The sequence below is a fragment of the Cornus florida genome, unplaced genomic scaffold (assembly GCF_030987335.1).
Source record: "Cornus florida cultivar Cherokee Brave unplaced genomic scaffold, ASM3098733v1 CherokeeBrave_3.0.0_Hap2_Chr08, whole genome shotgun sequence".
Classification (NCBI taxonomy): domain Eukaryota; kingdom Viridiplantae; phylum Streptophyta; class Magnoliopsida; order Cornales; family Cornaceae; genus Cornus; species Cornus florida.
The window spans coordinates 68,695,710-68,767,798 of NW_026775578.1; the positions used below are offsets into that span (position 1 = coordinate 68,695,710).

Sequence of the window (72,089 nt, forward strand, 5' to 3'; positions counted from 1 at the left end):
CCTCCGATAATACAACTTGGGAATCCATACCGTGTGGACCCCTAGAAAATCTCAAAACAAATATCAATAGTAAACAACTATCTACTACTAGATACTAAATTATAAAGGAAACTCCTATGTAGACAATCCGAAAAAATGAAATAGATGATCCCTACTCAGCATGAACAATCCCTACTCCTGACGAATACCTGAAAAATAATGGTAGGTCAGGCCCACAAACAAGTTCTACTCTACTACAGTCCAAGCAGAGATCCGATACACGCATACATCCTAGTCAATCCAACAATAACTAGTAGTCCGTATATATATAGATACACACAATAGGATGCTCACTGGACTATAGGTCTATCTCAACCTGAATAGAAGGTAACATGCAAATTGCACATAAAGTAGGCAGGAGTACCTAGACCTACCAGGGCACCCAGATGTCTACTATATCCAGTTATTCATCTTAGGCAATATACGCACCCTAACCATGATCCTAAGACTCAAACTCATATCATAGCACCATAATTATATATAAAAAATCCAGTAACCATCCTATCCAGTAAAAAGTAATCCTCTAAAATTAATCATCTATAAGTAATCCTCTATAAGCCATTCAACTTATTCAGCTGACCTGACTTGAATATAGGTAAGACTTAACATTCTTTTAGTTAATCCATCCCTTTACAAAAATAGGCAGGACTTAACTGATAAGTTAATCCGTCCCTAGAATGCCATAGTCCTATACCAGTGGATTACATTCATGCAATCCAATTATTGATGAAAGAAATAAAACAATACATCAATAAATCCGGGAATAAGCATAATAATAATCAGATATAAAGAATCATGTTATGCAACTAACACAAGATTAAAATCATATAATCTCCATTTAACTTGCTGAAATAGTTTATGAAGGTAATATACATCTTAAACATGAATCAAAACAAGGTTTCACATAACAATTATCAAGATCAAGCAAGAACATGTATAACACATAAAAATCTGTTTTAATTCAATTCAATCATGCATACAAAGTTAATTTATTATCTAATTAACCCTGGAATCTCCTAGGCATGTATAGAACACGAAATCTGAGGGAAAGAGTTAGAAGAAGAACTTGCATCTAGGTTTCGGATTAAAACCTTAACATCTTCTTCCTAACTTTTCTGGCGATCCTTGGCCGCCGTCAAAACCTCCTACTGCTCTGATTCCAACCCCCGAACAACTTTCAATCTTCCTCCTTGGTCTGGCCTTAAGTCGTTGACTAAAACCCTAATTTCTTCTCTCTTAAAAACTCTCTGTTTTCTCTAAAACCTTCTCTACCTCCAATAGTACGTGAATAGGGTTCTAAACCCTTGGCAGACATAAGACATATATATATACATATATGTTATATACTAAAACCCTAATCCTAATTATACCCCAAGATTAATACAATAAAAGGAAAAGAAAAATAAAATATAAATATAAATATACATACATATACTAAGTCTGATAAAACGTGACTATATATACATATATAATATATAATTATAACTATATATATATCACTAACTATCATAATTTTACTATTAGTAATAAATAAATACTAATAATAATAATTAACTATCATTATATATATACCCATATATATATATATATACACACACACAACCATCCATGGGTAATTATTCATACCTATCTAGCCTCCTATCCAAGTAGTCCATTGGTGTGTCGCCGCACCAACGCTTGAAAATGCATTAAGAGTGTGAGTGTGCAATGTGGCCAAGTTTTAAATTTATAAATGCCACTACTACCTCTAACTAAAAATATAGCTAGGGTGAGTAGGAATCGTCCCAAGGTATTTTAAGGCGTGCTTGCAATGAAAACAATGTATAGGGTTAGTAGGTCAAGTGATCAAAAGATTGTTTGTTTGGATGATTAAACTACAATGCAATTGGAATTAAAGTAAACAAAGCACAATGGTTTTAGAAAATAGGAGAAAAGAAATATAAAGGAGAGGACTTAGGGTACTAGAGCTCACCACTAAGCTTGACTTCACTAGACACTAGCAATTGTATATCAATGAGGAAATTGAATTGTAACATGTGTGTGTGTGACATTAATTAAAACTAGGCATGGATGGAAAATAAGTATAGATTGTCTAGCCAATTCATATGGAAAGCACAACCTATCAAATGAGACCAAAATCCATTCAATGAAACCACAATTTATGCACACACAACTATCTAGAAACATACACCATTTGCATTCATAAGTATGGAACACCAAGAAACAAGAATAGATTGTCCACCTATCTATGAATCTAAAGCAACTACACTACATCTACACTAAAGACATGGAAATTAAACTAAGTAAGCTAAAGGTGTGGCACAATCCATCAAGAAACAAGTGTGAACCACTAAATAAATTACAAGTGTGTTCAATTAAGCATTATGTTTTGATTATCTCTAGATTAACTTCATCCATACACATAGACATGTATAAATTCCACTAAATCTAAAGAAAAACACATGAATCATCCATTCTAGCATATATAGACATATGGTTAGAAGTAGATAATCAATTGAAAGCATTAATCCATACACATCAAGTAGAAACCACAAGATATATATATAAATCCAAGATCAAAACATTTGTTACAAATAAATCCCCAAAAATATACAAAGCACTAAGTCTAGGAAACAAACTTAAGGGGCTACTCTAGCCCCAAGCAGATGTCTAGCCACTAATTGAAGTAGTCATCCAACCCTCAAGGGCTATCTCCATGGAAGGAATGACCTCCTTCTTGATGGAAACCCTAGAAGAATGGAAGAACTCCCAAAGATGAATAAAAGCTCTCTTGTCTCTAGCCTCCTCTCCAAGATATGAGATATGATGAAATATACAAGTTATGATCAATCTTACTCTAAAAATGGCTCTAAATCCTTATATAGGTAGGTCAAGTGTCACACCCAATGGTCTGGATTCGTGCACCAAGGTCCCTCCAATGATTGCACCATGAGCCAACTTTTGATGAGCTGGAATTTGTTTTATTTCGGACTTGAGGAGGTTTGAGCGATCGAAATGTGGTGAGATCGATCGAATATAGGTGAGATCCATCGAAAGCTACAGAGATCGATCATCTTTGGCAGCACCTTTTTGAATGAAGAAAAATCTTTGAGATATTTTGGGAAAGAGACAAAAGTGGTAGGTGGGGTGGTAGGTGTGGATAAGATCGAATCATTTTGATCGATCTGGGAAATGTTGGATCGATCGAGCTTGTTAGATTCTTTTGGATAAGGACAAAGACTTGGATCCATCTTGAAATGTCTAGATCGATGAACTTCAGATCGATCGAAGTAATGTTGAGATCGATCGAACATGCTGAATTTCCACACTTTGTTTCATTTTGCTTCCACTTTGCTCCTTTCTTCCATTCAGCTCAAGATTGCTTCATTAATGCTCTTATTTGGCTTAATTAACTTATTTTTGGAATAAGCACCTGAAAAGGGGAATAACACGAAATTAGTATAAGGCAAAAAAATAAGATAGATAAAGGTCCTGGAATGTTCAAGCTTAAGGGGTTTAAATGCGCACTTTTCAGTGCTCATCACACCCCCAAACTTAAATATTGCTAGTCCCTAGTAATGAACTACAAAGTAAAGGAATGAAATGAAAAACTAAACAACTATGAACTAGAAAGCAATAAATGGATAACGCAAATCAAAACAACTCTAGAATTCTTTTTGAGTGGACCGGTATCAAATATGTTGCTATCTTAGCCAACTAGAGAAATGATCACATCTTTACCCTCAAACTAGAACACAAATTTAGTACCGATCATCAAGACAAAGAGTGGACCTTTTATTAAAGCTTTATTCATCTAGGTGCGCTTATTCTTTTCACTAGAATTTTTTTTTTTTTTTTAAACTATCTCAGGGATCAAAGATGGAAGCATAGTGCAATGTGTTGATTTATTAAGCTTTCTAGTGATCCATGAGGTCGAGCGTTAGGTCAATGACTCCCAAACCAGACGGCTTTAGGGCATTAGGTGTTCAAACACCCCTAAGGACTTAGAAACTCAAATCAACTAGGTTACAAATCAAAACAACCTCTATCTAATCATTTCCCACTTCTCACCTTTTGGGAGAAGTCCTCACTTTTTTATTGATTTTGTAACTTTTTATCTTTTTTTTTTTTTCTATACTCTTTTTTTTTTTCCCAATTATTAACCTAGAGTTTGGACCCTCCACCTTTCGGTGTGAGAAATTCAGTGCTTGATGAGGCTAGAATCCCGACTACTCATTGAAAAGGGTTTGTTATCCACTTTTATCAAGATAAAAGCTTTCAATGCACTACTAGCTCAATTGGGATATAACCAATTCAATAATCAACAAAATATGTACCCCACAAATGAATGCTAGTGTGCTCCTATGCTAGTGTAGAATCCTAGAGTGAATCTCAAAACAATCACAAAATCAGGATGATGTGGACCACAAATGTAAGCAAGATATCAATCTTTCAAAAAATTTACTCCTAAATGGCATTCACAAGGCATACAAGGAGTATTGGACTATCAAGTCATACAATTTTTAAATTTTAAGCAATATAGTCCTCAAAAGATCAAAATCATAACTAGTTATGGACCAATCATAGAAAATCCCTCAAATATACAAGTCATGCTCAAAATTTTTACATTGACAACAAACACTGCAAATAACACCCATTACCCCAAAACTAAATTGGCACAATGTCATCAATGTGCAAAAAGAACAAAGGAAAGAGTATACCAATGCAGCTAAGGCAAAGAATGGTTGGGATAGAAGTATCCAAAGTGGGTGGTATAACCTCCCAAACTTGGAATTAACTGTGGTCCTGAAAAAATGGCACTAGGATAAAAGTTAATCAGATAACAAAGGGGATAATAACGGTGCACAGTGGATATGCAAGTGTAAATGGGATAATAAATGAATGAAGGAGAGAGGAAAAAGGTGGTCCTGAAAAATTTAGGCAACAATCTCTCACTGAAGTTACTAGGATGCACCCGATAATGGAGTCAATCACAGATAGATATATCAATATAAAGATATGACATCCAAAAGATCATGCATAAAATAGGAAAATAAAAACAGTATATGGTACATCGCAGTATCAGGACCGACAGACTGGCCGCAAAAATAGCAAATCAGTATCAAAAGAGCAGGTATCACAGATATATATATATATATATATATATATATAATGATGAAAGAGAGGAATAGAGATCAGGCAGATGAGGTAGGGCGAGCGGGGCGTGATCCCCGGATATGTCACACAGTGCAGCTAATACATCGGAGCAGAGAGTAGTCATATCTGTGCTAAGAGAAGCTACATCTAATCGAAGAGAGACTACCGTATCCTCCAATGCCTGGACACGCTCTCCTAGGCCGGGTGTCTGTGCTGGAGCCTCAGGGATAACTGAATCATGAAACTGTGGTACATCCTGAGTCTGCTACTGGAAATGAAGTGGTAACCCAACTGGAAAGTGATGTGGTAGCTCCTCTGCTGGAGGCTGCTGCTCCAGGTTTATCTCCATATGTGCTGCAGCCGCCAGTGCGTCTGCTGGATCGTCTACTGCTGCTGCTGCCATTTCCTCCTCCTCAGCCTCCTTAGCTACTAAGAGGGCATCTTGCTCTAGGCTCTTTATAAGAGCATTGTAGCTCTTGTTCCATTCCTTCTTGCCATAGTGGCAAGCTCCGGACTCAGAACGCTCCTCTAGATGGAAAGGGTAGCGCTGGTCTCTAAGAATCTGTGTGATGAGATGAGCAAATGGGAGGTACTTGGCCCACTTGGGCTTTGCCTTGCTGATATAATCGGTGTATAGCTTCATCATTACACTCCAGTAGAGTGCAGGAATAGAAAACCACTGCCCAGTGTAGAATGAATAAAGAGCTGCCAGAAAGTCTAAGTGTCTCTAGATCTTATGGCCCACCATAAATACGTTTCGGAATAATACTGAATCAATGAACCAAAGATCATCGGGCAGATAAGTCCTGGTGGAAAAAGTCTCACTATCCGGGGATGGTCAGAGATTCTGGAAGAAGATCCGAACCAGCCGCGGGTAAATAGGATATGTAACTGGAGCCAGTATGGCTGAAATGCTATGGCGGTCAATATCATCAAAGGCTGACTGGGTAATGATAGACCGAGAGAAGAAAGTAATATCGAACACCGAATCATGTGCCACTGAAAGGCGTCTGAACTTCCAGATATGTCTATCTCAGACCTGGCCAAGCTGTGGCCAGGGGAAGGTATATGCTCAGCCTCAGCTACTGAAGATGAAGATGCGAAAACAGAAGACTACAATCTAGAGTCTACTGATGGGGACTGAGCTGGAGCTGCCTCCTCAAAATCCTCTAACTGCTCAGCCTGCTCTGGAACTGGATCCCGAGCTTGAGAAGGCTCTGCTGGCTCCTCTAATCTCCGCCGCACTCGGCGTATATACTGCCGGTTGGCAACGGTCTTAACTCGTTCCATGGCTGCAAAACAGAAAAGAAATACTTGCAGAATAAGTCAGTACAGGAAGTAAGAATTGAAGCATAGTATATAGAAGCGTGTATGTCAAGTAAGATAGAAAAATTAGAATAATTAACATGAATCTATGCAAGTGAGGATGCAGCCAGGTATAGACAATGAATAAGTGAAACATGTTAAACATTGTAAGTATGGAATGCATCCAATGTGGAAAACACAGGCATTGGGCATAAATAAACTAGCATGGAACACAAAAGATGGTGTGTGCAGTGCAAATTTAAATCTGTGATGTTCGATCGATCATGAAAAGATGAGATCGATCCAAGTTGGATCGATCTGGACTTAAGTGAGATCGATCTTTCGCAGATCGATCTGAGAAAAACTTAGATCGATCGAACTCTGCAAATAATGTGAACAGTCACAGATCTGTGACGTGGATGGCACGGAGGGTACCCAAACCAGCTTGTGGGTTCCACAACACCTCAATAACACAAGAATGATCACTTATCTTGGCATGTGACCCCCAAAATTGAAATAAAAATAAAAAATATATACAAATATATATCTATATATATATACATATATGTACATGCTTGAAAACATAAAAAATGGCAAGAAATTAAACATGGAACCTCCGATCTATCATGGCAAGTCTAAAATATAGAATTGAAGCTTCGGATGTAACACTAAGATGCAAAACTTACCAAATCGGGGAGAAAAATGGAAATGAAGGAGAGAGATGAGATCTGAGATGAGAGATGAAGAGATTTGAAGCTCGGGAAGCTCGCCGCAGGTTCCCCGGAGATTAAAAAGAAAGTTTGCAGCGGCGGAAGGGAGCTAGGGTCTGAGATCGATGTATAAATTGATCAAAATGACCCTAGGGTTCTATTTTAAAAACTGGACCCGACGAGTTCGATTGATCTAGAAATATTATAGATCGATCGAACATAGATCGATCTTGAAGGAACACAGATCGATCTATGCTTCAAAACGACACAGTATTTTTAAAAAATTTTGAATTTTTTTGGTTTTTTTTTTTTTTTTTTTGAAATAAAAAATGAAAAGTAAAGGAAAAATATTTTTGAAATTTTTGGGAATAAAGTAAGATAAATAAAAAAAAATTTAAAATATTTTTGTATTTTTGAGAAATTTAAATTCAAAATTCAAAATAACAGTCAAAGACAAAGTCAACAAAAGAGCACAGATCGATCGATCTGAAAGAGACTTCGATCGATCCAACAGGTAAAAACCTGCAGACAAGTTCGAACGATGCACAGAGAGGCCTTTTTCATGGGTTTCAAAAAAATTTCTAAGTATAGAATGAAGATCGATCTAAGGAAGATCTTGATCGATCTTGGAACACTCAGATCGATCTGAACTGAAGTTCGCTCGATACACAGAGAGCTGAAATATGCAGAGAATTCTTAATCGATGGGACTGAGAGATGATTGGATGTAGAGAGGGATGTTCGATCGATCGAACAGCCAAAAATAAGCAAGAATTTGAACTCCACTTTGAGAACATTGATAGCACAACTATACCTCTTGATAGATTGGATCTACCAAAAGGGCTACTTCCACATGCCTTTGAAAAACTTGTCCCTCAATGTAGGGTTTCAACCTTTGTCCATTCACCTTGAATGTGGTACCATTCTTTAAACTTTGAATTTCAACTGCCCCATGCGGCGCAACAGAGATGATCTCATATGGGCCTTCCCATTTGGTTCGCAACTTTCCCACAAAGAGTTTTAACCTAGAGTTGAAAAGTCAAGCTTTTTGACCCGGCTCAAGAAGATTTCTTCACAATGTGTTTGTCATGAAAAACTTTAGTTCTTTCTTTATAGAGTTTGGCATTATCATAGGTATTGTGTCTCAACTCTTCCAGCTCATTCAATTGGAGTAAACGATTCTCTCCGGCTTTGTTAAGGTCAAAATTGAGCTTCTTAACCGCCCATATAGCTCTGTGTTCTAGCTCAACCGGAAGATGGCAAGCTGTAATGACCCTGTCATTTCCTTCCTTTCCTTTTCCTCAGATTTTCACGGATATTTTTTTTCCGTTGTTCTTTTCCTTTCTGAGTTCGGTTTCTTATCACTTAGTGTCATCTTGAGTGCTCTGAAATGATTTCCGATACTCTTTTCTTTGGATTGAAAACTTCCTTTGAGGATCGCATCATTTTCACATTTTCATTTTTTTGACACTATTCACTTTTCGTCCTTTTCCCTATTTTGTCTTTCCTCGTTTGTCACTTTGTTGGCATAACCTCACTTTTTGTTTTTAGAGTTTGTTTTTTACTTCACATATCTTCATTCTAAGTGATTTTCACGAAATACGTATCTTTACTTTTGCAGTAAAGTACTCTGGTTGCTCCCGGTGTCCATAGGGGCATGGTTGCATAGTTTTTTAGAATCTTTTTCTTTTCTTGGGGTGTTTTTCGTAAATATCTTTTGAAGATATTTTATTTTAGGGGTTTTTAAGAAAATATTTTTGGAAGATATTTTTATTCTGGGCCATTAGTGTATTTTTCCCTTTTTTGAGGGGTCATTGTGCAATTAATGAGAGTTATTACTAAATGCCTTATTTTGAGCCTAGATCCTCGTATAGGATTCATTTACTTTTCGTCGAGTCACGTACTCTTACAATTCCCTTCTGGTTGTTTTTCTCTAGTTTTAGGGTTTCTGGCACCGGTTGCCGTTGAACTTGTTCGGGGCACATCTTCCTGCTCGGGACTCGATTTTTGAAGCCGTTTCTTCCGTTGTTCATATTTTCTCATTTTGGTTCTTTTTCATTCATGGAGTTTTGCCGTTTGCGCACGTCTGCTCAAATTTCACTTTTCCGGACCCGGCGGGGCCCGTTCGGGGCACTTTTAGGGTTTTCCTATAAATAAGGGGTTATAAAATTAAAAGTTATCATCCCGTCTCTTCATGCATGACCAGAAGTTTCCATGGCAGCCCAAGGGGTGCTACCACCCTTCTTCTCTCAATTAAACCTTCTTCCCTTTGTTAGAAAGTTATAGTGCCTTTGCGTTTTGTGTTTATCTTGACTACCCGCATCTTTCACCCTTATTAGAACCCGTTTTTGACCAATTTTTTAGTTCAAGTTTGAGGTCAATTTAGGATTTTGGTAGGTCTTCTTTGGAGTTTAATGTTCACGGCGTTGTACCCGACAAAACCCCGAAGTATTGTCGGATTCGAAACCATTTCATTTTGGTGGCTTTTGAGATTTCCCTCTCAAATTAAGGTAGGGGATGTTTTAAGATTATGTATGTGTTTTATTGAGTGTTTTCCATAATTATACAACTTGTTTACATGCCTTGTATCAAATCTAGAAAATTAGTAATATTTATTTCTTTGTATAAGATTTAAATTTCAAGGATGTATATAGCTTAGAATTGAATTATGGCATGATGATAAATTATGCTTTGATATGTTTGTTAACATATATTAAATTGGAATTATTTGAATAAGAATTGCACTTTTTATTTAATAATTATCGTTAGTGAAAGTTTAATTCTCATGGGCATACTTTGCGTGAAATTAATTTGTGACATGCTTTTAAATTAAGTCTTGGCATGTTCTTTAACATACTTTAATTTGAGAGCATTTGGATAAGTATGAAAATCTAGAGATTTTAATTAAAATGATTGATTAAAACCTATTTAATGGTTCCATTGGCCTAATTAAGTTTTTAACTTGATATTTGTGATGACTAGGACTTGCATAGTAACATATATTAATTTGGGACCATTTGATATTGTTTTAGAATTTAGGGATTATTTATCATGATTTAATTAAATTCCATCATATTGTTTCAAATGGCCGAATTAAGTTTTTGATTTAGTATATGTAATGACCATGTTATGTTGTACACCATGTGTTAATTAGGGACCATTTGATTGAGATTAGAAACTTAGGGAAATTTATTGTTTCATTTAATTAATTTCTGTTTCTATTGCATTATTGATTAAATCATATGTTTGACATTGGTAGTATGTTTGAAGCATGATTTTAGACTTGTAATGGATTTATGAGTTTATGTTTTCAATATTGGATTATACTGTTATAGCGTGTAACGAATTGCACACTGAAGATTCGACATGTGATGTTATTATAGCGTGTAACGAATCACACTCTGAAGATTCGACATTGTCATCCTATAGTAGTTGTGGATTTAGAGCATGTATTGTGTGGTTCCAACTTACTTGTGCATGAAGGTAGTTTCGTGTACTATTTAATACATATATGAGTTGTTAACTTATTTATTTTGAAGTTACTTGGGATATAGTTATGTTGAGATGGCTAGGGTTTGTCTCTAGTACGGGGACGAGAGTCCTCTAAGTCAATTAGTGCGCACTAGGGGTGAGTGCCCGGAATAACCATTGAGGTCTCGGCAAAATTCCGAACTTAGATGTCCAAGTCTCCCACTTTTGATTTCGCACTTTTAGATTTCAAGTTGATAACTTAGAGAATCTATGTTTTGATGTGTGGTATTAGAAATTCTAATTATACTAAATTGCTATATTTAGTTGATTTCACACTTTTAGATTTCAAGTTGATAATTTACAGAATCTATGTTTTGATGTGTGGTATTGGAAATTCTAATTATACTAAATTGCTATATTTAGTTGATTTCGCACTTTTAGATTTCAAGTTGATAACTTAGAGAATCTATGTTTTGATATGCGGTATTAGAAATTCTAATTATACTAAATTGCTATATTTAGTTGATTTCACACCTTAGATTTCAAGTTGATGACTTTGAGAATCTATATCTTGTTACTTTGTATAGCATGCTTCTATGTAGTTTGAATTGCATGAATGATGTGATTTATACTAGAAATGTTCTAAGGTAGCTAGGATGCTCCCTAAGTCTCACTTTTGATATAGACATTAGGTGGTATGAGCCCCTTTAACATGTTTCACCTTAAGGAGATAAAATTGTAAAATGTTAGGTCGATGCATGCTCATTTCCTATGAGTAGCTTTATGTTACTCACCCACGTAGTGGGGACATTTTTCAGGTACAGGACTCAAGGTTGAGATTCTCGTTATGCTTGGATGATTTGTGGACTTGAAGGTTCCATTCTTATAAAGGTTGGCTTGAAAAGCCAATTGTAGCCTTATTTGTCAAATGTGTATATTTGATTCTAAACTTGTAATGTGTGCCTAAGCACACTTTTTGATTCTAATTTTTATGTATATGATATGAGGCCAAAGGTCAAACCATATTTGAAATTCATGTATATTCATAAATGTTGAAAACTTGCCTTTAATGAGAATATATGAGAAATTAGGGTTTTAGCATGACATTTTTGCACCGGAGTGTGCATCGGGTATGAAATTCATTATCTAGGATTCATTTAATATGTATGAGGTATGGCCAAGGGCCAATCACCATTTTGTTTTCATTTTTGCATTTTTGTTTCATACTTTGCATTTTGGGCTAAAATAGTAGAATCCGAGCCTTTAAGGGTTCATTTCCAAATTGGGTGATGCAAAGTATGCACGAGCACATTCATTAGGACCTACTTAATATGCATGAAGTATGGCCAATGGCCAACGGTAATTTGAAATCATTTGTTAATTTTAGTTTTCAGATTTTCCATTTCTAGTTCATTTTTGCCTTTTTGGCCGTGGGGGGGGGTCGAATTTTGCATCGGCGATATTTTTAAGCCGTGGATCATTGTAGCACATCCTAATAGGTAAGTTATGTTTGCGTGCATGATCGTTTTTAAGAAAAACCTTATCCTTGGTGATTTGAGCCTCCTATGGTCTCATTTTGCATTTTTATTTCGTAATCTGATTTTAGGGCATTTTGGGGTTTTCCTTTGGGAAATAAATTCCGGTTTCGACATGGTCACTTAAAAAATGTGATTTTAGAGGGGTTTCTTCTTCGTTTTTTTTTAGAAAATGTCATCTTGGTACCGGAAATCCCTTGCAAAGTTCAGTTTTCAGTTTTACATTTTAGCAGCTTTTTGACCCTCATGACCTTATTTCATGGTGGGGCATTTTGGGCATTTCACAGTAAGTTTTTTTCATTTTCTTCCACATTGCCAAGTAGAAAATGTGATTTCGGGAGGGGTTTCTTATTTGTGTTTTTCCAGAAAAATTCGTTTGGTAGCCCGTTTTTGATCTCAGATGTGGACAGTTATTGTAGCAGTTTTTTGCCCTTTTGTCCAGTTCTGATCTAAGGACGTTTTGGGGATTTCGTGGTGAGTTTTTTTCATTTCCTTCAATGAGGTTGGGTAGAAAACTTGATTTTTGGGGGGGTTTTTTCTTCGTGTTTTTCCAGAAAAACTCGTTTCGACCTCTGTTTCAAGCCTCAGTTCTGGAAACTCACTTTTTTTTTTTCTTGCTGTCAGCATGTGCATGCCATTGGGTGCCGCATGGGGCACCGGTGGGCTCGCGCATGGGCGCCGGGCACGCCATGGCCTTCATCGAGCTACCGTGACATCTTAACTTCAAACCTTCATTTCTCCTTCGTGCAGACTCCGAATCATGCAATTCTTGAGTCCATCTTGATTAATTTTTCGTTGTCTTCCCAGTGGTGTGCTCGGTGGTACCCGAGTTTATATTTTCAAAAAATTACCATTTTGCCCCTGGGGGCTTATTTGTTATATTTTTTGATCTTTTGCTTCCGCATCAGTTCTCATTGAGTTCCACGACTTCATGGAAGGTCACTTTGACTTCTTAGAGTCTTGTTTTCTGTTTTCGCTTCCGCATTCGGATCCGTTATTGGGTCAATCTTCGGTTCATCACAGGACGCATTGGTTTACAAAACTTGGGCCGTCACAAAGGCTTTCCATAAACAAGTCTATATGGAGACATGCCAATGGGAGTCTTGTATGCCGTTTGGTAAGCCCACAAAGCATCATTCAATTTGCGCGACCAATCCTTCCGGATTGTGTTAACCGTTTTCTCAAGAATATGCTTAATTTCCCGGTTTAACACTTCTACTTGCCCACTTGTTTGAGGATGATAAGGAGTGGTGACTTTATGAGTAACGGAGTACTTAAGAAAGAGTTTCCTTAGGAATTGATTGCAAAAATGCTTTCCTCTATCACTAATCATTGCTCTTGGCATACCGAAACGAGTAAAAATATTGGAATTAATGAATTGAACAACCACAGAGTGGTCATTGGTTTTGGTATCACAAGCCTCCACCCACTTAGAAACATAGTCAACGGCAAACAAAATGTATTGATATCCAAAAGACATAGGGAAGGGGCCCATAAAATCAATGCCCCAAATATCAAAGATTTCAACAACAAGAATATTTGTCAAGGGCATCATATCTCTTCTCGACATTAAATCCATTTTTTGACATCTCTCACACTCCTTGCAAAAATTGTAGGCATCTTTATGGATGGTGGGCCAAAATAGCCCACTTTGAAGCACCTTTAAGGCGGTCTTCTTTGCACTAAAATGCCCACCGCATGCAAGGGTATGGCAAAACACAAGGACGCTTGGAATTTCACTCTTTGGAATACATCTTCTCACAATTTGATCTGGACAATATCAAAACAAGATAGATCTTCCCAATAGTAATTCCGGATGTTGGCAAAGAAACGTTTATTCGCATGCTTTGACCAATTAGTTGGAAGTTTGCCAATTGTAAGAAAATTCACAATATCAGCAAACCAAGGCATTTTCCCATTAGAAACTTGGAAGAGTTGTTCATCCGAAAATGAATCACGAATTGGTGGGCTAGGGGAAGATTCTTCTACCGACCTTAAGAGATGATCGGCAACCACATTTTCGGTGCCTTTCTTATCTTTGATTTCAAAATCAAATTCCTGAAAGAGCAAAATCCATCTTATCAAACGAGGCTTTGTTTCTTTCTTAGTCAAGAGGTGCCTCAGAGCAGCATGATCAGAATAGACAATGACTTTGGACCCTAAGAGATAGGACCGGAATTTATCAAGAGCGTACACTACGTCAAGTAATTCCTTCTCGGTGGTGGAGTAATTCAATTAAGCTCCCGAGAGGGTCTTGCTTGCATAGTATATGGCGCATGGAAGTTTTCCTACCCTTTGCCCCAAAACAGCTCCCGTGGCATAATCAGAAGCATCACACATTATTTCAAACGGTAATGACTAATTGGGAGGTTGCATAATAGGCGTAGATGACAATAAGTCACGCAATTTATGGAAAGCATCAAGGCATGTTTGATCAAAGACAAAAGGAGTTTCCTTGTTGAAGTCTTTGATGAAACGGCGATAGAAGCCGGCATGACCCCAAAAGGAGCAAACCTCTATCACCGTTGAAGGTGGAGGCAATTCAAAAATAAGCTCAACTTTCGCTTTATCTACCTTAATTCCCCTCTTTAAGATGACATAACCCAAAACAATACCTTCTTGAACCATGAAATGACTCTTTTCCAACTAAGAATGAGGTTTGTTTCACGACATCTTTTAAGCACCAAATTTAGATTTTTGAAGCATGCATCAAATGAAGACCCAAAGAAAGAAAAATCATCCATAAAGACCTCTAGATACTCTTCCACCATGTCCGAGAAAATTGACATCATACACCTTTGGAATGTTGCGGGAGCATTGCACAAACCAAAAGGTATCCGTCTATAAGCAAATGTGCCAAAAGGATAAGTAAAGGTGGTTTTCTCTTGGTCTAAGGGGTCAAGAGTTACTTGATTATAACCCGAATAGCCATCAAGAAAGCAATAATATTGTTGCCCGGCTAATCTCTCTAGAATTTGATCAATGAATGACAAAGGAAATTGATCTTTTCTAGTGGCAGCATTCAATTTGTCGTAATCAATGCAATACACACACGCCATGAATTGGCGATTCGTTTAGAGATTTCCTCACCTTTTGCATTTTCAACCACCGTAATCCCCGATTTCTTGCGAACTACTTGAGTTGGACTCACCCATTTGCTATCAGAGATTGGATAAATGATACCAGCATCTAAGAGCTTCACAACTTCCTTTTTAACCACTTCTTTTATGTTTGAATTTAATCTCCTTTGGGCATCTCTAAAAGGTTTTGTATCATCTTCCATAAGTATGCGATGCATGCAAATAGAAGGATCAATCCCCTTTAGATCCACCACACTCCATCCTATAGCTTCCTTGTTTTCTTTAAGCATATTTAAAAGAATATTCTCTTGATCTTTTTTAAGATTAGAGGAAATGATGACCGGAAGAGTCTCTTTTGGGCCTAAAAATGCATACTTAAGAGCGGAAGGTAGAGTTCTAAGCTCAAGAGCTGGTGGAGAGATTAGAGATGGGACCGGTGGAATGCTAGAGAGTGGAGGAAGAGGTTCCTTTGGTGTTTTCCAAGGTGAAAAATCTAAACTCGCTACGGATTCCATTAATTCATTAACCTCGCTCATTGACCCTTCATTGTCAAAGCCACAATTCTCATATATTTCAAGAAGACAAGATGAGAGAGGATCCTCAGAAATAAGGGATGAAGGATTATCCTCGGTTGCATTTTTTACAACCATGGAAGGAATGGATTCCTCAACAACCTCATCCAAAACATCTATGAGGCAACACTCGTCTTCATCTATGGGATGTCGACTTGTATTAAAAACATTAAGCTTAACCATCATGTTACCAAAAGAAAGGTCTATAACCCTGAATCTACAATTAATGGTAGCATTTACGGTAGTAAGAAATGGTCTTCCTAAGATGATTGGAATGTGGTTGGTAGGATTAGCAACCGGTTCGGTATCAAGGACCACAAAATTAACCAAAAAATAAAACTTGTCAACCTTAATAAGAATGTCCTCAACTATGCCCCTAGGTGTTTTGATGGATCTATCGGCCAATTGAAGCACCACCGAGGTTGGCTTCAATTCATTCAAACCTAGTTGGACATACACAGAGTAAGGAATCAAATTAACACTCGCTCCTAAGTCAAGAAGAGCTCTACGAACTTCATGGTTTCCAATTACACATGAAATGGTCGGAGCACCGGGATCTTTGAACTTAGGTGGAGTGTTATGTTGAATGATGGAGCTCACTTGCTCCGTGAGGAACACTTTTTTAGGGCCTTGTCCCTTACTTTTCCTCTTTTGTGTGTAAAGATCTTTCAAAAATTTTGCATAAGGCGGAATTTGCCTAATTGCATCCAAGAGAGGAAGATTTATGTTGACTTGCTTAAACACCTCCATCATATCATGAATTTTTCCTTTTTGCCTTCCGAAATATGAAGTTTCTTTTAAAGCATATGGAAATAGAGCTTTTGGCTCAAAAGATCTTGTAACTTGAGGGAATGATGAAGAAGATAGAAGATTCTGATTGGGAACATTTTCATCCAAGGAAGTAGGAATAGGATTGGAAATGGGACGGGTGCCAACTTTTGGTTGCACCGGTTCACTATCTTCACTTGGTTGTTCAACCCTATTGTCAACTTGTCTACCATTTCTCAAAGTGGTGATTGTTTGCACTTGCGCTTAGGAAGAACACCCTGATGTAGGATTTGCTTCCACACAATATTGGGCTTTTGGATTCCTTTCGGGTTGGCTAGGTAATTTACCAATTTCCCTTGCATTCAATGCATTAGCTATGGTCCCAATTTGGGATTCAAGCTTTGATATCGATTGAGAATGAGAATGCAACAAGTTAGTGTTCATTTCTAAACTACTCAAAGCCACCAAAACCTTATCTTCAAATGTAGAATTACTAAAAAGTGTATGAGAATGATGACTGCAAAGTTGAGAATCATATATTTGAGGATGTGAAAAGTGATTTACTCTTTGGTGCTGAAAAGAGGAAGGTACAAATCCTGGAGAACCTTCATTCTTTTTATAAGGTGGCACATATTTACTTTTAAAGTTTTTAGTTTGACAAGGATTTGAACTTTCGTTCCACACCGGAACATACACACTTGAATAAGGATGAGCAAATGTAGCATTGACTTGTTCAAAGTATTTATTAAATACATAGCCATGGGGACAATTAGAAGTAGAATGCAAGACACTTGAACAAGTCATGCAAGACTCATTAGATTGATAAGCATGATGAAAAGGAGATGAATTGATGACTGGTTTTTGACTTAACAAGATTTGATCAAGCTTTTTAGAAAGATTTTTAACTTCAGCAATAATCTCCATTGGACTTTCAATTTGATACACTCACGCATTTTTCTTTTTACTTGACTCATGACTCAAACAAGAAGTGTGAGACTTGTGCAATGAATTTTCACTCATTTTCTCAAAAAGGTGTCAAACATCATCCTCATGTTTCCCAAAATATGAACCCACATATGAAGTATCAACAATGTCCTTATAAATGTCGGATAGGCTTTCATAGAAATATTGAACAACTTGCCACATAGGAATACCATGGTGTGGACATTTCCGTAGCAAGTCATTCAATCTTTCCCAAGCCTCATGCAAAAGTTCTCCTTCCCTTTGAGAAAATTCACGAATAGAAGTTCGCATAACATTGGTCAAGCTCACGGGGTAAAATTTATTTAGAAATTCATTTTGCATTTGTACCCAAGAAGTTATTGAATTTGCCCCTAAATTGTTGAACCAATGTTTAGCCTTATTTTTAATGGTGAAAGGGAAGAGAAGCAACCTAAGAACTTCTTTCGGGACATTCATGTACTTCACGGTGGAGCATATTTCAAGAAATTCATCAAGATGTTTATATGACTCCTCACCATCTAAGCCATAGCAGAGTGGACACATTTGAATGGTCTCAGGCTTAGTCTCATATTGATCGGCTCTAAAATTAGGAAGCATGATGCAAGTTGGTGCATGGTATTCACGAAGATTGTAGTGATCACGAAGAATCATTGGAGGAAGAGAATCTTGAACTCCGGGAGGAAATTGATTGAAAGAGGGATGAGGTGCCATGAAATTTGGGTCTAAATAACCAAGATGACCCTCCAGATTTTCCATTAGAATGATGAAGGGTTGATTAAGTCCGCTAAAAAGCACAACAATGAAATTAACTAAGCAGACATTTCACCCCCGTAACAAATCAATTAACAAACATCCTCCACATACATTGATCCCATACTCCCATGCTTTGAACAATATGCAAAGAAAAGTAAATTGCCTCCACGCGGGCTCATGATTTATCTAAGAATGTAAAAACATGCCTCCACGCGGCCGACGATTTAACTATAGATTGAGTTAGAAAGATCTCACAAAGGGTCCTTAAGTAACTTCAATTTAACTTTCAATTTTCAAGCCTTGCTTGCTTTGCAATTTTTTTTAGATTTTAGCTTTTTATGCTTAACTTAGTTTCACTTGGCTTCTTTGTTTCCTTTGCTTGATTTTCATGCTCAATGCTCCTAGCCAATTAAGAACAAACACAATAAGTAACCAAAGATAAAATAAAGTAAAAACATGATCAAAAGAGTACTAATTCCTATTTGTTTCCAAAATACGACGTTGCCTATTTAGAATCCCCGGCAACGGCGCCAAAAACTTGGGTGTGTCGCCGCACTAACGCTTGAAAATGCACTTAGAGTGTGAGTGTGCAATGTGTCCAAGTTTTAAATTTATAAATGCCACTACTACCTCTAACTAAAAATATAGCTAGGGTGAGTAGGGATCGTCCCAAGGGATTTTAAGACGTGCTTGCAATGGAAACAATCTATAGGGTTAGTAGGTCAAGTGATCAAAAGATGGTTTGTTTGGGTAATTAAACTACAATGCAATTGGAATTAAAGTAAACAAAGCACAATGATTTTAGAAAATAGGAGAAAAGAAATATAGAGGAGAGGACTTGGGGTACTAGAGCTCACCACTAAGCTTGACTTCACTAAACACTAGCAATTGCATATCAATGGGGAAATTGAATTGTAACATGTGTGTGTGTGACATTAATTGAAACTAGGCATGGATGGCAAATAAGTATAGATTGTCTGGCCAATTCATATGGAAAGTACAACCTATCAAATGAGACCAAAATTCATTCAATGAAACCACAATTTATGCACACACAACTATCTAGAAACATACACCATTTGCATTCATAAGTATGGAACACCAAGAAACAAGAATAGATTGTCCACCTATCTATGAATTTAAAGCAACTACACTACATCTACACTAAAGATATGGAAATTAAACTAAGTAAGCTAAATGTGTGGCATAATGCATCAAGAAATAAGTGTGAACCATCAAATAAATTACAAGTGTGTTCAATTAAGCACTATGTTTTGATCATCTCTAGATTAACTTCATCCATACACATAGACATGCATAAATTCCACTAAAATCTAGAGAAAAGCACATGAATCATCCATTCTAGCATACATAGACATATGGTTAGAAGTAGATAATCAATTAAAAGTATTAATCCATACACATCAAGTAAAAACCACAAGATATATATATATATAAATCCAAGATCAAAACATTTGTTACAAATAAATCCCTAAAAAATATACAAAGCACTAAGTCTAGGAAGTAAACTTAAGCATTAATCCAACCCTCAAGATCTATCTCCATGGTAGGAATGACCTCCTTCTTGATGGAAACCCTAGAAGAATGGAAGAACTCTCAAAGATGAATAAAAGCTCTCTAGTCTCTAGCCTCCTCTCCAAGATATGAGATATGATGAAATATACAAGTTATGATCAATCTTACTCTAAAAATGGCTCTAAATCCTTATATAGGTAGGTCAAGTGTCACACCCAATGGTCTGGATTCGTGCACCAAGGTCCCTTCAATGATTGCACCATGAGCCAACTTTTGATGAGCTGGAATTTGTTTTATTTCGGACTTGAGGAGGTTCGATCGATCGAACATAGGTGAGATCCATCGAAAGTTGCAGAGATCGATCATCTTTGGCGGCACCATTTTGAATAAAGACAAATCTCAGAGATATTTTTGAGATATTTTGGGAAAGAGACAAAAGTAGTTGGTGGGGTGGTAGGTGTGCATAAGATCGAATCATTTCGATCGATCTGGGAAATGTTGGATCGATCGAGCTTGTTGGATTCTTTTGGATAAGGACAAACGCTTGGATCCATCTTGAAATGTCTAGATTGATGAACTCCAGATCGATCGAAGTAATGCTGAGATCGATCGAACATACTGAATTTCCACACTTTGCTTCATTTTGCTTCCACTTTGCACCTTTCTTCCATTCAACTCAAGATTGCTTCATTAATGCTCTTATTTGGCTGAATTAACTTATTTTTGGAATAAGCACCTGAAAAGGGCAATAACACGAAATTAGTATAAGGCGGGAAAATAAGATAGATAAAGGTCTTAGAATGCTCAAGCTTAAGGGGTTTAAATGCGCACTTTTCAGCGTTCATCATCCATGTGACCCATTGGGTAATCCATTACTACTATCCAAATCCAACTCTTTTTTAAATTAAAATAAAACAATTAATCGTTTAAAATTAACAAATAATTACAAGAAATTTCACACAATTAAACAAGCAATTCTCACACTTTCAATTAATTAAAACACACAATTAAATCACATATTTTAAATAAACAATTAATCAATTAAACTCATAGCCACATAATCAATTAAAAATACACACGAAATAAATAATTAAATTTCAATTATATCATTTTGAAAATTAGGGGTATTACACCCCCCCACCCCCTTTTTTTTTTACCTCCATAGACATGCATTTGTAAGTTGTAGCAATGTTTTGTAAAACAGTATAGTTTGATTTATCCATGGTTATTCAGGCAACACTATTTTTGTCCCCTCATTGTGAATGATCCCAAAAACATTTATATGCTGCTATGTCCCAAAAAGAAAGAGATTTTTTTATAAAAAAATGTTGCTTTTAGATTATTCTCAACAAATCTTTTCTTTGTATAGAGAAGCGGAGTTAGGAAGTTTTAAGATGACCGTTACCCTCTCCCCAGGGAGGGCGATGTGAAGAGTCATGTCTCTTGGTGGTCCCTCCTTGTGATTGATGCCCCCCTCCAAAGGTGGATGAGTCCTTCTGGTGGTTCTGAGGTTGTTCACAAGAACTGGTCAGTGGGGAAGTCCTGGGCCTCATGGAGGTTTTGAATCTCCCGCTCCTGGTTCCTGTTTATGCTATGCATGTAGTCTATCCTTGCATTTGTTTTTGTGATGAAAAATAGGTAGAGAATGAAATAACATATGTATATTCATTTTGGGTTTCTCTCGGCAGAATGTCTCAAAAAGGAATGTAGCTTTTCTTATTCTGTTCTCAGGCAAAGCTATCTGAGACATGTCTTTTGGCTTAGTTTTGATTTGTTCGTCTTAGTAAGTATAATATTGGTGTTTTCCTTTTTAATGTCAAAACCTGGTGTTACAGAGCTTTCAAGGACTTATATCATCACCATTGCTTTGTATAGTGGCTTATATCATCTCTTAGGGATAGTATAGTCATTTACTATCTTGTGACACAACTACACAATGGTTTAAGATAGTACATTGCAGCTATTAAGCCTGTTTTCTGTGTTAACTGAGGTTCAACATTTGTTTGATTTTTAGAGTTGTGAGAAAAAATAATGGAATTGAATCCTCTACTCTTTAATTTGATGAGTTAAAATCATTGGATGGGATCGAATTCCCAACTTTCTACTCTAATGGACACAAACCCACTTCGAATCAAATTCCCTAACCCAATGGTCAATGCCAATGGTGAACAACAAAGACTTTTGCTCCATAAATACACTATATATATAGATATATATATATATATATATATATATATATATATATATATATATTCCCTCCATCCCATATTAGATGTCCATGTTTAGAAATTGGAGTTTTTAAGGGGGACATGCAATTAATGCATTGTCCCCTTTTAAAAGTACCATCTTATCCTTTTTAATTTACATATGTATAGTTAACAAGTTTGAAATTTTTTGAAAATAAAAAAGACAGTGATAGAAAGATAAGGCTTTTTGCTTTGACTTTTTAAAGCGGATAACTAATTTGAGATATATAAATTTGAGATAGTGGACTACTAATATGGGATAGAGGCAGTATATAACTTATAAAAATGATTACAGACCCATCTTTAAGAAAGAGTAGGGTCTATTTACAGGCCTACTGTTACTCTCTATACAATATATATTTACACACAAACGATTATTGACCCATCATCGTCTCTGCTGGGATATTGCCAGAACTCTCAAATTTCTTACATTTCTCACTCTCCGACTGCCAAAGTTTTTCTCAAGGCTTTTCCGAACTCTCTCTATCTTCATGTTCTTCAACTGACTCCTTCTATAAGCTTTTGATTACAAAACCTTATCAGTGGCGTTTGTTAATCCAGTGCCATCACACTTTGGAGTAATTACAACATTCACCTCGCTAATGATCTGTTCATCCTGGTACAGTCTTCTTCGGTTCCGTTACCGGAGGAAAAACTACAACACTCCATGATGAGCGCTGAAAAGTGGGCATTTAAACCCCTTAAGCTTGAACATTATATGACCTTTATCTATCTTATTTTTCCGCCTTATACTAATTTCATGTTATTGCCCTTTTTAGGTGCTTATCCCAAAAATAAGTCAATTCAACCAAATAAGAGCATAAATGAAGCAATCTCAAGCTGAATGGAAGAAAGAAGCAAAGTGGAAGCAAAATGAAGCAAAGTGTGGAAATTCAACATGTTCGATCAATCTCAGAATTACTTCGATCGATCTGGAGTTCATCGATCTAGACATTTCAAGATGGATCCAAGCCTTTGTCCTTATCCAAAAGAATCCAGCAAGTTCGATCGATCAAAATGATTCGATCTTATCCACACTTACCACCCCACCTACCACTTTTGTCTCTTTCCCAAAATATCTCAGAGATTTGTCCTTATTCAAAAAGGGGCTGCCAAAGATGATCGATCTCTGCAGCTTTCAATGGATCTCACCTATGTTCGATCGATCTCAGCACAGTTCGATCAATTGAACCTCCTCAAGTCCGAAATTAAACAAATTCCAGCTCATTAAAAGTTGGCTCATGGTGCAATCATTGGAGGGACCTTGGTGCACGAATCCAGACCATTGGGTGTGACACTTGACCTACCTATATAAGGATTTAGAGCCATTTTTAGAGCATGATATCATATTCATAAAAGAATCATCTCTCATATCTTGGAGATGAGGAGATGAGGCTAGAGACTATAGAGCTTTTCACACACCTTTAGGAGTTCTTCTATTCTTCTAGGGTTTCCATCAAAAAGAAGGTCATTCCTACCATGGAGATAGCCCTTGAGGGTTGGATGACTACTACAATGAGTGGCTAGACATCTTCTTGGGGCTAGAGTAGCCCCTAAGTTTGCTTCCTAGACTTAGTGCTTTGTATATTTTTGAGGATTTATTTGTAACAAATGTTTTGATCTTGGATTTATATATATATCTTGTGGTTTCTACTTGATGTGTATGGATTAATGCTTTCAATTGATTATATACTTCTAACCATATGTCTATGTATGCTAGAATGGATGATTCATGTGCTTTTTTCTAGATTTAGTGAAATTTATGCATGTCTATGTGTATGGATGAAGTTAATCTAGAGATGGTCAAAACATAGTGCTTAATTGAACACACTTGTAATTTATTTGATGGTTCACACTTGTTTCTTGATGGATTGTGCCACACCTTTAGCTCACTTAGTTTAATTTTCATGTCTTTAGTGTAGATGTAGTGTAGTTGCTTAGATTCATAGATAGGTGGACAATCTATTCTTGTTTCTTGGTGTTCCATGCTTATGAATGCAAAGGGTGTATGCTTCTAGATAGTTGTGTGTACATAAATTGTGGTTTCATTGAATGGATTTTGGTCTCATTTGATAGGTTGTGCTTTCCATATGAATTGACTAGACAATCTATACTTATTTGTCATCCATACCTAGTTTCAATTAATGTCGCACGCACACTCACAAGTTACAAATCAATTTCCCCATTGATATACAATTGCTAGTGTCTAGTGAACTCAAGCTTAGTGGTGAGCTCTAGTACCCCAAGTCCTCTCCTCTATATTTATTTTCCCTACATTCTAAATTGCTACCTTTTGTTGCTTTAATTCCAATTGCATAATAGCTTAATCAATTAATCAAACTATCTTTTGATCATTCGACCTACTAACCCTATACATTGTTTCCATTACAAGCACGCCCATAATCCCTTAGGACAATCCCTACTCACACTAGCTATGTTTTTAGTTAGAGGTAGTAGTGGCATTTATAAATTTAAAACTTGGCCACTTTACACACTCACACTCAATAGTGCACACTTTTCAAGCGTTGGTGCGGTGACACACCACTCCATATGTGTTATACAATTGAGAACAATTAAAGAGTCAAATTTTGGTAATTAAAATTAGTGTAAGTGAATAATGTTTGAAAAATTTAGGAAAAATTAGATTTTCATAATTAAAATTGAATATTTTTGCTTTATTGTGAAATTAAACTCAGAAATATGTGGTGGAGGCTATACAGACGTTGGTGTGACCACCTTTGGTGGGTTATTAGAGCTTTGTGTCACGCCCCGCCTATGGAGTACTTGCGAGAGTAGAAGCAACGTCTTGGTGCCGCACGGGAGCAGCTAGAGTGGTGCTGAAACTTTAAGCCCGTGACATTTGGCTACCAGAGCTCAAGTAATACTTATATACTTAATTGCATATATAACCATGTGTGTGTGTGTGTATACATATATATATATAACCATACTTCAACCAGGTAATATGAAAATTTTAATTTATTCAGTATATGAAATCAACAAATTTCATCATTTAACCCTCGTTGATGGTTCAAAAGCGAGATATGTATAACAATGTTTCATTTTCAGGGAAGGTCTGTGTAATTTCTCAAACCATAAGAAAGATTCGTGTAATTTACCCTTTTTATTATGATATTTGGACCTTTTACAAAGGTAAGGTGCCTCTTATTATATCGCGAAAGGAAAGGGATCACCGCATCATGCATTGCAAACAAATAGTAAAACGAGAATGTGACTAAGAAGGGTTATTTTTAGGGATGCACAAAAGAACCGGAACCGTGGAACCGGAACCGGAACCGTTTTTACCGGTTCTCACGGTTCCGGTTCCGGTTCCAGTTCCAAATTTAGGAACCGTTGACATACGGTTCCGATTCCGGTTCCGATTCCAATCCGTGGGAACCGGTAAGAACCGGAACCGTATATATATATATAAATCATATATGTATTATATATTTAATTTTATAATAAAAAAGTAAAGAATCTAAAGATAAGTCAGCTGATGAACTATGCGAGGAGATTGTGAAAAGGTTTGGATCTAAGAAGCCATCTGATGAACTATGCGAGGAGATTGTGAAAAGGTTTGACGGGAATTCATCATGGAGGGTATTCATTGAGAATCTCAGAGGGAACGAAGAACCAGAATCTTCACTGAAGTCACCTTCCATCTGTTGAGGCTCCAAGCAGAGTTTCTTTGGTTCACCAATTCCATAAAGCTATGGAAGATACTTTTAATGCTAATTGGAGGAAGGAATTTGACTATATATCACCTACTTTTTTCTTGTATCTTGTTGAGCACCTTCTGATCTCTGTATCTTGCTTGCGGGGATACTTTCTCACTACAAAGTCTTCATTTATTGAGTGGCTTTTTTTTACAACACTGTAAAAAGAAAAAAATCAAACAGTTAACGGTTCCAAACTATATGGTTCCGGTTCCGTTTTTTAGGAACCGTTGTGAACGGTTCCGGTTCCGGATGGAACCGTGAGAACCGGAACCGTGTGCACCCCTAGTTATTTTGGTCTATTAAAATAGCTTTAAAAAAGGTTAAAATGTTAATTTTATTATCAATTTACAAGTAAAAAGGCAATAAGATCAATTTACCTTGTGTTAGATGTGGTATCTGATAGTTGGGGGTGTTTATCAATTTAACCAAACTTGAGGTAGTATCATTGTTTAAAAATAGCCAAGTTATATCAAATTATCAATAGGCAAACTAAAAGGCGATGTCAGTGGTTATTAATAAACAAAGACATGGAGATAAAAAAAGATTCTTATTTGAGCGGTAAATCAGAAGGACAACAGTACATATATAACACTTTTTTTTTTCCATTCCCACAGTACACATATTACGGACTTGGAAATTTTATTACAACCACTACTAATACATATTATTCTAATGAAAGACATCCCAGATTATTGGTACTGATCTAACAAGATATAGACGAGACAAACTGGTAGGAACGAAGGCATAGTCATCCACTTTATTTCCTAATTCAACACGTAGCTAGATATGATAATAAGAACTCATGGTGTAGATAGTCTGCAGAAGCGTAAGGATAAAAAGGATGAAGGCAGCAAACACTGATATGCGTACCCACACATTACCAAAATAATTGTGCATCAATGTTCCTAAATGTACCTGCCAAGGCGTGCAGAAATTCATGACGTCCTTCAATAGGCGGCCGTAAAGAAAATGACGTGGTACAGCAATATTCTTGCAAATATCGTTGAAGACTCGGCACACTGCTTCACTCGAACCCAAATAGTTATCTATGACTCCTGCTTCTTCAAGCAATTCAACATCCCTTCCATAGTCGATGAGGATATCCATGAGAAAGGCATGCGATGTGAAAAAACTCTTCACCCAAGGAAAGCTTTGCTCAAATGCAATGAGGTTTTTCAACAATGGCTCGGTTGATTCAAAAATGGAGAAATGTGGGATTTCAATACTACCTCCTCGACACAAACAAGAACAACGAAAACCAGTACTAAATTTAATGTCAAATAGGTCTCCATAAGTTTTACTTGCCTGAAACTTGATTCCTGCCATGTCTAGTCGTGTTGCCGAATATTTGTGTGCAGGTACCTCCTCGTATTTGTAGTTTAATTGATCCTCAGTGGAAGGCATGTAACGACTATGTAAAAGATGCAATATATGAAAAGGATTTGTGTCATACCTGATTTCTTGTTTACCAACTTGTGTCATGCCCATCATATCGCCAAAAAATGAAAGGACAAGATTAGTGAGGGTGGGTTTGTTGTTTTCCGCTGAAGTTATAATTCCAACTGTCTTACTGAACAATTCTTCAAGAACAAAGAAGGGAATCTGGTTTTCAAGTAACACTAAGTCACGTTGGACCGCGTAGTAGTTTGAAGGGTTTCTCAAAAAGGGATCATTATAATCATATTTGACTTGTTTGTAATTCTTGTATAGAAGTTCGACGATAAAGCAACCATCGATCAGCATCATTTGTGCAAGCTCAAGACCTTCTTCCAGTTTGGCTTGGATATAGCATTGCCTAACATTGGGCTCCATCCGTAACATAGCGGCCATACAAGCTCTTTCTGTTGCTTCAGATGCTCCAGTTCGATCAAATAAGCTACGCATGTAGCTTATTTTGACTGCCATCTTTTCTTTATCTTTCTTGAAACTGTGAAGAGGGCCAATGGATATGGTGCTTGGCCAGTATGCTTCTCGATTTTGGCTGCGAAGCCAGGTGGGGACCAAGCACAAGGAGGGCACTTCTGGACGAACTTGATTTTGGCCGGTATGCTTCTGGATTTTGGCCGGTATGCTTGCATCCACCTTTTTCTTTAGGGACAACAAATGCTTAGACAGTGCCTCATCATGAATTTCTTCGTTCGCCATGAGGACGATCGATCTAGCTAGCTATTACGCACCTGCGAGGATTATCTGAGCAAAGTGGACTGTATCTGATCTCTGAAGGGATCCATCATCTGTGTGAGATATAGAGATATGATGAGAGTCTTAATTAATATAGTGCGCCCAACATTTATCTATCCTTTAGGATTACATGTTGATGCATTTGTAACAACCAAAGTTTTGTCCTTGCACTAGATTTAATTTTTATTTTTTATTTTTTACTCCCGGTAATTAAACTGTAAATGGAAGCAACCGCATGACTACGTATTGAGAGCTGCCTATTGAAATCCTTGATACATCAACATCATCTGTGTGAATTTATAGATATGATGACAGTCTTAATTAATATAGTAGGCTCAACATTTATCTATCCATCAGGATTACATGTTGATGCATTTGTAACAACCAAAGTTTTGTCCTTGCACTAGATTTTTTTTTTTTTTCGATAATTAAACTGTAAATGAAAGCAACTGCAGGACTACGTATTGAGCTGATCCTGCCTATTGAATTTTTTTTATCAATATAGTTCAAACATTGTGAGATATATATTTTGTAATAAGCTAATTTTGGTATCAAAACAAATCCGATCGAGTTATATTTTTAAGTTTCAAATTCAAGATCGAGATCCGCTATGGAATTAAAGAGTTGTTCGTGTTTGATATACTGAAATCTACGAAAAAGCCAAAAAGGTATGAACAAGAAAGTTGAGTTAAAGGTCATGAAACTTTACATACATGGTATGTTTTTCAGTTTTTCCAAATTAGAATTTTCCCAAGTGTTTAATTTTTTCATACTAATCTGTCTTTTGGGAACCGGTTCTCATAATGGCTACCGGTTCATGAAGCTGCTACATAAGGTAATCAGTTTCTTCTTGTGTCTAAACTTCTTACTTGGTATGGAATTCTTTCCAAAAGACCTATATACGAAATTTACTTCTTTCCTATGCAAATCTAAGTCTTTGAAAGTTTATATAAACCTAGTTTTACATCTGAGTTGATATGACTTTTGCGTTAAAACTTCTGATTCTTTGAAAACATATTTGAGAGATATTTTGTAGAAAATCAAATCAAATTTTTCTGCTTTTATTTCTTGAACACACACATAAACACGGGTGATTTTAGGGTGGTGTTCAATTCCTGATTGTGTTCAAAGTAATATTGCATCGACATTGAACTCATAAAAAATGAGTTGATACATTCCTTATTTATCACTTTTCAAATTTTGTACGTAATAACAAATTATTGGTGTATTTTTGATTGAATGACATCAATATGGACGACATACTCACATGTGAGAAGACAAATTTTTTTCGTTACAATATTTCTTATAACAAATTGTTATTATTATTTATTTATTATTACTTTTAAGATGTTTGTAATTAAGTCACTTTGAAAATTTAATGTATAAAAGTTTTAAATCCATACAACACATCACATACGTTTTTGTTTTTTTTTTTTTACCCTTTTTTGTAACAATTTTTTTAATAAAAAAAATTGAATTATACTCTTATATTTCCGAATCCATCTTTTACTTGTACCATATTTTACAAACAATGATTGATAAAATAGTATGGATTAAAGAGAAAATTTCATGAATCTCACAATATTATGCCATATTTTTTTTTTCTTCTAGAAAAATAATTTTGGTGGTATCCAAACAGTTGCTTGGATTTCCCTTTTTTTTTTAATTGTAAAGTATTTTTTTTATTCACGAGGACCTAAGTAGTTGATTGTCCTTCTCATGCGTTGTCCCAAAAAGTGGACCAGCATCAAAAACACATTTCATCCACATACATATTCTCATAATAAATGCACCATAATGTGGCTTAACAAAATAAACTTTAGAATCCTGTTTACATAATGGGTGATGACTTCAACAAAAATCGTCAGCCAAGTTCTTTGCACACGTCAATGTGAGGGACGGAGCCAGGATTCAATGTAAGGGGGTCGGAATATTAACAGTTTTACTAATATAATATAATAATATTTTAAGTCAAAAGTACTTCTTGATCGATTAGATGCATACAAAAATATATTTAGCCAAAATTTGTTCAATTTGTTTACAAAATAATAATTGGTCTCTATCTAGTGAAATATGACATAAATAAATACAAAAAGAAACCTAAAAGACCAAACAACTACTACAAAAGCTGAGCTCGACAATCTTTTAGAGAAGAAAAATCATCTATAATTGAATCTATACTAAAAGTCTGAACAATTTCTTTTTCAAGCACTTTTTGCTAACACAAAACTTTAACTTTTATGGACTAATCTGGAAAATAGACCAATCAGTAGACTAATTCAAAATCAAGTTAATCAACAGGTACTAATTCAAAAGTATTTCCAGAATAACATAAAATGTCAACAACTTATTCCTAAATTCTTGTGAAGTTAGTGTGCAAAACATTGTGGAACAAAGACATAGCTTGCATTTATCAAGTAAAAATGCTATATCCTCATTAACTTCACTAATCAAAACCAACAAGAACAGAAACCATTCTCACATGAATTTATAATCCCTATTTGCCTTATCCAAACAACTTCCAAGAAAAAGTGGCTCTGAGAATCAGAATCCCAAAAGGCAAACTCACCATTACCATAACAAGAAAGGTCCCTTTTTACCTATAACCCGGATGCTAAAACTTGACAAGACCAAAAACCAAGATGCCAAAAGTACTGTATTTGACAACTGAACACGGTTTTGAATGGATAACAGGATAAGAACATTTGGGCTGGAAAAGAATAATAAAAAGGGGAACTTTCTCGAGAAACAAACATACACTAAGCCTGAAATTGTGAGAAAGTGGAGATTTGAGAATACTGGGACGTGAATGCGTGATTTCTATCTGTAAAATGATTTTCTCAACAATCACTATCCATACACTAAACTTTCACTGGAAAACCACAGCAAAAAATAAAAATCAGACCAGACATGGCCACATTTAAAGCTCAGATGTTGAATTTCAGAATAAAAATTGGAAAAGAATTCCGTCAAAAGGAGAAATAAAGCAAAATTTCAAATAATCAACTTCATTCATCATGAAGAAATATAGCAACAGTGGCAATTTGCCTTCGTATCCTAGCTTTCAAAAGGGAGAGAATGGCAAATCGCAAAAAAATAAAAAATAAAATAAAATAAGACCTTTTCGATGTCTTCCAGACCATGTCCTAGATTGCAGTTTGCATCCTCAGCAAAGTGGTGGTCCAACAGCCACCAAATTCTGAAGAAGCTCACCTGTGACCTGTAGTCTTTCTAGAAGAAAAACAGAGTGATAAACAAATAAGAGTTCTGATAATTTATAAGTGATAAACATTGAGGAAAATTCAAACACACGTAAGTACCTGGTCAATTACAGATTGTCAGTTTGTGTGAAGCCTGAAGGTGGAGGAGATTCGGGAGAAGGTGAAGAACAGAGGGTTAGAGCAAGAGGGAGAGAGAAGGGAAATTTTGGTTGTGCGGCGGCGCCCTAATTTGAGGGCTGATTGTTTTGGGGGTGGGGGGCCAGGTGTAGTAAAACATATATATATATATATATATATATATGTATACTAATTAAAAAAAAAAAAAATTTGGGTGGGGGGGGGGTGGTTGTCACCCCTCCCTTCGCCCCTGATCAACGATGTGAAGACTTTTAATTGAAGACCTCAATTTGAAAAACATTAACCAAATATATACCTAAGATAAAGTTTGTTTCTTATTTCTTATATTTCCTTTTGCCTCTCTTCCTTCCTTTCTACCAAGTACAATAAATTATAATTGTATAAATCTTAGAATTTTTGGTATTGAACAAGGCAAGAATCCTGACCAGTTTTTGAGATTGTGAGAGGCTTTTCTTTATCTTTGTTGTAACTGTGAAGAGAGCCAATGGATACTGTGCTTGGCCGGTATGCTTCTGGATTTTGCCTGCAAAGCAAGATGGGGACCCGGCACAATAAGGAGGGCATTTTTGGATCTTGATAACTTGAGGGATCATTGCCTCGATTTCTACGTTGCTGGCATCCACCTTTTTCTTTAGGGACAACAAATGCTTAGACAGTGCCTCTTCTTTCCCTGCGTCACGAATTTCTTCGTTCGCCATGGGGACGATCGATCTAGCTAGCTATTACGCACCTGAGAGGATTATCTGAGCAAAGTGGACTGTATCTGATCTCTGAAGGGATCCATCACCTGTGTGAATTTATAGAGATATGATGACAGTCTTAATTAATATAGTGGGCCCAACATTTATCTATCCACTAGGATTACATGTTGATGCATTTATAACAACCAAGGTTTTGTACTTGCACTAGAATTTTATTTTAATATTTATTTTTTATTCCCGGTAATTAAACTGTAAATGGAAGCAACTGCATGACTAATACGTATTGAGCTGGTCATACCTATTGAATTCCCTGATCAATATAATTCAAACATTGTGGTATATATATTTTGTAATTAGTTATTTTCGGCGTCAAAATAAGTCCGATCGAATTGTATTTTCAAGTTTTAAATTTAGATCGAGATCGGTTACAAAATTGAAGAGCTCTTCGTATTTGATATACTAAGATCTACTAAAAAAGTACAAATAACACTTAGGAAGTTGAGTTAAAGGTTATAACATTTTACATACATGGTATGCTTTTCAGATTTTGCAAATCAGAATTTTTCTAAGTGTTTAATCTTTCATACTAATTTGTCCTTTGAGAACCGATCTAATAGTGGCTACCGGTTCATTGTAGATTAGGTAATCAGTTTGCTATTCTATCTAAACATTTTACTTGATATAAAATTCTTTCCAAAAGACGTTTCTGTCTAAACTTTTTACTTGTATAAAATTCTTACAAAAAGACCTATGCACGGAATTTACTTCTTTCCTATGCATATCTAAGTCTTTGAAATTTTATATAAACTTTGTTTTACATCTAGGTTGATACGATTTTGCATTAAAACTTCTTATTTTTAAAAGCCTAATTGAGAGATATTTTGCAGAAAATCAAATCTGATTTTTCTATTTTTATTTTTTGAACACACATATAAACAAAAGAGTGATTTTATGGTGTTTTTCAATTCCTGATTGTGTTCAAAGTTTATTGAATATTGTATCAATATTGAATTTATTAAAAATGAGTTGATACATTTACTAACAGGCTTGTGGCTTAGGGGTACCAAATCCTTACTTCCCGAAAGGGAGGTTAAGGATTCGAGCCTCAGTGGAGGCATGTGTGTGTGAGTTACTAACTAAGAAAAAAAAAAAAAAAAAAAAAAAAAAAAAAAAGGTTAATACATTTCTTAATATATTTGTAATATTATTTAATTTTGAGTACATGCCTCGAAATTTTATTGGACAACTTCAGTCAACTTCTTACTTATTGAGTAGGAGAGGCAAGTATTGCCTGTAATTACAAAATTTGAAAATTGATAAATAAGAACAATATATATTGTTCTTATTTATCACTTTTTAAATTTTGTAATAATAAATTATTTGTATATTTGTGATTGAATGACATCAACAATTAGTAAGGACTCACACGTGAGTATACAAGTTTTGTTCGTTATAATATTTCTTGTAACAAACTATTATTATTACTTTTAAGATGTTTGTAATTAAGTCACTTTGAAAATTTAATGTATAAAAGTTTTAAATCCCTACAACACATCACATTGGTTTTTTTTTTTTTTTTTACCCTTTATTTGTAAAAAAAATGAATTATACTCTTATATTTCCGAATCCATCTTTTACTTGTACTATATTTTACAAACAATGATTGATAAAATAGTATGGATTAAAGAGAAAATTTTATGAATCTCACGATTTTATTTCATATATTGTTTTTTTTTTTTCAAAAAAATAATTTTGGTGGTATCCAAACAATTGCATGGGTTTCACTTTATTTTAATTGTAAAGTATTTTTTTTTCACGAGGACCTAACTAGTTGACTGTCCTTCTCATGCATTGTCCAAAAAGTGGACCAGCATCGAAAACAAATTTCATCCACATACATATTCTCAAAATAAATGCACCGTAATGTGGCTCAACAATATAAACTTTAGTATCATATTTACATGGTGATGACTCCAACCAAAATCGTCAGCCAAGTTACTTGCACACATCAATGTGAAGACTTTTAATTGAAGACCTCAATTTTAAAAGCATTAACCAAATATATACCTCACATAAAGTTTGTTTCTTATTTTTTATTTCTCCTCCGCGCCTCTTCCTTACTTTCTACTAAATAAAGCATAATGGATTATGTATCTATAAATCTTAGAATTTATGATATTGAACAAGGCAAGAATCCTGACCTGTTTTTGAGATTATGAGAGGGTTCTCTTTGCTTATATTTTAAAGAATATAGCTACCGTGTAACGAGGTTTTACGAACATGCATTTCCACGCTCTTGACCTTTTTAACAAAATCAGTAAAGGCCATTTTTTCTTGTCTTGAAAATAAAAATTGTATATATTTGTGACAATTAAATTTTTTTGCCTCACAAGGGTAGTTGTTCATCTATAAATAAGGACAAGCGCATGATTATAAGTTGTGTTGGTCTTGTCATTGTAACCTAATCCGTTTGTTCATCTTGTCCAATGGGTGGGTTTGATTTGGATCTCTCTCATCTTTGCAATTTGAAGATCATATTTCTAACGTAATCTAGTGTCTTATAAAAAATAATATTCATAAACATCATATATAACTTAACAAAATTCGTCATGAAAATTGTATGTTTTTGTGTAACAATAAATGCTGTAAATGTAGACAATTGAATGACTATGTAACAATAAATGTTGTAAATGTAGACAATTGAATGACTATGAGTTAAGCTCTTTGTCTCTATTACAACATACTCATGCTAGATTAAGACTAATTTCGGAAAAACAACATATATTATGGTCATAATATGTAGCAACATATGGTTGCTACATAATCTTCAAGGAGTTCATTAAATTAAAAGGAAAGAATAATCTATCAAAGGTTCACATATTTAAACTACCTAACCTAGGGTGTAGCCTTAAACATGCTCACTAAGCTAAAGATTATCAAGCCCTTAATCCAATGATGAAAGCACATGAAGCTGGAAATCAAGCATAAACCATCAAAGGAAAGACCTAAGCCATGGACTATCAAGGTTCTCTAACTTCATGCCATTAAAACCATTCCATAATCTCATTTCCATTGTCACTATGAAAATGCAAGCAATACAAATCAAGAGAGAAGACAAGCTAAGATAAGATAGTCAACTAAAGATGATCATTTATAGACATTAAAATCCATTATAACAAACATGGTGCTCTAGATCATGAAAAGACCAAAACTATACATCATTATCCCCAAAATAGAATCTAAACTAGAGGATACTTACAAGGGAGGGCTTCATCACCTCCATAGATAGAGAGTTAGTTATCCATAGAAGCAATGGAGGAAGGAGGAAGCTTGGAGAAAACTTCCATTTTCGCACCTAGCACTTCCAGCCACCAAATCCTTCTATCCTTACAATATTTCTCTCTCTAAAACTTGCCAAAATATGTGATCCTCCATAAAACATGCTTCCCCCCTTCTTTTGTAGACAAGATGTCTACCAAACCACCCAAAAACCGAGGTCCATACTCCCTAAAAATATTTTTCCAACCACCCCATTAAGGAGGGAATCCAATTGAAAGGATCAAGGAGACAAGTGGGTCTGCAGTGTGTGTACGAGCGCTCGTAGAACGCAGCATGAGCGCTCGTAGATAGCTTCCGTCTCTCTGCCTTGACTTAGAGCGCTCGTAGGATGTAGCACGAGCGCTCGTGTGACATGGTGCGCGCGCCGGTTACTCCTGAATGACGGACGAGCGCTCAAAAGGCACCGGACGAGTGCTCGTAAATACCTTGTTTCTCTCTGCCTTGAATTGGAGCGCTCGTAAGTGAAGCTACGAGCGCTCGTAGATACCTTAGACTTTATTTTTCTTCCCTTCTGCTTTGGACTTCTTCTACTTTGATCTTGGCATTGGGCCATTGAGAATCATCTGCCTTTTTCTTTGTAGAAATTGTTCATGAACTCACTTTGGCAATTTCTTCTTAGAAATCAAGGGACGCAAAGGTCCGAAATGACTTGATCTTCAGAAAACCTTCAAAAGCTTCCATATTATTTCCTTTTGGAAGACAAGCCTGAAAATACACAAAAACAAGGAACTGGAGATAATCTATACAATTAAACCACTAATGGACTTAACTAATGTAAATAAGGGCGCTTGAATATGCAATATTCGGCGCTTATCAATTAACTTGAGCAATGGGAGGTGGAAGTGGAACAAAAATTGACCGAGGCATTCCCAATGGAACTTAGCCTTATTACTGTGGAATGAAAGGTCTTGGCATGCCTAATGGTACTTGAATGTTATCATGATGCACATTAGGGTGAAGAATGCCTTGTTGGTCGATGTGACCAAGGTCCTCCACATGGCCTTTATTTTGCTCCTCCATTAATGAAATGTAGTTACAGGACTTACCCCTTCCAAAAGGATTACGGACAACCGATTCAAGATAAAAATCAAGTGGGACAAGAATAGGATTTAATGACCTACGACCATGCATGCACAATCAAAACAACAACTAGCAACAATTAAGTAACAATCACTTCGCCTCCGCAACAAATCAATCAACAAACCTCCACATACATTGTTCCTATACTCCCATGCTTTCAACAATATGCAAGAAAATAAAATTGCCTTCACGTGGGCTTACGATTTATATAAGAATTTAAACTTGCCACCACGCGGGCCAACGATTTAACTAGGGAGAGAGTTAGAAAAGCTCACAAAGGGCCCTTAAGCAACTTGAAATTGTTTTTCAATTGTCTTTTCTTTGCCTTACTTTGCTTTGTAATTTTAAATTTTTAGCTTTTTATGCTTTTGATTTGCTTAGCTTAGCTTAGCTACTTGTTTTAGAATTTACCCTTGCTACACTTCCCTTGCCCAATGCACCTAGCCAATCAAGAACAAACACAATAAGTAACCAAAATAAAATAAAATAAAAACACGATCAAAAGAGTACTAATTCCTAATTGTTTCCAAAATACGATGTTGCCAATCCCCGGCAACAGCGCCAAAACTTGGTGTTACTCGAACCGAGTTGCACAAATGTGTGTAGTGTGGCCAAGTTTGAATTTATAGAATGCCACTACCACTACTAACTATTAATATAGCTAAAGTAAGTAGGGATCGTCCCAAGGGAATGGAGCAATATTTTTGTGGAAACAATGTTGGATTAGTAAGTTGAGTGATCAAAAGATGGTTTGTTGGTTAGATTATACTACAATTTAAATTGAACAAATGCACTGTAAAACTACTAAAGTAAGTAAGGTGTATAGAATAAGAGAGAGGAGTCTTGGGTCATAGAGTTCACCACTTAACATAACCTTCATGGACATTCAATTTTTGATGGATTAGGGGGAATATGTGTTGTAAATGAAATTGTGTGCAATTGATTGGAATATTAGCATGGATGGCCAAGTAAGTATACATTATCTAGCCAATCTAGTGAATAGCAGAATATATCAAATTAAGCCATTAATCCTTCCATAAGTCCAAAATCAATGCACACTCAACAAATTAGAGAAGTATACTACTTGCATTCATAAGCATGGAACATCAAACAACAAGAATAGATTGTCCACCTATCTAAGAAAGTAAGGCAACTACACTACAACTAAGCTAGTGACATGAAAATTAAATTAATTAAACTAAGGTTATGGCACAATCTATCAAGAAACAAATATGAACCACCAAATAAACCATAAGAGTATTCCATTTAAGCACTATTCCGTGACTATCACTAGATTCATAAAATCAACACACATACACATGCATCAATGTAACAAAATCTAGAGATAAACACATGAACATCCATTCTAACATACATAGACATGTGAATAGAATTAAATGATCAATTAGAAGTCTTAAACTACACAAATCATTGTAAAAACAAGATTTATATATATCAAATGTCAAGACAAGAAATATAACACTAATCCCCATTAATTACAAAATATCAAAGTCTAGGAGGCATGCTTAGGGCTAACTCTAACCCCAGGAAGATGTTTAACCACTCATTGATGTTGTCATCCAACCCTCAAGGGCAATCTCCATGGTAGAGCTCATCTTCCTCCTTGGTAAAAACCTTAGATGAGAGGAAGAACTTTCCCAATTTGTGCATTTTCCCTCTCTAATCTCTAGCCAAGTCTCTCTAACTAACCAACCCTTCTTACTCAAAATAACCAAAATTCTTATATAGGTAGCTCAAATGTCACACCCATGGTTAGTCCTCATGCACTAGGACCTCCAAATGATTGCACCACGAGCACACATTTAATTTGGCTTGAAATCAACTTTTTACGCAACTTAATAGAGGCAGTTTGATCGATCATGAGGTTGGTTGGATCAATCGATCACGAGGTTAGTTGAATCGATCAAACCTTGGCGGCGTACTTTTTAGATAATGGCAAGGCTGAGATATTTTTGGGAAGAGGACAAAAGTGGTAGGTGAGGATAAGATCAAAGGAGTTTGATCGATCGAAGGAAATGTTGGATCGATCGGAGAAGATATTTTGCTGAGGATAAGGATAAAAGGCTCGATCCATCATGGTATGGTTAGATTGATCACTGTGAGATCGATCGGAGCTTGGGTTCGATTGATCATGGAAAGCTTCCTTCACCACTTTGCTTCCACTTTGCTCCTTTCTTCCATTAAGCTTGAGATTGCTTCTTTTAAAGATCTAATTCGGTTGAATTAACTTATTTTGGGGATAAGTGCCAGAAAAGGGAAATAATACGAAATTAGACTAAAACGAGAAAATAAGATAGAGTCGGGTACTAGAACGTTCAAGCTTAAGGGGTTTAAATGCGCATTTTTCAGCGCTTATCATTGACAATTGTGGAAATGGCTCAATAGGTATCTTCTATGGTGGAATGTTGTGCATACTCGCCATATCAAGCAGGGTATTCACCTCTTCAATACTTTTCTCAACATCAAATGACTTGGCATCAAAGTAAGACAGACATGCTTCTAGTGGATCTTTTGTCAAGGCAAATAGGGTCATCTCTTCAACATATTCATCGATGGCATCGATCAGAAAACAATCATTATTATCTGAAGGGCATTGACTTGCATTGAAAATATTTAAGTGCACCTTTATATTGCCAAAAGATACGTCCATGACGCTAATTCTACAATTTATGCTTGCATTTGCTGTCGCAAGGAAAGGATGACCAAGGATAACTGGAATGTGCCTCCTTGGCTCCGAAACTAGCTCGGTATCTAGCACAATAAAGTCAACTAGGAAGTAGAATTTATCTGCTTTGATGATCACATCTTCAATAACACCACGAGGCTGTTTGGTTAACCTATCTGCCAATTGGAGAATAATGGAGGTAGATTTCAATTCTACTAATCTGAGTTGCAAATAAACTGAATAAGGAAGAAAGTTTACACTTACACCCAAATCTTGGATAGTGCGCTCTACTTGATGATTCCTTATTGTGCATGAAATTGTTACAGCGCCTGAATCTTTGAATTTTAGAATAGTGTAGTGCTGGATTATGGAACTGACTTGCTCAGTTAATAGCACCTTCTTTGGAATATGGCTATTTGAATGCCTCTTCTAAGTACACATATCTTTCAGAAATTTGGCGTAAGCTGGAATTTGCTGAATTTTATCAAGCAATGGGAGATTAATCTTCACTTAATTGAACATCTCCATTATATCCTAAAGTTTGCTTGCTTGCTTCGCTGCCTTTGATGTTTCTTGTTGTCTCTGAGGGAAAGGCACAACTATATGCCTCTGCTCAAGAGATGGCTCAGTAGTAGTTGGAGGTACTTCTTGTGCTTTTTCATTGCGCTCTTTTTTCTCTTCAAGTCTTTTTTTTTTTTTTTTCTAATTTTTATCCTTCTTTGCTTCCTCTTTTTCCACCTTGTTTTCAACTCTCTTACCACTTCTCATAGTAGTAATTGCTTACACTTGTTCATAATGGACTTCTTGGCCTGTAATGTTATCAATTATGTGCACTTCTCTTGGATTAGCTATTAGTTGACTAGGAAGTTTTCCATCCTCTCTTCTGTTCAAGGCTTGAGCTAGTTGGCCAACTTGAGTCTCTAACTTGGCAAGGGATTGAGAATGAGACTGCACAAGTTGATTAGTTGGCTTTAAGTGCTTTGCCATTATTGCCTCGAGCATTGATAAGAATTGTTGAGGTTGACTGAAGGCATTTATAGGAGTGAACCCTTGGGGATTTGAAGTCTGAACTGGAGATTGAAAATTGCCTTGCACCTGAAGTACTTGAGGTGGAGCTGATGTCCCTGTAGCTGGATTTCTCCAAGCAAAATTGTAAGTGTTTGAATACATATTATTCTCTCTGGGCCTTCCATAGGTAACATTAACTTGCTTTTGTAGAATTTTTGAATACTGATCTTCACTTTGGCAAATGGATACATAATGAGTTGGACTGGAACAGAAAGAGCACACTTCAAAGCTTTAAGCATTAGTTGAAGGAGGAGTAAAATTTGAATGTGAAGTCATTAATTGATCCATCCTCTTGGTTAATGCCTCCATTTGGCTCACTAGCCCTTGATTTATTCCTACTTCATTCACACTTTTTGCTCTCCTCAACATGGTATAAGGTCTTGCTACTGGAGGTAAGACATGTTGTGTAGAATTATCATATACATTTTCGAAAAGCTGTCATGCTTCCTCTACACTCTTCAACAGAAAATTTCCACCACAAGAGGCGGGTTAGGGGAAAATGAAGAGTCAAGGCATTTTTCCGGAAGTTCAAATGACACAATCGATCGAAGTGGAATTTTGATCAATCGAACTGAACTTTGATTAATCCAAATGGATTTCGATTGATTGAAATAAGCTTTGATCGATCAAAATGAAATGTGAAAAGTCATAGATTCAGTGGGTTCGATTGATTGAAATGGAATTTCGATCAATTGAACTGAACTTCGATCAATTGAACTGAACTTCGATCAATCGAAACTTCACTGGAATTACACAAAATGCAAGAAATGGCCCGAAAACTTGATTTTCAATTCGACTCATATCTAAACGACGAAAAAAATATCAAAACAAGAAATAAGGGAGGAATAGGGTTGGCAAACCCTACGAAACACACTAGTCTTTAATGTCTCTAGTAAGACGTTGGGCTGGATCAAATATCTTGGTATGCATTCCCTCCTTGATGGGGTGAATGGAAATTTGAACCCCACCCAACAAACTATTCCCTAAGGAACTTGTTGGATTTGATTCAAGTGAAATTAATGGCCCTTTGTCAATAAAACTTTTGGGCTTCCATACCCTTTCAACACTAGTTTTGAAAACACTTCCTTTTGAAACTTTTTTCGAAAGCAAACCATTTGAAGTTTCAAATTCAAGCAAAGACTCATTTTTTCCAAATGTATTTCCAAGACATTTTTCAACAACACATACATCTTCGTGTTTGTCCATAGAATTAAGGGTTGGATTAAAAATGTTCAACTTCACTTTCATGTGACCAAATGAAATCTTCATTATCCCCGTCCTACAAATAAACAACTATTAAGATAATAAAACATGCAAGTAAAGGGGCTAAAATGTATAACATTCAGTGCCTAACAATTTACCATCAAATATATGTCATGTTCATCTAGATATACTGAATAATTGCCAAATTCAAATCATGCCACGGATCGAAAAAAAAAAAAACACACGCATCGCTGCAAATTACTATTATTATTATTATTATTATTTTTCAACACTCAAACAAACATTGTTGTCTTTAAGAAAAATTGACTTGTCAATCTCCCCCAATGGGGAGAGGTCTAAATACTGCTTTAATAAAGTTCTTAGTGGTACAAATTGTATAATGATTTATTTATTTGTTTCTAGAGACATTCAGATGTGACTATCCTTGTTTACTAGCAAATGTTCCTTTTAGTAACTTCTATTTCTTGTAGTGTCCCCATGATCCATGTGTATTTGTGTACATCATAATACGACCTTTCTTTTTTTATTATTTTTTTTCATATCATTGCAACATTTATACATAGATCATGCAATAATTAATCACATCACTTATTGCAATAATTTTACACTACTATTCGTAAACGATATATTAGGTCACGCAAATGGTACAGACTGCAAAGACAAGTTCCTAACACAGGAAGGAATATGAAAATTATACTGTTACAAAATATCTATTAATACAAAAACAAACTCTTTTCACTTGCATAGCTATATGTTTGTGTATATATATTGTAATGACCCGGTCATTTTTCTTCATTTTTTTTTTTCTCAGATTTTAACGAATATTTTTTTTCCGTTGCCTTTTCCTTTTTAGGTTCGGTTTTTCATCACTTTATGTCGTCTCGAGTGCTCTGAAATGATTTTTGAGACTCTTTTCCTTGGATTGACAACTTCCTTTGGTGATTGTGTCATTTCTATATTTTATTTTTCTGAACACTATTCACATTTTGTCTTTTTCTCGTTTATTCTTTTTCCTTTCACAACTTCACTTTTTGTGCTCGGATTTAATTCCGGTTTTACATGCATTCATGATATTTGATTTCCATGATAGTGGTATTTTTACTTTTCTAGAAAAGCATGTTGATTGCTTACTTCCTTCATAAAGGGGCATTAATGCATACTTTAGTGTAATTCTTCTTAACTTGTGGGGTTATAGTGTAATTAAATAAAGTAATTATTTTTCATCTTGGGGACCATTTTGCAATTAAATTTGGAAGATATTTTCAAAAAGGACATTTTTGTAATTTTTGAAAAGTGTGACAAGTGTCACACTCTCATTGGTCCATTTGTTGACATTTGTGTGGAAACACTTTGATGCATTGGATGACGACATTTGGAGGGTGAGGATTTACTCACTTGTTGGCCTAGGATTGGTGCACTTGTTGGCTTGGATGGTTGACAAGTGTAGGTGTGGGATTAAGCCTAGGAAGGAGCCATGGATTGGTGACAAGTGTAAGTTCACAATTTAATCTTGCAAATATCTTTGGGCCACTTTGGGATTATGATTTTAAAGGAGGGTTTTTGTGCAATTGACCAGAGATGTGTGTGTTGACCATGGTGTAGGATCACATAGTGAGTGGAGGATTTCTATTTCCTCCACTCACACATTTTCACATTTCATCTCTTTCTTCCTCACCACAAAACCCTAGCCTCCATGGATGAAGCTTGAAGCTTTAAGCATTGACCTTGATCTTTGAGACCCTTCCACTTACTTTAGACCATAAAGTTTGGAATACTTTTTGTTCCCCTCATCCTCCTCTTCAAAACTCTTGAAGGATGTAGCCTAACTCCTAGTTTTGCTTTGGTATCTAGGGATTCAATTCTCTAGTGAGGTATTGATCTATTATTTTGAAGTATTTTTATGTCATTATTGAGTGTTTTACATGCATAGAAGAGAATGACTTGTATTCTGCCCTTAAACTATTTTAACTTGAAATAAATCTTATCAAATTAAATATATAACATGAAAATATAATCAATTAGCTTCCATTTGGTTTTGGTTTCATGTAATTTGGATTTAAAATGAATTAGTTATGAATTTTTGAAGTTGCAAGCTAGTTGCTGGAAATTTAAATCTTTTCTTATCCGGTCCGGAAACGAATTTTTATATGGAGCTGTGGTGCCTCAATTACCGTGAAATTTTTACTGGAACTTTCCCTATGGATTTTACACTACTCAGAAGTTTTTCACGATTTTAGAGCATTTCTAATTTTTTTTTTTAAAATCCAAGACTATCTACTATCCATGTTTTTTATTGCAGCTGGAAAACATATTTTTAGATGATTGATTTCACTAACCTTTTGACATTGGATCATGGCTTGAATTTCCAGTTTTACACTCTCATATGTTTACTTCCAAAATAAATTAGGTTTGCCCAATTTGGACGTCAAATGAATTTTTCATGAATTTTCAAAGTTGGAAGCTACAGGCTGAAAATGTGTTTTCTGGGCAGAATTTGTTTCAAAGTTGTGGGTCAAAACTGTTTCAATTGGGAAAATATTTTGTTAAAATAAATTGATATTATCAAATTACAGTGTTTAAGCTTTCATTGGGCTTTTGATTCATTCAATTTGGATTAGAATTGAATTTTTTATGAATTTCCCAAGTTGAAATATCTGTCTTGTGGACGAAAAATTTAGGGCGATTTCATTTCAGTGGTAATTGGGATTTTCATTCCAATTGAGGTAGGAAATGTTTTAGGATTTATATGTATTATATTGAGTGTTTCTCATGATTATACAATTTATATGTATACCTTGTATCAAATTTAGAAAGTTGGTAATTTTTATTTCTTTGTATAAGATTTAAAATTCATGATGATATATAACTTTGATTTGAATTGTGGCATGCTAGAAAATTATGTTTTAATATGTTTGTTAACATATATTAAATTGGTGTTGATTGAATAAAAACTGCACATTTTATTTAATATTTATCTTTTGTGAAAGATTAAATCCCATGGCCGTACCTTGCATGAAATTGACTTGTGATATGCTTTTAAATTATGTATTGGCATATTGTTTAACATATTTTAATTTGAGAGCATTTAGACCAGTATGAAAATCTAGAAATTTTAATTAAAATGATTAATTTAAATCTAATTAAGGGTTCCATTGGCCTAATTAAGTGTTTAACTTGATATTTGCGATAACTATGACTTATGCTCTAGCATATGTTAATTTGGAACCATTTGATGTTGTTTTAGAAGTTAGGGATTTGATTATCATGATTTAATTAAATTTCACTTTATTGTTCTTATGGCCTAATCGAGTTTTGATGTGGTGTATGTAATAACCATGCTATATTGTTTATCATGTATTAATTGGAGGCCATTTGATTGAGATTTGAAACCTAGGGAATTTAATTAGTTTATAGATTAAATTCCGTTTCTATGGTATTATTGATTAAGTCATGTATTTGACATTGATAGTATGTTTAAAGCATGACTTTTGACTTATAATGAATTTATGAGTTTATGTTTTCAATATTGGATTATATTGTTATAGCGTGTAACGAATCGCACTTTGAAGATTCGACATTGTCATCCTATAGTAGTTGTGGATTCAGAACATGTGTTGTGTGGATACAATCTACTTGTGCATGGAAGGTGACTTAGTGCATTATATAAATTACGTATAAGTTGTGAACTTATTTGATTATTTTGGAGTCTTGGGACATTGTTACTGTGATATGGCTAAAGTTCGGCTTTAGTGCGGGAGGTATGAGTTCTCCCCAATTGAGATAGTGCGCGCAAGGGTGGTCTTCCCAGCGGGTTAATACCCGGAATAACTGATAAGCGCCGAATATTGTATATTCAAGTGCCCTAAATTGCATTTGTTAAGTCCATCATTTGATTATTTAAGTAGATTATCTTCATTTGTGTGTATGTATATATTTTCAGGTCCATTGGCCAAAAAGAAGCAAGAAGGATGCTTTGTGGAGTTTTGAACATCAAAGGTGCCAATTCTGAAATTCTGGCAGCAGTGAAGCCCGAACTTTGTTCGCCATTTTGACCTTGTAAACTCAAGAACTGGACTTCCATTATAAAATGGCATATTTAGACCTCTGAATCAGCTTTCCAAATCTTCAAGAGGTTCGTCATTCGGAGCTTGGACCAGAGAGTTATGGCCTTATTACCAGAGGTGCGCAGAACTGCCTGGCAGCAATAAAATTCTGCCTTGATCTCCATTTTCGACCAACCATCCTTGAGAATTGGATCTCCACCAAAACATGAAGTTTTTAGAGCTCTGAATTAGCTTTCCAAATCTTCAAACGGTTCATCATTTGGAGTTCAGAGCGCAAAGTTATGGTCATTTTACCAAAGTAGGTCCGGACGGAGCAAACCAAGCATAGGGCATTCTGGCCAATTTTCGAGTGCTCGAGGCCTTATTTCGAGTGCTCGAAATTAGGGCAGATTGCTTCACGAGATCAGCAGTGGAGTCAGGACTTTGCTTGCCATTTTGACCCAGAAAGCTCGAGAACTGGACTTCCATCATAACATGAAAGATTTAGAGCTCTAAATTAGCTTTCTAAATCTTCAAACGGTTCATCATTCGGAGCTCGGAGCAGAGAGTGATGGCCTTGTTACCAGAGGTGCGCAAAACTGCCTGGTAGCATTGAAGTACTGCCTTTCTCCCCATTTTCGACCAACCAAACTTGAGATTTGGGTCTTCATCAAAACATGAAGTTTTTAAAGCTATGAATCAGCTCTCCAAATCTTTAAACGGTTCGTCATTCGGAGTTTGGAGCGTAAAGTTATGGCTGTTTAACTGAAGTAGGTCTGGGCGGAGCAAGGCAAGAATGGAGCATTCTGCTCCAATTTTGAGTGCTCGAGCCCTTATTTCGAGTGCTCGAAATTAGGGCAGAATTGCATCCGGAAATGGCCCATTTTCAGCCACTTGCATCTTGGGTTCCTCAATTCTAATTTCCCTCTTTAATGGTTGGTTGGAGATGTTGGTTGGTGGGGATTTTTTGAGCCTTATCTCTAGAAGACAAGAGAGGAAGGCCACACATATCATTAAGCTTCATTTTGGGAAGATAGAGGAGAGAGAAGAGAGTAAGGAGGAGGAGTTCTTGAAGCTTCAAGGAGGAAGCTCGAAAATGGAGGGGAAAGCCTTGCTTCTTCCTTCATCTAGGCTCACTCATGGGTAACTAAACCTCATCTAGGGAGGTGATGAAGCCTCCCCTTTTGCTTATGTTCTAGATTAGGATCTGTTTTAGGGATTATGATGTATCATTTTTGGTCTTTTCATAATCTAGAGCATATTACTTCTTGTAATGAATTCTAATGTTTATAAATGATTGTTGTAAGTGATTTATCTTGTCTTAGATGGTTTCTTATAGTAATCATAATGCTTGCTTCTTCATGGTGACAATGGAGATAGGATTATGAATAATTTTCAAGGCATGTTGATAGAGAAAATGGATAGCCCATTGCTTAGGAACTTCCTTTGATGGGTTATGCTAGTTTCCTACCTCATGTGCTTTATCATTTGATTACAAACTTGATAGTTCTTGCTTGAGTGAGTATGTTGAAGGCTACACTTTAGTTTAGGTAGCTCAAATGTATTAATTTTTGAGGGATTATTCTTGTTTAATGATTTAATGAACTTCTCTAAGGGTATATGGTAATCTAGTGTTGCTATATATTCCGTGACCATTTTATACATTGTACCTCCCCAATTTAGCCTTAATCTAGCATGTACTTAGGGTGTAGTGTAGATTCATCTCCCTAGTCTTTTCTACTTGTATCTCACTCCTTTAATTTCCTTCCAATTTATTGTTTTATGCACTTCAATTACTAGCTTAGTGACAAACCAATCAAACAAACCCTTATTACCCCTTATCATTCTAAGAACAATTCTAGACTCTTAGGTTGCCATAGACTAGCGTAGTCTCAGTGGTTCGACTTACCCGACCAATAGCCCTATTTTACAATGATTCGTGCTATTGCGAAGGTTGATGTATAGTTGATCAACCAATCAATTTTTGGCGCCGTTGCCGGGGACTGCAAACGGTTTAGCGACCAAAGTTCTAGGGTTAATTTTAGTTTGATTGTAAATATTGTGTCTTGTGAATATTCCTTGTGTGTTTTGACCATCTTTGTGTTTTAAGTGTTGTAAGATTTTAGGGACTCGAAGCTCGCCGTGGGAATGCTAGCAAATTGTAAGTCTAGAGGACCCCAGCTAAGTCTCGTGACTTCTAGGTTCGAGTTGTGAATATTGTGCATGTGTTAAATTTAGTTTTAGTTTAGTTGTGAAGCCCTTGTTGAGGCTCTTATCCTGTTTAAATTTTGTGTTCAAGCATCGGTCCTTGTCGTGGCCAATTTAATTTTTGTCTTGATAATTGAGGAGAAAGGGAATATCATATGTGGAGGTTATGGTGATGAAGTGTTGTGTTGATTGCTTTGTGTGTTGTTGAATTACTCCTAGATGGAGAATAATTGTCTCCCAATTCAATTCTACACACCACATGCGTTTTGTGCTTTTTGCTCTAGTAATACACATTATACAAGAGATTGTCTTCCAACGAGACAATTCTCGGATTTTTATCTAGAGCAACCAAATGCAAATTTCTCTGAACCGGGTAGTGATCCATACTTCAATGGTTATGACTCGGGTAGGGGAGATCACCAAAATTTCTTGTGGCATGACATGGAAAATTCAGCCCCACAATCTCATGGGCGACATTTTCAAGCCAATTTTCAACCCAATGATCATTATTTCCAGCCCTCTTCTCCTTTTCCACCGTCTCAATTGGATGAGCTAATTGTTGCTAACAAACAAATGATGGAGTCTATGCACACGCAAATGATGGACTCCAACAATCAACTATTGGCCTCCCTTGCTAGCATGCAATCCACAGTAGAGTCTATCAATCAAGTGGTACCATATCACCAGTCCCAAGTTAGTGCAATGATAGATGACCAAATATCTCAAATTCAACAAAGGATTAATGCTAAAAATCATGAAGAGAAGGAAACATTTTCATTTGAATTTATGGCCAATCCAAAAGAAAATTCTATGAATGATGAGATTACTCCTAGTAACTTTCATCATGAGAATGATCAAGTGGTTATTACATGTGAAAATGATGAAATGGTGGTTGAAGATCAAATTGTTGCCACTCATAAAATGGAAGAATTTGTGGTTAAAAATGAGGAAAAAGATGATGAGATTGCATCCTTTAAAACTCCAGAACAACCCCTAAATAATCCTTTGCTTGATGCACCTCCTTCAATGGAGGATCCTCTAAAAGCTTGTTTGGCTCATTTCAATTGTGAGGATTTTAATGTTGACAATTCCATTTCGGAGGTGAATTCTTTGCTTAATATTGATCCACCTATTCATTCTCTTCCTTGGTCAACATCAAATGTATCTCTTTCTTGGGAGCATGCATCTCATCCCATTCCCTCACTTGAGTTGTCTCAAGTTGTTGAGCCCGAACCGCCGGATAAGTGTGAGGAGGATGTTGAAATTTTGAAGGATAAGTTGTCGAGCATTCCCGTGCTCAATATGACCCTTCAAAAGCCTTTGCTAGGTGCACTCTCACCTACTCCATCTTCCTATAATCCAAATAAGCCCCATAATCCAAAGTTCTTCATTGATGATGAAGAGTGGATTGAGGTCTTTCCATTACCTCTTTCCAACTTTTGTCTTCAAGCCCTTTTTCTTCCGCTTCCAAAAGAACTTTCTTATTTAGGGAAGCTTGAATCTATTGAGAGACATGGTATAGGGTGATGAGGACCAACTTGATCTCGGTGCGTCTAGCTATCGACGTTAAATTTAGCACTCATGGGAAGCAATTCTTTCAATTTCCAAGCTTCCTTCTCTTTGAAATTGCTCATGCCTTGCAAAAATTTTCTGGGAAACGGTTTAGAAAAGCCAAAAATTTGATTTTTCTTAGACCTTCTCAACTCTAATTTTCATTCCCGGAAGTCTCCATCGCTTTCTAGCAATTTCATTAGATTTTTCAAATGCGACTCATGTGCATCTTTTATCATTTTTAATGAAAAGTCTGAAAATTTTCTCAAAATTCTTCATGCATTTGAGATGATTAAAAGGTTGAAAAATTGCAAGGTTTCAAAACAAAACTTTCAAAATTTCCCATGCATTGGAATGGAATGAATTTGCAAGTTTAAAATTTTCTCCATAAATTTCATTCATGCATTGTGTGATGTTGCAAAGGTTTGAAAATTTTCTTACATCCACCCATGCTTTGTGTGATGTTCTGAAAGTTGGCAATTTTTCCATGCCTTAGAAATTGCAAAGTTTGAAAAAAAAAGAAAAAAAAAGAGAGAGTTCTTTTCAAATTTTCCATCCATTTGAATGAGAGGATGTTGCAACGTTTAAATTTTTCCCATACATTGGCTTGAATCCATCAACATTGCATGCATAGGAATTTCATGCTCCTCAAAAATTTCATCATGATCCGCAAAGTTCCTTGCTTGCATGCATTTCATGCATTTCTATATTTCATGCATGGTTGCATGCATTTCTCTGATGCATGCATTCTTTCCTATCCGAGCCCACTGCTCAAATTCTTTATGCTTCCATGTATTAATGATCTAATTCCTTGAACCATCCATGCAAGCTCATGCATGGCCATGCAACAACATTCAAGCTCCATGCCGAGTGCTTTAGTTTTCAAGCTTCACTTTAATTTGGCTGCAATTTTCGAGCTCTCTCAAACCCATTCCGAGTGCTTGAACCCCCTCTCAACCTCATCCCAAGCTACTGTCCTCATCTCGAGCACTCGAATTCCCATTTCGAGTGCTCGAGCCTTCAACCAAAAATTTCAACATGCTCGAAACTTCCACAACACAATTCTGAGACTTCTGCTTGTTTTTGTAGCACTCGAAGCCACATTTCGAGTGCTCGAAATCCCAAACCAACCTCAACACCATGCCCCTTACACACCAACCAACCTCACACCCCCTTCCTCTCGGCATCTAACCATGCAACCACCTACCATCACACATATCTCCTAACCCATGCAAACCTCTCCTCTCGGCAACCCCTCACCCAAGCAAACCTCACACACCATGCACCAAACATCACCCTCTCGGCATCTTGCCTGAACCATCTAAACCCAACAAAACCAAATTAACCACAAACAACCCAGACCTCACCTTCTCTCTCCTCTCTCGGCAACTACACCCACCACCACCCCTCACCTCCATCAACCCACCCCAACCCTCACCTTCTCACTCTCGGCATTCCCACTCTACCTCCCTCATTTCCCTCAACCCCAACCTTCCAACATCATCACTCTATCACCCCAACACCCACTCAACCTCATGCATGCCCACCTCTCAGTTTCCACCAAGCAACCTAACCATTTCTCTCTCAGCACCTTCCTCACCACCCAACCATCTACACCATGCACCAAACCAACCCCTGCAACCCCCACTCAACCTCGGCCGCAACCACAACCCCACCACCTCACAATACTTCATCTTCCTCACTCCAACACCACCTCACCATCACCCACAAACCTTCTCTCTCTCCACCCAAGCCATGCCTTCATGCCAACCAAAAAAAAAAAAAAAAAAAAAAGAAGCTAAATTTTAAAATTAAAAAAAAATCTATATATATGTGACTGTTTTTCTTAAAAGCCTATGCTTTTACTTGTGTATAGTAGTTGTGTTTTGACAGGTCTTCCTGTCCAAGTTTGGGGGACGCTTTTGCGCACTCACATAGCTGAACATCTACGTCGTCGTCACTCCACTTGGTATTATTGTTCTTTTCCCCCCCTTTTTTTTTTGCTCTTATTTTGGTATGCTTGTCTTCACACCTTGAGGACAATGTGTCATTCAAGTTTGGGGGTGCATTTATGCATTTTTGGTTTCATAATTTTTGCTAAGCAATGATAGTATAACTTGACACTTGTCGGAGATGAAACATATGTTTAATACCTTGTGTATAGAAGCAATTGAAAATTTTGAAAATAAAGAAAAATTTGAGTTGAAATGATCATGTAGATTCAAATTAATCTGTATAAATGTCTCAATTAGATTCTTGCTGGATTTACACTCTTATAAGCTTCACAATGCACAGATGCACATTGGAAACTTAACTGTGAAGCATGCAACTTGATCAACCTTGACCTTGACCTAGTTAATCTGATTTGATGAACCTGATAGATGAATATCTTTGGCATGATTTAAGTTGAAAAAAAAAAAAAAAAAAAAAAAAAAAAACTGAGAAAGAAAGAAAAAAATGACCAGTTGACGTTCGTAGCCTTTCCAACTCGAGCTATTAAGCCCTAGGAGTGTCTCTACACTTAGCACCCTAAAGCCGTCTGGTTTGGGAGTTGTTGGCCTAACGCTTGCTACAAGGGTTGGTTAGAAAGCTTAAAGGACTTAAGCATTGCACGGTCATTCAAAAAAATTGTAATAAACATGGTTCGCTAGAGTTCATAGCCTTTCTAACTTGAGCTATTAAGCCCTTTGGAGTGTCTCTACACTTAACACCCTAAAGCCGTCTGGTTTGGGAGTTGTTGGCCTAACGCTTGCTACATAGGTTGGTTAGAAAGCTTAAGGGACTTTAGCATTGCACAACCATTCTATGTTTCGCTTATGAGTTGCAATAAATTGTTAACAGGCAACAAAAGTTGTCTTGAAAATAAAATCATGCCTTAGGGACTTCATGTAAAGGGGAATTCATTGATTTGAAAACTTGTGCCTTGGAATTGGAAAAGAAAGTAAAAGCCGCATGTTGAGAATTCAATTCACTTTCACTGGAGTTTGAGTTATTTCCATTTAAGAGATGACAATTGAATTATTTATATGGACTATGATGTTGATGCATGCATGTTGAAATGTGTTTAGTATCAATGCTTCATATATGCAAGGTAGTCTTCCCAATGATCCCATCTCCAGCTCTTTTTCTGTTTCAAGTTGTATTTCAGCTATGTATATATCTCATTTTACCATGGATGATATTTTTGTAGTAGCATGCCCATGGTTGTCTTTTCATTAAGTTTTTCATTGTAGTTTTGCTAAGGGACTAGCAAAATGTAAGTTTGGGGGTGTGATAAGCGCCGAATATTGTATATTCAAGCGCCCTAAATTGCATTAGTTAAGTCCATTATTTGATTATTTAAGTAGATTATCTTCATTTGTGTGTATGTATATATTTTCAGGTCCATTGGCCAAAAAGAAGCAAGAAGGATGCTTTTTGGAGTTTTGAACATCAAAGGTGCCAATTCTGAAATTCTGGCAGCAGTGAAGCCCAAACTTTGTTAGCCATTTTGACCTTGTAAACTCGAGAACTGGACTTCCATTATAAAATGGAATATTTAGACCTCTGAATTAGCTTTCTAAATCTTCAAGCGGTTCATCATTCGGAGCTTGGACCAGAGAGTTATGGCCTTGTTACCAGAGGTGCGCAGAACTGCCTGGCAGCAATGAAATTCTGCCTTGATCTTCATTTTCGACCAAACATCCTTGAGAATTGGATCTCTACCAAAACATGAAGTTTTTAGAGCTCTGAATTAGCTTTCCAAATCTTTAAACGGTTCATCATTTGGAGTTCAGAGCGCAAAGTTATGGTCGTTTTACCAAAGTAGGTCCGGGCGGAGCAAACCAAGCATAGGGCATTCTGGCCAATTTTCGAGTGCTCGAGGCCTTATTTCGAGTGCTCGAAATTAGGGCAGATTGCTTCACGAGATCAGCAGTAGAGTCAGGACTTTACTTGCCATTTTAACCCAGAAAGCTCGAGAACTGGACTTCTATCATAACATGAAAGATTTAAAGCTCTGAATTAGCTTTCTAAATCTTCAAATGGTTCATCATTCGGAGCTCGGAGCAGAGAGTTATGGCCTTGTTACCAGAGGTGCGCAGAACTGCCTGGCAGCACTGAAGTACTGCCTTTCTCCCCATTTTTGACCAACCAAACTTGAGATTTGGGTCTTCATCAAAACATGAAGTTTTTAAAGCTATGAATCAGCTCTCCAAATCTTTAAACGGTTCGTCATTCGGAGTTCGGAGCGCAAAGTTATGGCTGTTTAACTGAAGTAGGTCTGGGCGGAGCAAGGCAAGAATAGAGCATTCTGCTCCAATTTCGAGTGCTCGAGCCCTTATTTTGAGTGCTCGAAATTAGGGCAGAATTGCATCCGGAAATGGCCCATTTTTAGCCACTTGCATCTTGGGTTCCTCAATTCTAACTTCCCTCTTTAATGGTTAGTTGGAGATGTTGGTTGGTGGGGATTTTTTGAGCCTTATCTCTAGAAGATAAGAGAGGAAGGCCACACATATCATTAAGCTTCATTTTGGGAAGATAGAGGAGAGAGAAGAGAGCAAGGAGGAGGAGTTCTTGAAGCTTCAAGGAGGAAGCTCGAAAATGGAGGGGAAAGCCTTGCTTCTTCCTTCATCTAGGCTCACTCATGGGTAACTAAACCTCATCTAGGGAGGTGATGAAGCCTCCCCTTTTGCTTATGTTCTAGATTAGGATCTATTTTGGGGATTATGATGTATCATTTTTGGTCTTTTCATAATCTAGAGCATATTACTTCTTGTAATGAATTCTAATGTTTATAAATGATTGTTGTGAGTGATTTATCTTGTCTTAGATGGTTTCTTGTAGTAATCATAATGCTTGCTTCTTCATGGTGACAATGGAGATAGGATTATGAATAATTTTCAAGGCATGTTGATAGAGAAAATGGATTGTCCATTGCTTAGGAACTTCCTTTGATGGGTTATGCTAGTTTCCTACCTCATGTGCTTTATCATTTGATTACAAACTTGATAGTTCTTGCTTGAGTGAGTATGTTGAAGGCTACACTTTAGTTTAGGTAGCTCAAATGTATTAATTTTTGAGGGATTATTCTTGTTTAATGATTTAATGAACTTCTCTAAGGGTATATGGTAATCTAGTGTTGCTATATATTCCGTGACCATTTTATACATTGTACTTCCCCAATTTAGCCTTAATCTAGCATGTACTTAGGGTGTAGTGTAGATTCATCTCCCTAGTCTTTTCTACTTGTATCTCACTCCTTTAATTTCCTTGCAATTTATTGTTTTATGCACTTCAATTACTAGCTTAGTGACAAACCAATCAAACAAACCCTTATTACCCCTTATCATTCTAAGAACAATTCTAGACTCTTAGGTTGCCATAGACTAGCGCAGTCTCAGTGGTTCGACTTACCCGACCAATAGCCCTATTTTATAATGATTCGTGCTATTGCGAAGGTTGATGTATAGTTGATCAACCGATCAATAACCAATTTGTTCTTGGTTTAATCCGAGACGTGATGTCCAAGTCTTCCACTATTTGTTTTCGCATTCAATTCCAAGTTATCAATCATGTTTATATTGTGACTGTGGTTTTGGCTATTGGCGATTTGATGTTGTTAAGTATATCCATACTAAACTGCTATATTTAGTTGATTTAGAATTTAGATTTCAAGTTGATTTGAGAATCTATATCTAGTTACTTTGTGTAAGCATGTTTCTAACTAGTTGCTTTGTGTAAGCATGTTATATCTTGTTGCTATGTGTTGCATGCTCTTGTGTTGTTGATATTGCATAAAGGATGTGTTTTATGCTAGAAATGATCTTAGGTAGCTAGGATGCTCCCTGAGTCTCACCTTTGACATAGACGTTTGGTGGAATGAACCACAATGATTAAATCATGTACACTTGTAAAACGTAGGTCGATGCATGCTCATTTCCTACGAGTAGCTTTATGTTACTCACCCCTACGATACTGGGGCATATTTCAGGTACAAGATACAAGATTGGAGATTGCAATTGCTTGGGTGATTTGCTGAGTTGAACTTCTTTAGAAACATTCTTGTTTACATGTAAGTGTTAGCATGTTCATGATTTGTCTATGAAATGTAATTTTTCTAACTTGGAGGTCTTACATGTCAAATGTTGTAAATGAGTTGTAATAAGGCCATGGGCCATTGTAGCATGTTTAAAATACCATTTTACACTTGCGTGTATATTCACATCATCACACAATAGCTTATAATGCAATTTGATCATGCCATGGGGAGTCATTTTGATGCCTTAGGGATGACGTACATCTCTAGTGGCCACTTAGTTTCATTCGTTTTGACATTTCGGATCCGTTATCAGGTCATTCTTTTGGGTCATCATAGGACACACTGGGTTGAAAAATCTAGGGTCGTCACAGGTGGTATCAGAGCTCCTAGGTTCGAAAACCTTAGGACGACGGGTTTTGGGTGCATATCATGCTTTTGTTGCCATGCTCTATGTGTTTATATACTTTATGATAACATGCTTTGATTGATAACATGTTTATGCGCTTACGTGCTACATGTTGTATGCCGTTTGTTTATCATTATTTTATTCTAATGTAAAGAGTATGACATGTGACGTATGCTAGATTAGAATTGTATATGCATAATTGTGTTGCATATTTGGCATGACATGGGATTGGTTATTGAGGCACGAGTTGAGGTTGATGGTGATTGTAATCACAGTTTTGTGGTAGTATAGGTTGTTGTCGACCTAGTATTGGTTTTGAAGTAGGTGGATGGTCACCTTTTGTTTAGGCTCTTGTGAGATGAGTCATTTGGCGTTACTGTAGTGGTGGATTTATTGGTTTTGGGTCATTATGAGGTTATGGACCTCTTAGGATCCTTAATTGTCCAAGAATATTCCTCTAGAACTTGCATTTTTCGTGGGCGGGTACGTTTATGGGCAGGTGCATGGTATTGTCATGCTACCGTGCTGGCTAGCTACAAGCACAGTTCGGATGGAATCAGTGTTGGTTTTGTTTTGATAGGCGTTGTCCTTTGATCGGTGATGATGATAGTTGTTTTGGAGATCATTTGTGGTGATTGATTTGGTTGTTGTTGGTATGGCTATAGTTGCCATTTTCTTTGAGTTCTCCTTACGCGATGACGCTTTTGGGATCAATTCGATTGATAGATGCTTCGGGTAGAGAGAACATTGCATTGTCAGTGTCACTTGTAGTGTCACCCTTAGATTCAGAGATGGATTGTAAGAGTCTTACCATTGCGGGAAGGGCTCAGGTTTGTTTTGAGACAGGTTGTTGTTGCATTGGTTTTTGGAGTCAGTGTATGGCTAGGACTGGTCTTTCCTTTTTACCTAGGCACTTTAGGACACGATGTCCATAGGGTTCATTGTTGCATCACTTTTGTTTTCTGCAGTTTCATTTACTACCATGTTAGTAGTATAATTTATGATATTGTGATGCATGAGTAGGTGGAGGTCTATCCACATTTGCTTCTTGTTGAAGGCGATAGCATGCCTTTCTTATATGCTTCGAGATGCCATGTTGTTACTGCGCTTTAATGACATGCTTTTGTGTTTATGTGGAGACGTGCAACATGCGTTTTTGATTTTCATCTATGTGAGTAGATTTTCTTTCTGGTAGTTGCATTCTTTGTCATATGCATGACTCCTAGATTTGGTTTTCCCATTCGTTTCCCTTGGTCGCACGTAGTCTGTATGCGGATTTCCACAATGGTTTTGTGTTGGTTCGTGTTAGGGACTTCACAAGGAGTGAGTCTCTTCCCTCCGTTGCGTTGTGCACTGTTTTGGGGTTGGTTGGTCCATGAGGATCATCGTTGTTGTCTTGAGTCCTCGGTGAGGATTTGATAGATTTTGGTCGACTTACTTCCATGTAGGGGGTGAAGTCTTTGACCTTATTATCTTTCAATTCAGAGAAGGAGTCACGGTGTTATCCTTTTCAGGACTAGTGGTCCCCTTTCTTTCGTGTCTTCCCTTGGGGAGTTCCTACCGTGGTTGTTGACGGTTGTGGTGCTCAAAGTGAGTTGATTGATGTGAGATTCTTTTTCGGGGACTTATGTCTATATCATTGAGGATTTTTTGATTCGTGAAGTGAGCTCGATGCACTTTTGAGAATGTCTTTCGGAGACTTGTTTTCATTTTGGAGGCCTTGATGCGGTTGACTCTTAGGAAGAGTTTTGGAGGATCACTGTTAGATATGGCTTGTTGAAGAGTTTTCTCGTCCTAGTTATAACTAGGCGTAGTTTTGAGGAATTGTTGTTCCAGTGATGGTTCTTGGATTGAAATTGAGGAATTTTGATTTAGCTTGGTGATGCCAAGCACGGTTTTAAGAGATTCATTTTGTGACCTTGGTTGTTGGCATTTTGATGTGAGTGCCACTTAGTAGACTTGTATTTTGAGGATTTAGTTATCCGTGATAAGGTTGTGGATCTGATGTATAATCATGGTGATTGGTCATGTAGTTGATCTGTTTCAGGGAGAAATATAGGACTTACGATGGAATGTCTTGTGGTGAGTTTCGTTTTAATTTTTGGAGGTCTTGATTCGCTTCTCAGGCTTTGGATTCTCGATTGATGTTGTTGGTAGTAGCATTTTAAGACATTAGAGTAGTCGGTTTTGTTGTATTGAGAATTTGGGGCCTTAAGCATAATGGTGCCTATGACATTGTTGTCAGAGTTTGGGATTGGCCAAGATGGTCTGGAACATCTTTGGACCATATTCTAACTCTCATGGATGCCTGGTTCCCATATTGCTTTTGGCTATGATTGTTTTGTGACATTGATGTCATTTGTATCGAGAGGTCTCTTGGGTAGACCTAGTGGGGGGCAGGTTATGAATTAATGCCTTATACTGCCATGCTACCATACAAAGTTGTATGTTGTGGGTGAGTACTAGTTGCTGTCGATGCTACCTTACTGACGAGTAAGTGTGGGCGGGCACCAGGCACTGTCATTGCTACCACACATTTGAGTACGTTGTGGGCGGGTTTTGGTCGCTATTCGTACTGCCATGTCGTCTTTATTTAGTACTTTGATTTGATTCATGGATATCTTGGAGTTCTGTTGGTGGTTGTTTTTGGTTCCTTATGATGGTTCGTCAGGAGGGGTGCTTTCGATTGTTGTCTTTCATTCCCTCGTCTGGCCTTAAGTTCTGTATGTGAGTTTCAACTTGTGGTGTGGCCATGTGATTATTTTTCTTTTGAGGGGTTGTCTTGTCGTGAGCAAGTGGGTGCGAATGACATGGGGTTATATGTTGTCTTCAGTTTTGTGATTGCTTTCGTAGCATGTTGTGAGGGATACTCAGAGATGTACTCCATAGTTATCCTGGTTTCGCCTTTTTGTTTTGGTGGGGCTAGATTTCAGGGACGAAATCCCTTTTAGGTGGGAAGGTTGTAATGACCCGGTCATTTTTCTTCCTTTTCTTTTTCTCAGATTTTAACGGATATTTTTTGTTCTGTTGCCTTTTCCTTTTTGGGTTCGGTTTTTCATCACTTGATGTCGTCTCGAGTGCTCTGGAATGATTTCCGAGACTCTTTTCCTTGGATTGACAACTTCCTTTGGGGATTGTGTCATTTCCATATTTTATTTTTCCGAACACTATTCACATTTTGTCTTTTTCTCGTTTATCCTTTTTCTTTTCACAACTTCACTTTTTATGCTCGAATTTGATTCCGGTTTTACATGCATTCATGATATTTGATTTCCATGATAGTGGTATTTTTACTTTTCTAGAAAAGCATGTTGATTGCTTACTTCCTTCATAAAGGGGCATTAATGCATACTTTCGTGTAATTCTTCTTAACTTGTGGGGTTTTAGTGTAATTAAATAAAGTAATTATTTTTCATCTTGGGGACCATTTTGTAATTAAATTTGGAAGATATTTTCAAAAAGGACCTTTTTGTAATTTTTGAAAAGTGTGACAAGTGTCACACTCTCATTGGTCCACTTGTTGACATTTGTGTGGAAACACTTTGATGCATTGGATGACGACATTTGGAGGGTGAGGATTCACCCACTTGTTGGCCTAGGATTGATGCACTTGTTGGCTTGGATGGTTGACAAGTGTAGGTGTGGGATTAAGCCTAGGAAGGAGCTATGGATTGGTGACAAGTGTAGGTTCACAATTTAGTCTTGCAAATATCTTTGGGCCACTTTGGGATTATGGTTTTAAAGGAGGGTTTTTGTGCAATTGACCATAGATGTGTGTGTTGACCATGGTGTAGGATCACATAGTGAGTGGAGGATTTCTATTTACTCCACTCACATATTTTCATATTTCATCTCTTTCTTCCTCACCACAAAACCCTAGCCTCCATGGATGAAGCTTGAAGCTTTAGGCATTGACCTTGATCTTTGAGGCCCTTCCACTTACTTTAGACCATAAAGCTTGGAATACTTTTTGTTCACCTCATCCTCCTCTTCAAAACTCTTGAAGGATGTAGCCTAACTCCTAATTTTGCTTTGGTATCTAGGGATTCAATTCTCTAGTGAGGTATTGATCTATTATTTTGAAGTATTTTTATGTCATTACTGAGTGTTTACCATGCATAGAAGAGAATGACTTGTATTCTGCCCTTAAACTGTTTTAACTTGAAATAAATCTTGTCAAATTAAATATATAACATGAAAATATAATCAATTAGCTTCCATTTTGTTTTGGTTTCTTGTAATTTGGATTTAAAATGAATTAGTTATGAATTTTTGAAGTTGTAAGCTAGTTGTTGGATATTTAAATCTTTTCTTATCCAGTCCGGAGACAAATTTTTATATGGAGCTGTAATGCTTGAATTACTGTGAAATTTTTATTGGAACTTTCCCTATCGATTTTACACGACTCAGAATTTTTTCACGATTTTAGAGCATTTTTAATTTTTTTTAAAAATCCGAGACTATCTGTTGTCCATGTTTTTATTGCAGCTGGAAAACATATTTTTTAGATGATTTATTTCACTAACCTTTTGACATTAGATCATGGCTTAAATTTTCAGTTTTACACTCTCATATGTTTACTTCAAAAATAAATTAGGTTTTCCCAATTTGGATGTCAAATGAATTTTTCATGAATTTTCAAAGTTGAAAGCTACAGGCTGAAAATGTGTTTTCTGGGCAGAATTTGTTTCAAAATTGTGGGTCAAAACTGTTTCAATTGGGAAAATATTTTGTTAAACTAAATTGATAGTATCAAATTACAGTGTTTAAGCTTTCATTGGGCTTTGGATTCATTCAATTTGGATTAGAATTGAATTTTTTATGAATTTCCCAAGTTGGAGGTAACAAGCTGAAATATCTGTCTTGCGGACCAAAAATTTAGGGCGATTTCATTTCGGTGGTAATTGGGATTTTCATTTCAATTGAGATGGGAAATGTTTTAGGATTTATATGTATTGTATTGAGTGTTTCTCATGATTATACAACTTATATGTATGCCTTGTATCAAATTTAGAAAGTTGGTAATTTTTATTTCTTTGTATAAGATTTAAAATTCATGATGATATATAACTTTGATTTGAATTATGGCATGCTAGAAAATCATATTTTAATATGTTTGTTAACATATATTAAATTGTTATTGATTGAGTAAAAATTGCATATTTTATTTAATATTTATCTTTTGTGAAAGATTAAATCCCATGGCCGCACCTTGCATGAAATTGACTTGTGATATGCTTTTAAATTATGTCTTGGCATGTTGTTTAACATATTTTAATTTGAGAGCATTTGGACAAGTATGAAAATCTAGAGATTTTAATTAAAATGATTAATTAAAATCTAATTAAGGGTTCCATTGGCCTAATTAAGTGTTTAACTTGATATTTGTGATAACTATGACTTATGTTCTAGCATATATTAATTTGGAACCATTTGATGTTGTTTTAGAAGTTAGGGATTTGATTATCATGATTTAATTAAATTCCACTTTATTGTTCTTATGGCCTAATCGAGTTTTGATGTGTTGTATGTAATGATCATGCTATATTGTTTATCATGTATTAATTGGAGGTTATTTGATTGAGATTTGAAACCTAGGGAATTTAATTAGTTTATAGATTAAATTCCGTTTCTATGGTATTATTGATTAAGTCATGTATTTGACATTGATAGTATGTTTAAAGTATGACTTTTGACTTATAATGAATTTATGAGTTTATGTTTTCAATATTGGATTATATTGTTATAGCGTGTAACGAATCGCACTTTGAAGATTTGACATTGTCATCCTATAGTAGTTGTGGATTTAGAGCATGTGTTGTGTGGATACAATCTACTTGTGCATGGAAGGTGACTTAGTGTATTATATAAATTACATATAAGTTGTGAACATATTTGATTATTTTGGAGTCTTGGGACATTGTTACTGTGATATGGCTAAAGTTCGGCTTTAGTGCGGGAGGTATGAGTTCTCCCCAATTGAGATAGTGCGCACTTAGGTGGCCTTCCCAGCGAGTTAATGCCCGGAATAACCAATTTGTTCTTGGTTTAGTCCGAGACGTGATGTCCAAGTCTTCCACTATTTGTTTTCGCATTCAATTCCAAGTTATCAATCATATTTATATTGTGACTGTGGTTTTGGCTATTGGCGATTTGATGTTGTTAAGTACATCCATACTAAATTGCTATATTTAGTTGGTTTAACATTTAGATTTTAAGTTGATAACTTTGAGAATGTATATCTAGTTGCTTTGTGTAAGCATGTTTCTATCTGGTTGGTTTGTGTAAGCATGTTTCTAACTTGTTGCTTTGTGTAAGCATGTTATAACTTATTGCTATGTGTTGCATGCTCTTGTGTTGTTGAAATTGCATAAATGATGTGTTTTATGCTAGAAATGATCTTAGGTAGCTAGGATGCTCCCTAAGTCTCACATTTGACATAGATGTTAGGTGGAATGAACCACAATGATTAAATCTTGTACATTTGTAAAACGTAGGTCGATGCATGCTCATTTCCTACGAGTAGCTTTATGTTACTCACCCCTACGATCCTGGGGCATATTTCAGGTACAGGATATAAGATTGGAGATTGCAATTGCTTGGATGATTTGCTGAGTTGAGCTTCTTTAGAAACATTCTTGTTCACATGTAAGTGTTAGCATGTTCATGATTTGTCTATGAAATGTAATTTTTCTAACTTGGAGGTCTGACATGTCAAATATTGTAAATGAGTTGTAATAAGGCCATGGGCCATTGTAGCACATTTAAAATACCATTTTACACTTGCGTGTATGTTCACATCATCACACAATAGCATATAATGCAATTTGATCATGCCATGGGGAGTCATTTTGATGCCTTAGGGATGACGTACATCTTTAGTGGCCACTTAGTTTCCTTCATTTCCGCATTTCGGATCCGTTATCGGGTCATTCTTTTGGTTCATCACAGGACACACTGGGTTGAGAAATCTAAGGTCGTCACATATATTATGTATATATATATTACAAAACAGTTGTGAATTTGTAATGGTTACAAATTGACTTAAAAATGGATTGGATTCGAATTGTGTTAGAATTTGATCATATCCGAATCCAATAGGAGACTTATTCAATCCCAGAACATGATAGGATATTTTATAACTGAATGTAATTTTTTTTTTTTAATATAATAATAAAATTAATGTCAAAAGGGTGTATTAGAAAGAAAGAAAAAAAAATGATACAAATTAAGTGAAAGATAAATAAAATATTAAAGAAAATTGTAATGACCCGGATTTTTACGGATATATATATTTTTTTCTGTTGTTTTTTCTTTCTGAATTCAGTTCCTCTTCGCTTAGTGTCGTCTCAAGTGCTCTGGAGTGATTTCCGAGACTCTTTTCTGTGGATTGACAACTTCCTTTGAGGACCGAGTCGTTTCCACATTTTTCATTTTTTCGACATTATTCACTTTTCGTCCTTTTCCCTATTTTATCTTTTCCCCATTTGGCACTTTGTTGGCATAACCACACTTCTTGTGTTCAAAGTTGGTTTTTGACTTCATGTATCCCCATCTTGAGTGGTTTCCACGAAATACGTATCTTTACTTTTGCAAAAAAGTACTCTGATTGCTCTCAGTGTCCATAGGGGTATGGATGCAAAGTTCTTTGAAATTATTTTCTTTTCTTGGGGTATTTTTCGTAAATATCTTTTGAAGATATTTTATTTTAGGGGTTTTTAAGAAAATATTTTTGGAAGATATTTTCATTCCAGGCCATTAGTGCAGTTTTCACTTTTTGGAGGGGCTATTGTGCAATTAATGAAAGTTATTACTAAATGCCTTGTTTTGAGCCTGGATCCTCGTACGGGATTCATTTTCACTTTTCGCTGAGTCATGTACTCTTAGAAATTTCTTCTGGTCATTGTTTTCCAGTTTCAGAGTTTTTGGCCCCAATTAGCGCCAAACTTGTTTAGGGCATAACTTTTTTTTCGGGACTCAGTTTTTGACGTTGTTTCTTCTGTTGTTCATATTTTCTCATTTTGAATCTTTTTCGTTCATAGAGTTTTGTCATTTGAGTGCGTCTGCTCAAATTTCACTTTTTTGGACCCTACGGGGCCCGTTCGGGGCACTTTTTGAGATTTCTATAAAAGGGGGGTGAGATATTTTATTTTTTCATCTTCCCCACTCTCTGGCACGACTTGAAGCTTCCATGGCAGCCCAAGGGAGGCTGCCACCTTCTCTCTCCTCTTTTAAGCTTCATTCATTCGTCAGAACATAGAAGGGCCTTTGCGTTTAGTGTTCGTGTTGACTACGCGCTTTTTTCACCCTTATTAGAACCCATTTCTGACCATTCTTTGAGTTTGGGTTTGAAGTCAAGTTGTGATTTTGATGGGGCTTCCTTAGGGGTTATGTGCACGGTGTAGTCCCCGACAAAACCTAGAAGTTTCGTCGGATTTAGAGCGATTTCCATTTGGTGGCTTTTGAGATTTCATTTCAAATTGAGGTAGGGGATGTTCTAGGCTTTTGTGTGTGTTGTATTGAGTGTTTAGTATGATTATACAACTTAATTGCTTGCCTTGTATCGATTCTAGAAAATTAGTATTAATTATTTCTTTGTATGAAATTTAATTCACAAGGATGTGTATAACTTAGAATGGACTTGTGGCATGCTAGAAAATCATGTTTTAATATGTTTGTTAACATATATTAAATTGAGATTAGTTGAATAAGAATTGCATATTTTATTTAAGATTTATCTTTTGTGAATGATTAAATCCCATGGCCGTACCTAGCATAAAATTGACTTGTGATATGTTTTTAAATTATGTCTTGGCATGTTGTTTAACATACTTTAATTTGAGAGCATTTGGACAAGTATGAAAATCTAGAGATTTTAATTAAAATGATTAATTAAAATCTAATTAAGGATTCCATTGGCCTAATTAAGTGTTTAACTTGATATTTGTGATAACTATGACTTATGTTCTAGCATATGTTAATTTGGAATCATTTGATGTTGTTTTAGAAGTTAGGGATTTGATTATCATGATTTAATTAAATTCCACTTTATTGTTCTTATGGCCTAATCGAGTTTTGATATGGTGTATGTAATGACCATACTATATTGTCTATCATGTAGTAATTGGAGGCCATTTGATTGAGATTTGAAACCTAGGGAATTTAATTAGTTTATTGATTAAATTCCATTTCTATTATATTATTGATTAACTCATGTATTTGACATTGATAGTATGTTTAAAGCATGACTTTTGACTTATAATGGATTTATTAGTTATGTTTCAATATTGGATTATATTGTTACAGCGCGTAACGAATTGCGCTCTAAAGATTCGATATGTGATATTATTATAGCGCGTAACGAATCGCGCGTAACGAATCGCGCTTTGAAGATTCGACATTGTCATCCTATAGTAGTTGTGGATTTAGAGCATGTGTTGTGTAGTTTCAGCCTACTTGTGCATGAAGGTAGTTTAGTATACTATTCACTACATATATAAGTTGTAAACTTATCTATTTATATTGAAACCACTTGGGACATCGCATGATGGCTAGGGTTTGGCTCTAGTACGGGGACAAGAGTCCTCTAAGTCAAATTGGAGATGACACACTTACATATAAGCACTTCACCTTTCCCTCTCCCAGGCGATGTGGGACTTGTGCAACCGTAGCTCGCCAGTGTGGTAGCCTGATAGTGTTTCTCGCACCCGCCCACGGCACACTCGCCCACAAGGTCATCACAATTCACCCCCCTTGGAGGCCCGACGTCCCCATCGGCACACTTCCGGCTGGGTCAGGCTCTGTAACCATTTGTAACGACCCACTCCACCACATGGTATGATATTGTCCGCTTTGAGTCTGAGCCCGTACAATTTTGCTCTTGGGCTTCACCCCAAAAGGCCTTATACCAATTGGAGATGACACACTTACATATAAGCACTTCACCTTTCCCTCTCATAGGTGATGTGGGACTTGTGCACCCGTAGCTCACCAGTGTGGTAGCCTGACAGTGTTTCTCGTACCCACCCACGGCACACCCGCCCACAAGGTCATCACAAGCTAGGATCAATCTCTAGAAGGAACATGATGCCCTTAACTCCAATCTTAATTATTGAGGTTTTTGATGTTTGGGATATTGATTTCATGGGTCCTTTTGTTCTGTCTAATCATAATGAATACATTCTTGTGACTATTGACTATGCGTCTAAATGGGTTGAAGCAGTAGCTACTAAAACCGTCGATCACGCAGTCGTGGTTAAGTTCATTCAAATGAACATTTTTAGTCGGTTTGGTATGCCACGAGCTATTATTAGTGATGGGGGTGATCACTTCTGTAATAGGTACTTTCGTACCTTGGTCCAAAGATACTCCGTCACTCATAAAGTTGCTTCTGCCTATCATCCCCAAACCAGTGGCTAAGTAGAAATATCTAATCGTGAAATTAAGAGAATTCTTGAGAAAACGGTTAAGCCAGATCGTAAAGATTGGTCTTTTAGACTGAGCGATGCTTTGTGGGCTGACCGCACAACATATAAGACTCCGATTGATATGTCACCTTACCGACTTGTCTATGGTAAAGGGTTCCATCTTCCTGTAGAGTTAGAACACAGAGCTTTCTGGGTCATAAAAAAGCTCAACTTCGATATGACAGTTGCTGGTTTTAACAGGAAGATTCAATTAACTGAGCTTGAAGAATTACATAATGATGCGTATGAGAGTGCTAAGGTTTACAAAGCAAAGACTAAGGCATTTCATGGCAAACATATCTTGCGTAAGACTTTTGAGCCTGGGAAGAAGGTTTGGTTGTTTAATACACGATTGAAACTTTTTATTGGAAAGTTAAAGTCACGTTTGGAAGGTCCATACATGGTTATTTCTGTTACACCTTATGGTACAATAGAGATCCAAGATTACAAGACTGGACAACTGTCTAAGGTTAATGGACAGATACTTAAACCCTACATAGAGGGTAGTGTGCAGAGAGGCACAGTTGAGGCAGTGGAACTTCATGATCCTATTTACTTGGACTAGAGAGGTCAAGTTTTTGTCGAGCTATCGACGTTAAACTTAGCATGCTATTGAGCTGTCGATGTTAAACTTAACATTTGTATATTGTACTGTAGTTTACTTTGGTTTTTATTTCATTAGTTTAGTTTTGATTTAATTAGTTTCTTTTCTAGATTTTAGGTTTAATTTAGTCTTCAATTAGGTTTAGGTTAGTTAGGTTTGGATAAAATATAAAAAGAACATAAAAATTGAAAAAAAACAAAATCCAAAAATTTATCTCCATGCTCAAGCATCATAAGCTACAGGCTCAAGCATCAGCAGTTACAGGATCGAACATTGGTACCTAAAGCTCGAGCCTTTCATTATCATTAGATCTAGGGTTTTTAGCGACCATGCTCGAGCATCACACTTGAGGCTCTAGCCTCTGTACTTTAAAATAAAAAGAAACCCTCAAGCCACAGATGCAAACCCTCGTGCCTTTGCCTTCTTTATTCGCCAATTGCTCCCAATTCTCTCAAATCTCTTAATTCTCATCATTTCCATCGTCTCAAGAATTGATTCACAACAAGAGGTAATGATTTTACTCCTTCTTTGGGTGATTTGTGGGTGATTTGTGAATATATATATATATATATATGTGTATATGTACGTATATATTGGATGTCTCTAGTCAATTTTCTACTCCAATCTCACATCCAAATGCATAGGGAATGTGGTTCGGATAGGAAAGATGAAAGATTGTCCTATGTTAGTTTTTTCATAATCACGGAAGGGATGGATTCTTCAACAACTTCATCCAATACATCTATGAGACAACACTTGTCTTCATCGATAGGATGTCTACTTACATTGAAGACATTGAGCTTAACCATTATGTTACCAAAAGAAAAGTCCATGACACTGGATCTACAATTAATGGTTGCATTTGCAGTGGCAAGGAATGGCCTTCCTAAGATGATTGGGATGTGATTGGTAGGGTTGGCAACTGGTTCGGTATCAAGAACTACAAAATCAACCGAAAAATAGAACTTGTCAACCTTGATGAGTATGTCCTCAACCATGCTGATAAGTGCCGAATATTGTATATTCAAGCGCCCTAAATTGCATTAGTTAAGTCCATCGTTTGATTATTTAAGTAGATTATCTTCATTTGTGTGTATGTATATATTTTCAGGTCCATTTGCCAAAAAAGGAGCAAAATCAAGGCTTTGTGGAGTTTTGGTCATCAAAAGGCACAAGGCTGAATTTCTGGCAGCAGTGGATCCTGAACTTTGCTCGCCATTTTGACCTTGAAAAATTGAGAACTGGACTTCCATCATAACATGACATATTTAGAGCTCTGAATCAGCTTTCCAAATCTTCAAGTGGTTCATCATTCAGAGTTCGGAGCAGAGAGTTATGATCTTCTTATCATAGGTGCTCAGAACTGCCTGGCAGCAATGAATTTCTGCCTTGCTCTTCAATTTCGACCAACCAGACTTGAGAATTGGATATCCACAAAAACATAAAGTTTTTAGAGCTCTGAATTAGCTTTCCAAATATTTAAACGGTTCATCATTTGGAGTTTGGAACACAAAGTTATGGCCATTTTACCAAAGTAGGTCTGGGCGGAGCAAGGCAAGAATGGAGCATTTTGCTCCAATTTCGAGTGCTCGAGCCCTTATTTTGAGTGCTCGAAATTAGGGCAGAATTGCATCCGGAAATGGCCCATTTTCAGCCACTTGCATCTTGGGTTCCTCAATTCTAATTTCCATCTTTAATGGTTGGTTGGAGATGTTGGTTGGTGGGGGTTTTTAGAGGCTTATCTCTAGAAGATAAGAGAGGGAGGCCACACAAATTCATTAAGCTTCATTTTGGGAAGATAGAGGAGAGAGAAGAGAGCAAGGAAGAGGGGGTTCTTGGAGCAAAAAGAAGGGAGCTCGAAAATGGAAGGAGGATCCATGCTTCTTCCTCCATCTAGGGCCACCATGGGTAACTAAACCCTCTTTTAGGGAGGTGATGAAACTCCTTCTTATAAGCATGTCTTGTTTTTGATTTACATTTGGGGATGTAATGTATATATATGACCTCTCCATGAACTAGAGCTTTATTTGATGTGAAGAGCTTCAATGTCTATTAATGATCATTTTGAGTTTAAGATCTTGTCTTAAGATTGTTTCCTCTTATGATTATTTTGCTTCCATTTTCATAGTGACAATGAAGATGAGTTTATGGAAATGTTTTTATTGGCATGATGCTTGGGAAATTTGATAGTCTATAGCTTAGGGTTCTCTTTTGATAGATTATTCTTGATTCCTAATGTCATGTGCTTCTACTATGTGATTAAGGGCTTGATAACTCTATGCTTAGTGAGTATGTCTAAGGTTGCAACCTAGTTTAGGTAACCAAAACATGCAATACTTTGATAAGTTATTCTTGCCTATTGATTTCATAAAAAATTCTTGAAGGTAATATAGCAATTTTATGTTGTTATATTTCATGGTTATGTGTATATATTATTCCCCAAGTAAATCATGTATTAACATGCTTATGGATAGGTAGTGGATTCACTTCCTTAGCCCTCTCTACCTAGATCTCTTTCCTTTACATTTCTTGCATTCTTGTTTTATGCATCTTTACATTCCTAGCTTTAGTGACAAACCAAACAAACATTCTATACCCCTTTATCATTCTAAGAACAATTCTAGACACTTAGGTTGCCATAGAGTAGCACAGTCCCAGTGGTTCGACTTACCCGACCAATAGCCCTATTTTATAATGATTCGTGCTATTGCGAAGGTTGATGTTTAATTGACCAACCGATCAATTTTTGGCACCGTTGCCGGGGACTGCAAACGGTTTAGCGACCAAAGTTCTAGGGTTAATTTTAGTTTGATTGTGAATATTGTGTCTTGTGAATACTCCTTGTGTATTTTTGATCATCTTCGTGTTTGTGAGATTCTAGGGACTCGAAACTCGCCGTGGGAACGCTAGCAAATTGTAAGTCTAGAGGCCCCCAGGTAAGTCTCGTGACTTCTAGTTTCGCATTGTGAATATTGTGTATGTGTTTAATTTAGCTTGTGAAGCCCTTGTCGAGGCTATTTTTGTTTTACTATATTGCAAAGCATCGGTCCTTGTCGTGGCCATTTATTTCCTATCTTGTTGATAATTGAGGAGAAAGGGATCATTGTATGTGGAGTTGATGATAAAGAATTGTTGTGTTGATTATGTTGTGTGTTGTTGATGTTTAAGTCCTAGATGGAGGGTAGTTATCTTCCAACTCAATTTTACACACCACATGAGTTTTGTGCATTTTGCTCTAGTCATACACATCATACAAGAGAATGTCTTCCAACGAGACAATTCTTGGACTTCTATCTAGAGCAACCAAATGAAAATTTCTTTGAACCGGGTAGTGATCCATACTTCAATGGTTATAACTCGGGTTGGGGAGACCAACAAAACTTCTTGTGGCATGACATAGGAAATTCAACCCCACAATCTCATATGCAACCTTTTCAACCCAATGATCATTCTTTCCCGCCCTCTTCTCCTTGTCCACCGTCTTCATTGGATGAATTTATTGTTGCCAATGAACAAATGATGGAGTCTTTCCACATGCAAATGATGGAGTCCAATAAGCAAATGTTGGATGACATTGTTGGCATGCAATCCACTACTCATTCTCATTCCCAATCTAGAGTAGAGTTAGATGACCAAATAGCTCAAATTCAACAAATGGTTGATGCTCTAAATCATGAAAATGAAGAAGAATTTTCCATTGAACTCGTGGCCAATCCAAAAGAAAATTCTATGAATGATGAGATTACTCCTAGTAACTTTCATCATGAGAATGATCAATTGGTCATCACATATGAAAATGATGAAATGGTGGTTGAAGATCAAGTTGTTGCCACACATCAAAATGAAGTAATTGTGGTTCAAAATAAGGAAAATAATGATGATGAGATTGTATCCTATAAAAATCCAGCACAGCCCCTACATAATCCTTTGCTTGATGCACCTCCTTTAATGGAGGATCCTCTAAAAACATGCTTAGCTCATTTTAATTATGCGGATTTTGATGTTGCCAATTCCATTTGGGAGGTGAATTCTCTGCTTGATATTCCTCCACCTATTCACTCTCTTCCTTGGGCAACATCAAATGTATCACTCTCTTGGGAGCTTGCATCTCATCCCATTCCCTCTCTTGAGTTGTCTCAAACTGTTGAGCCCGAACCACCGGATAAGTGTGGGGAGGATGTTGAAAGTTTGAAGGACAATTCTCCAGGCATTCCCGTGCTAAATATGATTTTTCAAAACCCTTTGCTAGGTGTGCCCTCACTTGATCCATCTTCCCATAATTCAAATCAGCCCCATAATCCAAAGTTCTTCATTGAGGATGAAGAGTGGATTGAGGTCTTTCCATTACCTCTTTTCAACTTTTGTCTTCAAGCTCTTTTTCCTCCACTTCTACAAGAATTATCCTATTTGGGGAAGCTTGAATCTCTAGAGAGACATGGTATAGGGTAAGGAGGACTAACTTGATCTCGGTGTGTCTAGCTATCGAGATTTTTTTTGAGGATTAGTGCCTGCTCTAACTTCGTCTAGCTATCGACATTAAATTTAGCAAAGCAAGGGAATAAATTCTTTCGATGTTCCAAGCTTCCCTACCTTTTCAAATTGCTCGTGCCTTGAAATTTTCTAGGAAATGGTTTCGAAAAGCCAAAAATTTGATTTTTCTGAAATGGTCTTCAGTTGTGTTCCTCAATTTTAGACCGGCTTCTTAGACCGTCTCAGCCCTAATTTTCATTCCCGAAAATTTCCATCGCTTCCTAGCAATTTCATCGGATCTTGGGAATACTTCTCATGTGCATATTTTCTCATTTTTAATGCACAAGTTGGAAATTTTCTCAAAATTCTCCATGCATTAGAGAGAAGTTGCAAGGTTTGAAAATTTTCTCAAAATTTTCCATGCATTGGAGATGAAATGCAAAGTTTGAAAAATTTTCATCCAGGCATTAGAAATGTTTAGCAATTTGACAATTTTTCCAAAAATTTTCCACCCATGCATTGGAACGGACTGAATTTGCAAGTTTGAAAAATTATCCATGCATTAGAGAAAAGTTGCCAAGTTTAAAAATTTTCTAAATTCATCCAAGCATTGGCGCATTCTATTAGACTTAGAATCGAGGGGTACCATAGTATTCCTCCATCTTGGGCCAGCAGTATGATTTGGAGATTAAGGCCAGCATTCTATCCACCCCTGGAAGTCCAGCCCACTGTGGATCATGCATCTCCTACATTAGTTCTCGTCTCAATCTTCTACTATAAACATATAATCTACCACCTTTCGCATATAGCAGATCATCTTCTATCCAG

The 72,089-nt window shown here is 36.4% G+C and overlaps 1 protein-coding gene across 6 annotated transcripts; it reads right to left on the reverse strand.

Annotated features, from left to right (window-relative positions):
• Positions 1 to 25,443: 25,443 nt before the first annotated feature.
• On the reverse strand, positions 25,444 to 32,191 carry LOC132271956 (UPF0481 protein At3g47200-like). Of its 6 annotated transcripts, none has more exons than XM_059773466.1 (3): positions 31,158 to 32,190; positions 26,772 to 28,090; positions 25,444 to 26,011 (listed from the first exon to the last, which is right to left on the reverse strand). In XM_059773466.1, the coding sequence occupies exons 2-3, from the start codon at positions 27,999 to 28,001 to the stop codon at positions 25,982 to 25,984; spliced, it is 1,260 nt and encodes a 419-aa protein (XP_059629449.1). In that variant the 5' UTR covers positions 28,002 to 28,090; positions 31,158 to 32,190; the 3' UTR covers positions 25,444 to 25,981. The 6 variants fall into 6 exon arrangements, with proteins under 6 accessions (XP_059629449.1, XP_059629448.1, XP_059629447.1 ...); XM_059773465.1 differs by lacking the exon at positions 25,444 to 26,011 and having other exon boundaries at positions 26,379 to 28,090; positions 31,158 to 31,264; positions 31,822 to 32,191; XM_059773464.1 differs by lacking the exon at positions 25,444 to 26,011 and having other exon boundaries at positions 26,379 to 28,090; positions 31,158 to 31,268; positions 31,822 to 32,191.
• Between the last annotated feature and the right edge of the window lie 39,898 nt (positions 32,192 to 72,089).

Coding starts and splice junctions, on each gene's coding strand:
- LOC132271956 (XM_059773465.1), bottom strand. CDS start 28,001: ATGGCGAACGAAGAAATTCATGATGAGGCACTGTCTAAGCATTTGTTG.